At 39.7% G+C, this 72,089-nt stretch overlaps 2 protein-coding genes across 2 annotated transcripts in view; both read right to left on the bottom strand.

The window, feature by feature from the left end:
* The window catches only part of ARL4A (ARF like GTPase 4A), a 1,212-nt gene extending 548 nt beyond the window's left edge, over nt 1-664 (bottom strand). The window contains exons 1-2 of the mRNA XM_084281430.1: nt 545-664; nt 1-443 (exon numbers count right to left, since the gene is read on the bottom strand). The exon at nt 1-443 is cut by the window's left edge and continues 548 nt beyond it. Coding sequence (XP_084137556.1) covers nt 1-377 — 377 coding nt within the window. The 5' untranslated portion in view covers nt 378-443; nt 545-664. The remainder of the gene's footprint in view (nt 444-544) is intronic.
* A 16,135-nt stretch (nt 665-16,799) lies between these two features.
* Nucleotides 16,800-64,699, bottom strand: SCIN (scinderin; the record flags this gene model as incomplete). Its single annotated transcript, XM_084281426.1, has 16 exons — nt 16,800-16,933; nt 17,909-17,969; nt 19,325-19,402; nt 20,927-21,048; nt 21,538-21,715; nt 22,209-22,379; nt 26,402-26,492; nt 26,693-26,814; nt 28,290-28,505; nt 28,707-28,795; nt 30,756-30,888; nt 32,168-32,260; nt 46,599-46,748; nt 57,118-57,279; nt 58,306-58,460; nt 64,501-64,699. The coding sequence occupies 16 exons, from the start codon at nt 64,697-64,699 to the stop codon at nt 16,800-16,802; spliced, it is 2,154 nt and encodes a 717-aa protein (XP_084137552.1).
* Between the last annotated feature and the right edge of the window lie 7,390 nt (nt 64,700-72,089).

The raw sequence follows: 72,089 nt of genomic DNA, 5'->3' as shown, positions 1-72,089 counted from the left end.
CCTTGATTTTCCGATATCCTAGTGATTTTATGAAGTTCCGTTTTGGCCTCCTCCATTCTCTCGACATCGACAGAGTCCACCACAAATACGATGCCATCCGTGCACCTCGTGTACGACTTCCATAGCGGCCTCAGTTTCTCCTGGCCGCCCACATCCCAGAAGTGGAACGTGACCGTCTTCGAGTTGCCCAGCGTCACTTTGATTTTCTCCGTGTTAAATCCCTTGGTGGGCACGGTGTTGACAAACTCATTGAACTGCAGCCGGTAGAGCACCGTGGTCTTTCCAGCGGAGTCCAGCCCCAGGATGACGATGTGGAAGCACTGGAAGGACGGCAGGCTGGACAGCAGCGGCGTCTGGTCCGAGAGTCCATTCCCCATCGCCGGGCCAAGAGATGACAGCAGCCTGCCCACACCAGCGCCGGGGCCCCCAGCTACGCTCCGAGCCTGCGGCGACAAACGCGGCGTTAGCTGGACTCCCGCCCGGCCCTGTAGGGCCCCCCTCAAGTCCCCCAAGCCCTCCAACCCCCGCCGTGCCCCTCGCCTACCGCTCGGCCCCGCCGCCCTCAGCGCGGGGAGGTAAGCACAGCGCCAGCCGCCATGCCACCCACACCGCCCGCTGCCGCCACCGCCTCTGGCGGTCGGGCTGCGCCCAGCCCGCGCCTAGCCCCGCTTGCCCCGCCCCGCGCATCTCATTGGTCCCGCCGCGCAGCGGGGGCGGGGAGGAAGGCGGGCTTCGCCTCTTCGATTGGTCGACAGCTTCTGCCACTCATCGCGGACGCCATTTTGTCCCCTTCAGCCGAAGAGGAAGGGGGATTGCGGCCCCTGAAGCCACGCCCCTACTTGAGCCGCGCGCGCGCTCATTGGGCACGGGGGCTGTCACTCTGGACGGCGCCCTGCCCCTCTAGGCGCGGCTGGGGAGCGGCTCGGCGGCGCCTCACAGCGCGCGGGACGCTCCTCGCACTGCACCGCGGCACTGAAGGGTGGGGCCGCGCTGCGACGCCCTTCCCCGGCCGCCCGTTGCGTTGCCAGCCGCCCCGGGGGGCCCCTCGGTGGGCCCAGCCTTTCCGTCAGCCCCCCCCACCAGCCGCACCCATGGGCGCCCTCCGTCGCCTAGCAACGGGCGGCACGCGCAGCCCCGCCTCTCCCCCCCCCCCCCCCATACCGCGCTGACCACGTTATCCGTGGCGGGCGGGACCACGTGACGTGCCGCCTCGTCCCGCTAAAGCGGGGGCGCCGCCATTTTGGGGTGCCAGGGAGGGTGCGGATGTGCGTACATGGCGCTGGGGTGGGTGATAGGGGAGGTTCCTCACAGCAAAAGGCCGTGTGAAGTAGTTCTGCGTTTCACTATCCAAGCCTAATTGGATAAGCTTTAAAAGCTTTGAAATCTTCTAAAGTCAAGACTAATTACAACCGTCTAATAAGTCATTTTTGCATGGTGCTATTTCAGGGCAGACAGGGTTTCAGACGAGGCCTGGAGCTGTGTTTTGTCTCAGATTTTCTTGCCATCTCTCCATAATTTTAACTTTTCCCCCATCACTGTTCACTTAGTGCTTTTGCCGACATGGTCTTAATGCAGCTGTGGCAATGCAGATGCCTACTTCTTTCTGATGCCTGTGTGGGATTTATACCAGCTCAGCGTAAAATGCCTCTAGCATACAAAAGGATCAGGTGCCTTGACTTCAGAACAGGGCATACTAGTAAAGTGTTTATGTATAATCCTTATTTAGATAAAAATTAAATAAGCCATTCTTTTTGATGAAAACATCTATTTGACTGGTAACTAAAGCTGTTGCACTGCCAAAGGCTACTGTTCCAAGCATTTGTTTTTTCTACTTTGTATCACAATTAGTACAAAGAAGAGGGTCACTAGCCTATCCTCACAGCTATGCCCTTGACCTGCTGGGCTCCAGTAAGAGAAATAGTGATATTTTCTATATTAACATTGCATTTTTTTTTTTTCAAGAGCACTTCTAGATTTCTTCATGTGGCTGCTGGAAAGGGATGACTTTTTAAGAATATTCTGGCAATTACATATTTTATTTTCTACTTGAAAACATTACAGTTTCTATTTTAAGTCACAAATGTGATGTATAAAAAAAAGAAATGTATTAGTGAAAGGGAATTGTATAGCCACAGAAATGCCACTGCGTGCTGTAGGCATACGTGGTTTGATATACATTACAATCCTACTAAAAATAGCAAATTTCTAATTTGCTTACCCTTGAGATAGATGTTCCACTGCTTTTATCTTTGTTAGTTATTTACATCCTGATCTTGCAGATGACTTCTTGGAGGAAGTGGCCTATTTGTATAGGAAAGTGGTTTTACTTATGTGGAAAAACAGGGGTAAGCTACTACCCCAAATGCCAACTAGTACGGCTTCTAACTTGGCAATATTTTACTGTACCTTTCCATAGGATAAAGAGGTGCATAGCATATAAAGCTATAGAAAAGCAACAGTAGAACTGGGCCTTAATTATTTCATGAACGGTGTTCAGTAATTTAAAGTTGGTAGAAACAGATAAAAATACCACGTTAAGGAATATTGCTACAGAAAATAGATTTATTCATAAAACTTGACTGGCTGAAAATAAATGAAATTGACCTTTGTTTCCACCTATAAAATTGTTTTCCTTATTTTAATGGAAAAATAAGCCCACTAGATATTACAGTCTTCCAAGCCACTTTACACATCCTAATAATAACTGTCTATTTTATAATTAATTCCACAAGGAAGATATGGGCCAGCTACTACCTTTATTACAGATATTTGAATTTAAAACATAAAATGCAGAAAGATTGCCTTTATCTATTGCTTTGTTGAAAAAGTCAATACATAATAAGATTTCAGTGCCCTTGAAGGAGGAGTGATAAAGAACTGATGATTTTCTAGAGTATAACATATCTGACATCTTAAAGATGACGTGTTTCTTTGGAAGAGGACTTTTGTGGCATTGGGGAGATAATTATAAATTAAGATTTGAGAGAAATGAACATCTACAGCAAATGAGCATATATATATTCATAAATATATACATGAAAATGATCCACACTGTCTAAAAACAAGGAGAAGTAGGTTGTTCTACTTCTCTTTCCTCTCCCTACATTTAATTTATCTTAGCCACCTGTTGTAACTTGCTGTAAACTGAGTTATGAACTCTCTGGGGCAGGGACTATTCTTCATTGTAAGTCTTCTCAGTGCTTAGCACCTTGATCTTAATTAATGCCTGTAGGCATTCCTGCAAAACAGCTATTAAATAACAATCCAAGTTGATCAGCTCCTCCCATACACTTCATGCTCCTTTAGAAGTCAAACGTGAAGACTGGGCAGGTGTTTCAGGTGCTGGGAAGGGAGTAATGGTATCTAAATTAGTGGGAGGGTAAGAAAGCTGACACATTCAGCTTCTGATAATTGAAGGTAAGGGCGAAGCAAGGCTTTGATTATCCCATAGAAGCTTTGAAAGAAGAAAGTGTATGGCAAGAAGTACACTTACTGCCTTTTCAAGTATGTAGCTAAACGGGGGCCTCTTATTTAGAAGACAGGTGAAAATAATTGTAAAGTCCATGTGGGAGGCAACTGGAGGGAAAAAGGCTCAAACCATGTGAAGCCTGTAAGCAAAATAAGGAGAGGCCTAATTTCTATGTTGGGTTGTTTCACAAACTCATCCTTACTTTTCTGACTTCCTACCTCCAGCTCTGAGTTCTCTCTGGCTAAGCATTCCTTAACTGAGGAAAACACCTACAGCTTCTCTGGAATAACAAGCTCTTATTTGATATCAATTTACCAATGCATATGGCAGTACATTGTTTTCTAGATACATTTCCTATATGTTTTATAAGCTTCATACACATAGTCTGTATATTTCTTTAAATATTTTCTACGAAGAAAAGGTAGCCTGGGACAGGCCTTTGTGTTCAAGAAAAGGTTGCATTATCTGAATAGCATGTAGCTTCTTCATAGTAGTACAATAGGATTTTATTATTATTCCTGTATAGGAATAGGTCCAGGGATAAATTTGGTTCAGGGCAGATTTGGGAGGTCCAGGCCTCTGAAGCTAAATGTGAAATGAGAAATTAATCCCAAAGCAATGCTGGTGAGCTTGAATTTCATTGGCCAGGTAAGCACAGTATTCCTTTTATTTTGGTGAATATCATTATTCTGTAGAGCAGAATGGCATTTATTATCCAGTTCAATTGCTAATCACCTTTTTTTTTAATAATACTTCATGTTATGAATAGCGTGCAAATCAAATGAAAAGTGAAATGTAAGACAAACAACCCAAATCCCATGTACTGAGGATGCAGCCAGAAATACCGACCAGTAAAGGACTGAGGCAAATGCAGATGGAATGAGCAGAAGAAATCTGCCTCGTGGAGCTGAGTTAGTTTTAAAACACAGACGAATGAAGTTGCTAGAATGATGGTATTGCAAGGGCTGTGCTGCTGGCTATCTATAGCTGCCATCTAGTAATGGGATGCCAACACCCCTGTCTGCATGAAAGAGACATGTTAACGGCCTCACAGAGTGAATTCTCACTGCTCCATGTGGAAACCGAGCAGATTTCTCAATGTGTATACAAGAAAATCAATTGCACTTCAGTATAATGACATGACGGGCCTAGGCTAGGGTGCAAAATAATGTTTTACAATTGTAGCTTAGCTGTTTACATTCAAAAATTGAAGCTATTTCTCCTCTATTATATGCTAAATCTAACATTATAACTAAAAACTATTGTTTTGAGGTGACATTGTTTCTGCAAGAAGATAAGTTCCCACCTAAAATACTCCAGCACTTTTATTATTTTGAATTTGAGAATCCTCTTGAAAATCAACAGCAACAATGAAATTGCTGACAAATTGCAAGACGTGAAGTTTTGCTCTTAAAACCATCTCTTAAATTGACATACAAAATGTTTTGAGCAAAGAAGCTTTTTGTCATCTTTCCTTTGTCTGCTGAATGTTTTTATGATAACTCGCGAGCTGCATGAATTATTTTGCTGTGATTATTAAAAAGTAGTTGGTGGTAGAAAATCTAATTTATTTCTTCACAATAAATAACAAAGCTTCAAGCAGCAGGAGATGGGATTGCTGTGTGTTAAAGTTACCACTCTGATTAGACCAGTTAATTAAATCTATTCGCCTTTCATACATACCTTCACATGAAGCCTAACATTTACATTTTACTGCTTTCCTTTTCATAAATAAACATCATGCCATGTAGCTGGCTAAAAAACAAGATGTGCTTGATACTGACAGTTGTACTGAGTTGCATCTTGAATGCTCCTTAGGTGTGTTAGTTGAAAAAGCAGCAGTACTAGTTCATAAATGCCCATAGTCTGCGTGAGCAAGTGTTTTGTCTCACAGTGACTGAGTTATAATCGCCATCTTCCAAATTCTGTAGATTTTATTTACTTCACTGTCTGACAGGATGGCTCTAACAGCAGAGACTCCAGGTCTGTGGAGCACAGAGTAACTCCTGGCCTCTCTCCATGCATACAGCTGCATATTTGTCGTGTGCCTTCCTCCTGAGGTCAGGTGGAACACAGCACAATGGCCATTTCCCCAGCAGCATCTCTGTTTAACAAGTTTGTTTCACAAAACTCTAACATACTTATTTTTCATTTAATGGCAGCACATAATTAGCAGTTAGGCATAGATTCCATGTTTGCACTATGCAAGGATTATAATGACAAAATCCAAACCCAGACATGCAGCTAGTTATGAGGTAATTTAAGCAAGCATTACTGTTGCATTTACCCCTGGTTATCAGTCTCCTTGCCCCTACTTCACAAAGCAGCTGCCTCTAACAAAAAACAACAACAAAAACACCAGCAAAAACATTTATTTAATAAATTAAAAAAACACCTCCTACCTTAACCCTTCAGTACACAAGGTGAGACCATGAGAAATTCAAGACTGTTCTATGTGTGATATTATATACGAGCATTACATCCTTGGCTTGCACATTTATACTAATAGGACACATCCGTGCTTATATTCACCACAGCAACAAGTTTCTTCACTCCACTCCTTCACCCTGAGTTTCTGACACCATTTGTCCCCCTAAAACTACTGATTTGAGTTAAAGAAGCTCTTTTGCTGGCAGCAAGGGGCTACTGAGTGAAAACATTGTCAGTTACAGCACTGGTTCCAAGAGATTTATTTTTCCCTCAATATTTTCCTCCCCATAAAAGCTATGGGCACTTCAGAGCTTTTTTGTATGTGAGAGTGATTCTGTTTTAAATCCTCTCAAGTTGAGATTTTGCTCTAAGCTGCCATCTCCTCACAATGCTTCATTTGAAGAGGGTTGCACAACTTTTAAACATACCAATTTGCTTTAATACAATGGATGCACTTTTGCAGGCAGATTGAAAGTACTACAATTTCAGACAGAAGGGCAGTATCTGCTTTATTTTGTTCCTGTATAGCTAAATTTAATACATGAAGGTATTTCCCCCACTCCAAACTAATACCTGAGATACCTGTAGTAAACCAGATCCTACTGTTAACTTAGTGATGTTACTAGCACTGAGCAGCAATGAAGAGAGCTAAACAGCAAAGTGCAATTAAAGTTTTGCTTTTTCTGAAGAACTCTGAGTATTTAGCACTATATAACATTTATAAGGGTGGTGAGATTTGCCGGAATTATGCAAGATGGGGCAAACAAACACTTTGAACAGCAAAACCACAGGCTTATTTTCCTGTGAATTTAGATCTCAGTTGATTCACTGTAGTGGAGAAAGAGATGGGAGTTATGACCAAGGCTTTTCAAGACTGATGCTGTGAAAGGGTTTTGCTCCTCTGGCTTCACTAGCTTCTTATCCAGTTTGAGCACAGGGCACTTATGGATGCAAACTATGAATTTTTCACAAAGTTTGTAGAAATCTGTCTTTAAGACATCAATGTCTCTGTTAAGACATAGTTTAGCTAGTACTTCTCATAAAGTACGTGGGACTAGACATACAAACACACACATGCTGTATACCGTTACATAAGGCTGTTTCTGTAGGGAATCAAGCCAAAAAGGCACGCAGAGCCTCATGGTTTGGGCAGGTACCACTCAGTGGTAGCTTGTGGCATGAAACAGTAAATTCAGCCAGTTATTCCCCAATAACCCATCCACTTGCAACAGTTTCTTATTTGAAAGATATACTTTGTCTTTCTGGTACTGCCTATGTCCAAAAGGACACACAGAGATGGAAATCCAGTGCACAGGGGCCACTATGAAAACAAGCAAGTTGTTGACCTGCAATAACTGGAAATCAAGCTAAGTGCACATCTTGAAGTGGAAATTCAGTTGCTCATCTCTCCTAAACAGACATAGAAGCAATAGAAAAAAAGACAACATAGAGATTACAGTGTATGGAAATAAAATGTTATGGGAGATACGCCTAAATTCCCAGGAGGGCTTTGAAAAAATTTCTGCTTCAGTGTGTAATGGTGTAGGTAATGTAGTGATAATGTTGCAGCTTCCTAAGCTTGGTGTTCAGAGGCAACAGCTACTATAAATCACAACTGAGACAATGAAATAGAGCAAAAACAATTTGTTTTGTGTTCTCCAACCCCTGCTTTGTGCTTTACCAGTGCTCCTAATGATAGGAGCTTACTAGTGCTCCTAATAACCCCTGGTCATCTAGAGAAAAATATATATGGGGTCAAGCTACTCTGACATTCTGAAAGCATCTTTTTCTTAGACAAGTAAAAAAAAGACCAAGTGGCTCCCTAGGTACAGTGTGTTTGTTGGCTTTAATTTGTTAAAGGAGACAAAAATTTATTGTGAATTTCAAACTGATAACTGTCTATAGTCCTAATTTCTTTAATGACATACATGTATTAATGGATTAAAAGTGTTCCTGAATATAAACAGCACAATAGATGCTTTAACAGATTAATCAACTTGGTGTTTTGTAAACCTCAGATGCCCAATGGACCGTATCAGCTTTCTATGAGCAGCCCGCTAACCTGACCCACCAGAGTGCTTGCTTCATTTCCTGCCACAGGTTTTTCCTGGTCACTTAATTTTGGCGCTATACATGTAGCTGTGAGGCATTCGCACAAAAGCTTTCACTGCATCACCAGGCAGATCTGTGCCTCTCTTAGTTAATGGGTAACACAAGTGAAAACACTTAATCTAGACAAGTGAAATATGTCTGTAAACATACATTTGCACACAGAATGATACGTGGCCTGATTCACCACTTGCAAGGAAGGACAGACTTCTGCCTGGCTTTTCATTTGCAGATTTACTGGGGACGAGGATTTCCAGGAGGTCTGCACCAAGACCTCTTTGTCCTTTTCCTCTTCCAACCCAACAGCTTTAAACAAGGTGCAACACATACAAGCTATGATGCAGTAGCAGCAGTACAAGTTTACAGCTTCTGCAGGTGTATGACAGTTGCATCCATCCTCTGAACAAGTTTGGATTTTAACCAATATATTAAATAGTGTTTTGGATCAGAAAGGTGTTAAAAATCAGCTTTATGAGGGGAAGAGAGAGCGCAAATACTCCCTTTGCTTTGCTAGCCTTAAAGTCACACTTCAGCCTGAAGAATGTGGACTAGAGCTGAGCATTCAAGACTGGGTTTTTCTCAACCCCAAGGAGGTTTTTTTAGGCTGCAGGTGGTAAGAACTGCAAAATTTCAATGCAACAAAAGGAGTCCTTTTCCCAGGATCATTGTCAGTTTCATCAACTGACCGAAACTGCTGTATAAAGGTCTCAGTTTCTGACCTGGAGACACAGTGGCCATCTGATACTGCAGTTTCTTACACTTCAGCTAAAAACATAGATATTCTTCTAAATCACAACACTTAAGAGTTCTCCTGAGAGATCAGAGTTTATTGTGTGCTACAAGTGTTGTGAAAGTAAAACCAGCCCTTAGCCTAGGGTGCTCATAAGCTTCCATTATGCTTAGGTGAAAAAAAGGAAGAAGAAACAAACAAAAGAAGAGAGGAGGATTAAAGGACATGGTTTCAGGGAAGGCAAACATTGCGTGGGTGGGGAGCAGTAATTTCAACTCATTGCTTGTCTGTACTCAAGAATTTTGCAGTCTTATCAGGTCACTATGTCTTTCATTATTTTTTTTAGCAGTAAATCTCAAAATTACTAAATTGAATGCAAGGTTGGGCCTACCATTTGCTGCTAAATTTAAAAGCTAAGTCAGTTGAAAATTGATTTGAAAGCTGAGCATAGGTATGCTGGGCAGAAAGCTTTCATGCTCCAAGGTTTCAATTCTTGGATGAAAACAACAGTAAACTCACTTTGAAGACATTGTAAAAGCTGTCTCTGCAAAATCTTTTTTACTTTCATCTCACAGAGAATACAATTCAAACGAATCACGTTGTGTGTTCCAGTTTCATAGCATTGAAAAAGAGTAGAAGTCTTTCAGAGAATCTGGCACCGTACAGCTTGCCACCATAGTTGTAAACTCTACTTATGTAGAAACCTGCTGAAATATTAATTTTTAAATACATACATTTCTGTACCTTATGTTGACATCACAGCCATTTATCAGCACGTAGGTTTCTGCTGTTCTGGCTCTCACAGCCATGCCACACTACTTAACAGGCTTTAAGCAAAGGAAGGCAGGCAGATACACACCTTCAGGGAGGAACACATTGTTTAGTTGAGATTTTAATTGTCGTGTTAAGTGGAGAGAGCAGATAGAGACAATACTGTAGGAGCCAGTAATTTGGAGTTCTGTAAGGGCAAGATCCCTGGTTGCCCTCTTGGCTTTGGAGGTCTTCCTCTACACCTCTACCAGGGTGGGACACAGAAGATTAGGAAGAGTCCAAGTAGAAGTCTTGGAAGCAGAAGCAGCAGCAGGATGCTATAAGGATGCATAGAAATCTATTTTCAATTTGCTTTTTCCATTTGAGGCCTCTCTACTGTCAGGATATAAAAGGAAAATAAGTAATACCTCTCTGTATAAGGATAAAAAAAAAAAAAAGAAACAAAAAACAAAAAACAGACATATAAGTAGAAAGGAAGAAACAGAATTGAGGGAGTTCTTCATGCTCAGAATTCTTTGGATTTCAGATAAAGAGATATATGATAGATGTATGATGCATAAAGCACATGAATACATACAAGCCCAATCTGAATCTTCAAAGGAAGTATCAGAGAGCTTTAAAGAGGACAAATCCTTGCATCCCTTCCTCCCATTTTAATGGTGGAAGGTCTCTGAAACTGTTGATCTTTCTGCTAAAGCCTATTATTAAGTCTTAGAGATCCTACCTGCCAAGTCTTAATTCAGGGCCCAGCCCTTTTGTTTAGGGATGCTGACACCTGCCCAGTTTTTCATCTCACCACAAATCCACAGAAAGTTTTTTTTTTTTTTTTTTTTTTTTAAATGAGCAATGCTGCACTCCCTCCCAATCATTGATCTCTGGGTCCTTTGCTGAGAGTTGACTGAAGGCCCAGCAGTCTAGCACATAAAGCGTATACATCTCCCTGCACTTTTCAGACCTGTGACAATTCAGAGTGGAGATAAAACAAGAACCATTTGCAGTCACTGTGGACTCCCCAGCTCCAAGCTTTCATTGTTACAGAACCATGAAATCCTCCCTTTTATGTGAAACCAGTAGCAGCAGCAGCCAGCAGAAGTTACAATGGTGGAGATACCCTTAAAATGCAAAACCAAGGTCTCAAATGAACAAGATATTCAGCAGTTATCTTAATCCTTGCGTTTGTAGTTAGCAGACACTTTTTGGTCCTTTCGGTTCATACACTTTGCAGTAGACAGGATCCCTCAACACTCTGAAGTCATGTCACCAGATTCTGGTTTCCCAGTGTAATTCAGTAGTAAAACAAGAAAGACCAAGTAAATTATCAATAACTACAGTTTTTTTAGTAGCCCAGAAAATGCCACTTGTCAGAAACCAAATGATCTGCACTCCAGACAGACCTTTGGGCTTTACCAACAACAGCAGAAAAATTGACCTACCAAAAGCAAATGTTTTCACTACCCATGTCAGAGTAAAGAGGAGCCTAAACATTTTGCTCTTTGTTTGTAAACACAGCTGAGTCTTGTCTTCTGCTCACACTTACCTTTCCCAGAGCAGCGGCTCCCAATCTGGAGAGGGATTCGTATGGACTTTATACAGGTGTGCCTACAGTCATCACTTAAAGACTGCTCTAACAAAGCAACCCTAAGCTATGCTGCTAAGGTTTTATGTTTTTGCTTGTATTGGTTTAGATCATAAAGTCTTTACGTCTCAGTTGAGCTAGCTCCAGCCCTTTCTCTGCTGCCCTAGCATTAGCATTGGTGCACTGGTATTTCAGCAGTGTAGAGAAGTCTCCAGGGGCCAGCATCCTACTTGCCTTGTCATCTATTCTTGCTCTGAGCAAGCCTGTGCTGCTTGGCACTAATAACCCTGGCAGCTGTCTAGATTATGATCAGTACACACAGGATGACAGCGCTGAGAACCGACTCCACCAGGTCAAGCATCGTACAAACACATGGTAAAAGTACAGCTTAAATAAACAGCAAAAGGATGGAAGAAATCCTCATTTAATAGGTGGAGAATTGAAGCATAGAAATGGAGTAATTTACTCCAGGTTACACAAGGAACGCACGTTATCAGAATCCTTGTCTGCTGTTTTAAATGTGGGACAATTTTTGGTCACTTTTCTTCACACAGTCTTAGAAAAGGTCACCTGGAGCTTTGGGTACATTAAAAGCTCATGAGTATGCTTTCTAAGGTCGACAATTGATTAAAAAAATATTAAGAGTGTTGGTTGCACACTTTTTGGCTATTGCTAAGATCTCTCTCTCCCCAGATGGCAGGAGAGTAGCACACAGCTGGGCAGCACTTCGAGAAAGGTTTTCATGGCTTGGGTAGTTAGGTAATGGATGCTGGAGTGCATCTGCAAATGTTCAAATGCGGCAGAGTTTGGCATCATAAGGCCAGTTATCTACTCAGGATTGGGACCATTCAGTAGGGAAATGGGATTGTTAGAGTATGCCTCTTATCTGTCATTCTTGCTGATAAGGCACTCACCGCCACTCCTTTCTCTTCTCCCTGCCACAGTGACTAACTTGTTGCTGAAGTCCAAATGGAGAGCAGCTAGCTGGTGATAGCAAGGGCAGCAATCTTTGGCACCAACAAAGACAACCACAGCCCTGTTCAGCTGGTGAAATGGAAATCAGCTGCCCAGCCTGGCCTGTTACAGGAAATCTGCAATATTTCTGAACCACATCTGTGAAAACCTAAGCCCAGAGCAGAATATGCCTTAAGTTCCTCCTAGCAATGATCTGTTTTAATCAGGATTGTTGCTGTAGTTGCTTTTACTGTAGGAAGGACATCAGACAGACAAAGCACAGTCAGATGTCAGGTAAATGATGCTAAAAATCACCTAATTGCATCCAACCTCGATGGCGATACTTTCAATTCCTGTGAAATCTATTAAAAGGCAGTGGAGGGAGCTGTGTTCATCTATAACTGGTCAAGAGATGTTAGCATAGTCAAAGCATTGCTGATGTTAAAGCAAATGTGCCTATCTCAGGGCGTTGCTGTAGGGTACTGTTCGCATTGTCCCAGCCTTGCTACTTCCTCGTACATTCCCGGAGAAATGTCACACACCTTCACTGGCCCTGCCTGCTCCCACCCAGGTCATTTTTTGAAGCATCCACTTGTTTACTGAGCACAGGACCTGTAGTCATACCAGCAATAAAGATTAATGTATTCACCTGATCCTTTTGTTTTGTTTTCAGGCAGGCCCACGTGTCACGGCTGACTGACTAAATACGGTGCTGGAAGAAGCAAAATTGTACTCTCAGTACTTTTACAGCTCTGTCTGTGGAGAGAGCACGTGCAGGGTGCAAGTGGGGATGAGGTTAGGAAGAAGCTTGGTGTGGGCTGTTTCTTGTAACTGCTGCTCTGGAAGGAAGGAGATTTACTTATTTACTTATTTGGCTTGATGTCACCAAGAGGAGGGCCTGAGCAGTCATCTGCTACCTTTGTGGCATGGTGTGCTTCCTGATTCCCCTTGGCCAGCCTTACCTCCTCTTACACCATGGAAGCTTTAACTGCTGTGAGCACAGTTTATTGATCTTCAGCAGAAGTTATTGTGTCAATAGGCAGAGCAGGTCAAAGTAAGTTCAGGCCAGTCTAGAGAGGATGTAATGAGACATGAAGGACGTGTAGTAAATTAAAGAGCTGACTGTGCTCCAATGAAATCAGAGGTTCCTTTGATTTTAGCAGCAAAAGTTCTAGCCATAAGAAGGAAAAAGTGTTATTTCTTTGTCTAAAGACAAAATTACTGTCTTTAAAAAAGAAAAAGCTAGTATTTGTAAAGCCAGCATGTTAAACTATAATCTACCTTTGGTTTTATGAAATAATAATAATTTCTTTGTTTCATATACTTACACATGGCTCAATTAAGCCATAAAGTCCTGACTACAGTGGTGTGCTTAGGAAGCAGTTTCATTCTAAAGTAAAGTTTGCTTTATTTTATTTTTATTTTGTTTGTTTGTTTTGTTTTGATTTCAAGCTTTCCTCTACAGAAGTGACTCTCAAGAACAACTTCAGTCCATGGACCATAGCAGGCTTGATGTTTTTTTTTAGCCTGTTTAGAACCTGCAAACATGAAGACTACAAGAAGATCACAGAGTAAGGGGTTTGTAACAAGAACTGTCCCTGTGTCTGAGAGCACCTCCTGCTGTGAGCAACATATTTGCTATATGATTCCTTAGTTCTTCTCTGAGGGACAATACCACAATCGTGGGATTGGTGTCTACCATTGTTATAATTTTCTTGTTTCAGGTGAGGCCCATGTGAGTCTGAACTGGCAAGAGATCAAACTATAATACTAGCTGTGGCTAAATTCAATTGAACGATCACTTACAGCAGATCTGTTGCTATAGAGTACTGTGGGTCAAAATGAGTATTTAGAGCAGTGATTCCAAAAGCTGGCTCCTCTCTGGTGTACAATCTGTAGTTATATTCTAAGACTACGCTATTGTATGTAGATTTCTAATACTGCATATAATAATATAGTGTCCTATTTACTCTGAGGATTCGTAACATTATCTTTCTGCTGTTATGAAACTGTATTAAACATAAAAATGATGGTGTATTTTTGACCAATAGAACGTACTTCGGTAGCCTAATGAAACTGCTAACTCAGTATCTAATTTTGCTATTACAAGTAGACTGAAAACGCTATTGCTGTTTGATAATAATGCAAGATACAGCTTATTCTTGAATTAACTTTACTGCATACACCTGCACATTTTTTCTATTCTGAAAATAAGACCAATAAATTTGACATGTATTCATAAAGTTATGTGCATAAATATTTTCTTGAAAACAATTTAATCTTGAATATTTCCAAGCAGTCACAGCGTGGTCTTCTTCCGAGACAGAGAGAAGGAAAGAAAGAAATCGTTGTCTCTACTGCACATGTGTATATATATGAAAAAATAAACATTCTCACTAGGAAGTAAACCTAAGAACAATGTTGTTAGCAGCTCTTGTGCTTAAAGCACAATCACAAACTTTGTTCAGTTATGAGCTCTCAATGAGCTCTCTCTTTTCAACATCAGCAATCAGTGTGCCAGGACAATGTATTGTAGACTAAAATGCCCAGGCCAAGAGACCACAAAAGCTTCTCTGTCTTGTCTAAGGGAACTGAAAACAGGCTTTCACAGGGCTGCAGGATGTGCTGACAGCCTGCGTAGGGTTCAGAACTCTCACTGTTCTGGGAAATGTTGATATACAACCAGTGTAAATCTTGTCTAATCCTTGGTTAAGGAGGTACTATAACTGTTATTTTTCAGAAATAATCATATGCATGTGTCAAAGACAACCATGAGATAATCACAGACTGCTTGGTGGCTGTATGAAGTGTATGAGCTGAGTAGCTGAATACATCTTTGTGCTCCTTCCAGCAAAAGGTTGACATCTCTTCTTCTATTCCCATAAATAAAAAGCAAGACCTATGCTTTAAAAACAAGCTTAGAACCATTTCCTATTATTGATTAAAATATCATTCCTGTAGTGGATCATTTCTGCAAGCAGGAAATTGTAAAGCCAAAAAGAATTTAATAACAGCAGTGGTAGCTTTCCTTCAGGATGAAATAATAGGCTAATAAGTACCCAGTTCTTTCATTTTCATATGGCTTTGTAACTTTAGAATTGGTGTGAAGAGTTAACTCTCCATTGGGTAAAATGGCTTCAAAGTAAAAACCAAACACACACACAATTTATCATTGCATTGTCCATCTAAAGAGGAAGGTATCTACTGCTTTTTTTTTTGTTGTTTGTTTTTAAGAAGGTTTTCTAGACATCAGTGGACCCACTAAGCAACAACATGCCAGGGGTAAGAAAATCAGCTCTGTATATACAATACTGTTTTGTAATTTTATTTTGAATGAAATGACATTCAGATACAGTCTAGTTATTTAAGGAGAAATTTAAACAAATGTTTAAAGCTCACAGAATTAATCAATTAGCTTCTCCATTCTTTTGTCACTGACATGAGCTCAGACTAAATTCACTCTTTTGCATAACTCAGATTCAAAATCACAATCATAGTAAAAAATACAAAAATGACTAAAATTTCATTTTCCAAACTAACTTATGAGAACAGTAAAGGAGTTGAAAAGCGTTCATTAAAAAGCCACGCTGACATGACTTACAGCTGTACAAATTGTTTAAAACAAGCATTATAGGATAAGTGCTCAAAGCAGTGCTAAAATTTGTAGCAGAATTTTTCCCAATGCTTTTAAGGAGACTTTTCTGGATAACCTACAAATAATAATAATAATAATAATGATACACTTTGAAAATGTACTCTTAAATTCACCAGAATAAAAACAAAAAATTGAAATAACTGAGAGAAAAGGATAAGGCCTTATTATGTGGTGCTTACTAGTACTCCAAATTTCCAGGATGTGGAATGTTACTGAAACAAGGTGTTTCTTTGCTGATGTTTGACTGAGATCTGTAGAAAATGAGTTAAAAACACATCTTGCACCTGACAATGTCAGCATTCTCCATGCCAGAAAAAAAACAGAGTACTGCTGAGTAAGGCAACCAGGACAAAGTATGGCTTAAGTGCAGTCTGGTTAAGGCAGAGTGAGTATTTTTAAAGCTGTTACTGCTGCTTCCACTTAAAAACAGTAGTGCCCTAGAATGTGTTTAAAAGCTTCAGTTAAAAAGATCTGGAGCTAGAGGCTGGTTCACATAGAGAAATCTTAAGAAAGCTATTAATAGCTTTGTTGATTTTGTATTCTTACAAACATACTGTTCAAAGCTCAAACTTTACTAACTAGACCAAGAAGAGCAAACAAACATGTTAAGAACAGCTTTGTTGAAATACTCATCTCTTATCTGCCCCCTGCAAGACAAAGCTCCCACTCTGGGTGCATCTGAAATTTTACATGAGATGTAGAATTAGTTCTTCATCAGGCCAAATTCTGCACAAAATTATGCTGACCTTAATGTAAAGAATTTCTTTGGCATTAGTTTCCATTTTTAAGTGAAGGCAGAATACTATGTGCCCATTTTAGCACAGTGACTGATCCACAGCTTCTGTGTGAAGAACTCATTGATTAAACAAAGTATGGTAGCACTTCCCATATTTTCCACATGTAGCCCCACCTACCTCATTTGACAAGTTCATAATTATCATTTAGCCTTTCCGGTGCTGAGATTTTCTAAGTTATTCATAGAAAAGCTTGGGCAAGGGTAACAACAGCTGCATCATATCGTTGCATAAGCTTATGCTTAAAAATACTAGAAAATAGATGTGCTCTCATCACTCTTTGGCTTGAAACTGAAGCTTTCTCGGGTACATCAGTTTTTCCATTTGTTGGAGTCCCAAGCCAGGAACCAGCCAGTGAATGTTGGGGGCTCATACCCCTGCTTCACAATAATGATGGGGGTCCCCTTATCTCTGCCAGAAGGATCTGTTTCAATATAGTGTTTGGCTAAAAAACAGAGAGGAAATAAAACATGTAAAATATTAGTTCATTCCTCTGGCATAAAAAATACATTAAAAGCCCCAGTGAAAGAACCCAGGGCTATAATAATAAAGTATTCAATTAAATTATTTCAAAGGCACTGAAATGATCGAGTAATTGCTGATTCAGCTGCCAGTGAAATAATTTTCCACCAGATTAAAACAATGATTGTTACTCTGGTCAGACTATTGCCATACAGCCATGTTTTGGCTTTTGACCAGGAGAAAGCATTTGCTGGTGCAGTGCAAATGCAAAGGCTCCAGTCCCATTTTTTTCCCACGTAAAAGCCTCATAGCTGCATTCCGTATAGTTTCCCTCAGCGTCTCAATGTGACATCAGTGACTGTCAGAAATTCAGCTAGGTAACCTTAGCTGCTCTGGGGAAATGCCTGCAAGCATTTTTAGCAGGAACTTCATCAAGAAGGCTCAGCTATATGAAATGGCGCTAAAGATGACCCAGGATTTTTCAAGGGGGAGACTTCCAAGTAAACTGTCTTGATTTGTTCTGCAATTGGAATTTCCTCCTCCAAGTTTAACTCAGTGAAATGTGGCAATACAAGGACTTGGGGTTTTGTTGGCATTCCTTGGACTACATATATTAGTGTAGGGTGCAAGTCAGCAGTTATCTCACCTTTAAAATTCCTATTCCTAGTGCAATTTCTTTTCATAGAGATCTTTTATATACTCCTTAAAAAGTTCTGCAGTCTTTTAATGCTCTGTTGATTAATTCTTTTCATAAACTTACAGATAATAAAGATACAATGAATTTTAAGTCACATTTCAAAGAAAAATAATCTTATCCAGGATTAAATCCTAACAAGCCCTATAAGCCTTTTAAACAACACTGTAAAAATAACTAAATTTCTTCTACAACATCTTTTCATTTATTTAAATACTGTTGATGTTTCTTCACTTGGAATTCCATCAAATTGATTTGATTTACCAGATTTCACGGATTCCTGTCGTTCAGTTTCATTAGCATCTTTTCCAATCCAGACAAAAACCTGCAAATAGAGGAGAGAACAATTTAGCTCCCACTTTGTTATAAGGGTGTTTTGTGCAGCAGGCAACAAACTACAAAATAGTTGATTCCACTAGGAGAAAGAATTTATGTTATGAAAGTACTGCAGAGATGCACAGCTTTCATAAGCCACAGTTAGTGGTGTGGTTTTTCGTTTGTTTGTTTGTTTTTCCTCCTTTGCTAGAGACTAGTTCTATACAAAAAATTTCACCACTCTATTGACACTGGATGGCTGGACTTCATGGACTTGGATGAAAAAGACTCTACCTTTTCCACGGTTATATTTTACATGGTTGCAAGAAAATTGCTCTTTAGGTGTAGATAAAAACACTGAACTGAGCTGTCTCTGGATCGAGCTCTGAGTATGCACCAACACTTGTGCCTTGTGGCCCATGCTACACAGGGTAACTGAATACTCCACTGAATAATCCAACAGCCAGAGCCTCAACCTGCATTCCCCGCTTTCTTTTTTTTTTTTTTTTTTTCCTGTCAAGAATTCTTTTGGAAACTAGCTCCATTTTCCAGATTTCTTTCATTCATATCTGAGTCAGTATGTCCAAACACCTTCTTCACCCATCTCTTAATACTGCCTTCCCCCCCTGCTCCTTCTTGAATGGGTCTTGGACATTCCTTCTCATTTCCTAAAATCTCAGCCTTCTTTTGCTGGGAGTTAGGCTGAAGACAGACAAAACATGGGATCTGTGGTCTTCTCCCCCTTTCCAGTGGCAAAGAGTAGAGAGAATATACTGTGAGAAATATTGTGAGTGCTGAAAGCACACCTAAATTTGCTTGTCATCTGAAAAGTTCTCAACATTTTCAGTTTTCTGTGAACCTGGCAAAATGATGGATGGAAATAATCTAGAAATAGATTATTTCTAATACCCTCTAGCCAGTTCTTCTGAAGAAATTTGTGTAAAGGTCTAGTGTCTGTCCCCTTCTCTAATAAGATTTTTATAGGTGCTACTACTACTCTGATTTTGTGGTTTCTGCATATGTTTTTTGCAATAACATTCTGTCTTAAAATTAATAAATATTAGAGATAAAGTCAAGAACATTGTCAGGAACATTTCAGAACAAAGCTGGGGCTTCTACTCTTGCAGTCTCCATTGGTTTTAATGGAAAATATCTGCCATGGTGTCACATTACACTTGGAAATTCAATCATTCATGTTCACACTTGAACATCGTATAGCTCAGAAAATATAGCTCCTGATGGTATAATTTAAGGAAAACAAAACCTCTTTCATTTTCACAAAGGTGATTTTTCCTCCCATCTTACATTCTAATTTGTTAAGAATAAATTCTTTTTATCACAAAAAAAAAAAAAGGTGAAGTTTACCTGTTCCCAAGTATCCAGCAACATGACATCATCTTCAGCCAAGTCATCCTGAGTGAATTCGCCTGGGACCTCCTCAATCTAAAAAGGATACTATGGTGAGTATTTTTTGCCTTTGCTGTAATAATTTCTCAAGATATTCTGATTTTAGACAAACCAAAGATTTTGTTAAAAGGATAACTGAAATTGTGACTATTGTAAATTGGGACTGAGGTCTGCTAGAAGAAAGGGACAGGGAAATTGCCATAGTGCAACTTGTACCAAACTAACTAAATCAATCTTATAGCTGATATATTCATGCAGCTTGCATTCATTAATAAGGAAAAGAAACAACATCAATTTGGAAGTGGTGAGCTCAGTGATGAGATACACATCTAAGTAAGCTTTCCAGTCACTTGAAAATTGGACATTATAGCTGACTAAGCCATTGAGGATTAGTCCTAAAGGAAGCACGGAGTGCTTGCTTCTTCCACGGATTTACAGGTACAAAGGAAAGCAGTTTAATTTTCATCTGTACAAGCAGCAGATGTAATAATGTAGCTAGCTAATGGTTAGTTTGCTACTTGTGAAGGGCTTTCAAGGGTTTGACTATGCATAGGAGCGCTAGAGATATTGGGATCATACGGTGCAGAAGTAATTCCTTTTTTCACTCCACAACATTATGGTGTCCAGAATTTCAGAGTGATCTGACCTACCTGTTCTGGTGAACTCTAACAATGGTGATTCAGTTACTACAGAAATGCTACAGGAGATAGGGAATTTCCACACAAGTGCATAGCTCCCAGAAAGCTATTATAGTGAGATTTGTTACTATTATTGTATTTCACAGGAGTGTTTTAGAAGCTTGCTAGAAGAATGCACGTGCTAGAAGATTGCTAGAAGTATATGCCTTACTACATTTATAAGATTTTGAAGCCCTTATTAAAGGATCCTATTTGTTTTATCCCTCTCCAAATGAATTGACTGAAAGACAGCAGAGAAGGTAGCCAAGTATGTCTCCTACCTAAAAATTAGTGCATCCTTGTCAAACAGTGACACAGTGTTACTCTTCCAGAATACAGTAAGCAATTAAGCCTGAACTGACTTAATACCCAGCATACAGCTCCAGGTATTTCTGCTAAGGAAGTAAGTCTTCCTACCTAGAGGAATTAATTGCATGTCCTAAATCTCTATGGAAAATTTCAGGCTGCTAAGGATTTTTGGCAAGGGCTCAGGACATTTATTTTCATCACCACCACTATCAAGCATGTAAGGGCCAAGGCACTGACCTGCACTTTCTCAAAGAAATGACAGTGGTCTGGCAATGCTCTGCAAAAACACAATTGCTTTTGACTGAGCAAATGCTCTGGCTTCTTGCATCTGCAAGCCTCTAGTCCCAGGCTAGAGAAGGCTATGCAGACATCTCTGCTATTTATTCTTCTGTGTGTTCTCTGCACTTGGATTGATTCAACGCACCAAACCTCAACTCTCTAGCTCTTGCCAAGCACTACTACCTACACAAAGAAAAGACAGATCCCCAAATTCATCTTTAATGCCTGATGATTCCCAAGCTAAAATATACCAGAAATTATATAATTAAAGAGAAGGGAAAGTATCCACACTTACAATAAATCTGCCAGTCTTGTTAGAACAACCATACAGGCGAGGGGGATGATCTTCACCCTTTGTCAAAAGCTGTGATGAAGTCTGATATTGTTTTTTACCTCCAAGTACTTTCCAGAATTCCTCTGAAATACATAATATATAATTTATTCAGCAGTGGATTTGATATTTTATGGTTTATCTTGTTAGATACTATTTCAAGAATCCCTGCCCAGTATCTTCTTTGCTGTCTCAAAGATGAGACAGCAGTTCTTCCAGTTATTTTCTTTCAGTTCTTCCTCCAGTTTGTCAAAATAATATAAAGGTTGTCACCTGCAGCAGTCCCAGACAGAACAATCTCTTCCTCCCCTCATAGTCACCCAGAGTAAAGAAAGGACCACACTCCTCTGCAGCTCCTGCTGCTGCCCTAGAGACATCCAGGGCATTGCACTACTTGTGCCTCAGTCAATTCTGAATAGATGTCCATGGTAAAATGTTTTGTTAGATTTTCGAAGATAGTGAGCATATGGTTCTGCCTACAACTTATATAATTGTAAAAAACGTTTAGGCTATATTTCCATGCAGTGCTGTGTATTCTCAGCTGCCCATTCAGAACCGCGTGTTTTCATACCAACCTGGTTCCTGGCCTTCATTAATCTTAGTAGTCTGGCACTTAAGAACACTGGCAATGTATTGAGCTCCTTGTTCTTCTTCTTTGTTTGCTCCTTTTCCCATCCAGGTGTAGCCAGAATTGTTTGGCAGTTTCAGAACAAAAACATCATTGGAGTTTAGTGACACTGCATCAACGTCAACCTAGATCAAGAAAAAAAATGTTTTATTCTTCTGTCTTTCAAATAATGTGATCTATGTTTTGCATGCTTATATAAAATGTATAGATAGATGTTTATCAGCTATGCTTTTTGAATTTGATTTTTCCCTAGATTTATACTGACATAAATTAGAGAAGTACTTCGCTTGATATAGGGAACTGACTTGAAGGACAGATCTTGAAATGATTTGGCAGTTGGAAAGACTGTCTCATAAGGGCTGCCGATTTCTTGTCTGTTCTTTGCCAGCTGACTGTTCACTGCGCATTTTCCTACATTTTCCTCTGAAACACATAGATTGATCATAGCCAGTTAAACTGTATTCTCTTTGATCTCTGAGATAGGTTGGTCACACAGAGCAGTGGATTTAGATTCTGCATTCCTACCAGATGTGACTACCCAACAGAAATAGAGGGGATCATGGCAGCTACACCATTTCCCACTGGGAATATTTGTTTTTACTTAGCAGGTGACCTTACCTCTGCAATCCTGGTGATGGATATCAGGTTCCTGCGGATTTGGAAGAGCCGCGTGGGTGGAGCAGGTTTCTGACCTTCCTTCTTGGATGTCCCATTCTTGTAGACAATAAGTGGCTTATTTTTGAACAAGCTCAGTAAATGGGCAGGCTCTTTGCCTTGGCCGACTCTAATCTGTATGTAGATAAAAAAAGGCAATAAAAGAAACATAAGGACACAGGTAATTATTTTTAGGCTTTGTTGAATTGCATAGGGGAAGTTAGCCAATAAAGCTAGGAATGTTAGCGAGAATGAGAAGTGGCAAACTAAGAAGGTCTAAAAATATAGTTCCAGACGCAGTAAAGTTATAGTATTTGTGAGATTTTTTGTCAATCATGCTAACACACAGACAGAATTCAAACTTCTAACATGTCTAGCTGATTAAAATGGCTGCTACCTACTGCAATAAGAAAATTACACTTTTTCAAAAGAACTGTCATTTCATAGAGTTTCATAGTGCCACTTAATTCCCCTTAAAATAGCTTGGAAGTTTAGGGGCTTTGTATTTAAGCAGAAGAGGTTGGTTATTCATCCTTTTTACTATTTCTATGTGTATTTATCTGTAATAGAATGGAAAAGATGAACACAAATCTATCTTGCAGAGGATAATATAGATGGCAAAAAGGAGCTTCTATTACAGATACAAAAGACATTACTGCAAACTCAAAGAACATTGAGCTATGAAGAACTGCTATTTTTAGGTTAAACGTGCTATAAAAGTTATTTGTATACAACTGTTTATTCTTTCTTTATGACAGTATCCTTTATTTTTCCCACTGAAGCAAACAAAAAAGTGACTGCTAAAAGCTACACCATATATAGATTTCCTATCCAAGTTCCCCTAGCTTCATACAGGAAATAAGTGACTTGCATCTTTCATGAGATGATGACAAAAGGGAGGACGACAGAAGAGAAAGGTTGGGGAGAAAGAGAATAGGAAATAAATGGAAACTGCCTTCCAGGAAAGCAGAGGAAGGCACTAGTGCAGGGTGGAGCTGTTCTAGCTCTGCTTTCTGAGCAAAATACCCAGATGTGGCAATGCTAGCCCACTGAAGATGCTGCTGTATTCAGCTGCAGATAGCAGAGCTCAGGGTGTGGGCAGCTGAGTCACTGAGCCCTCGCTCCCCACCCAGTGCCTGCACAACGGGGTCTCTGTGGCCCCTTCCACCAAGAGGGCTGCAGGTCCCCACCTTTCTGTAGCCACTCCTGGGGATCACTCCCGGGAAGGAAAGAAAGGAGAAAGGCATACTGTGTAGCCAGCAGAAAAGTGGAGAGCACCAGTGCCAGCCCTTGGGCACTGCCTGGTGAGGCTGGAGGCAGTGGGAAGCAAAGGAGCTGAAGAAGGAAGGGCTGCTCCAGTCTAGCAGGTGGTCGTGGGCAGTAAAAGCAGTGCTTCTAGCTAGCACACAGCTGGTCAGACTAGTAACATTGCCTGATAAGGATGCCCCAGAACATGTATACTTGTGGGTTCCAAGCTGCGAAATTGTAGCAGGATTTCTACAAATGAAGGGGGAAGAAAAAAAAAAAAATGCTGAGGGAAACATACATGTACATGTTCCTGCAAAACAAATGCTGTCACAGCTTTTTAATAGTAATTTGTACTGTAGTGCCACCTAGTGAGCAAAAATAGAATAGTTTAAACCTTTCAAATAATGCTTATACAGATATTAAGTATAGGTTCTAGGTAGGCATGCATATGCATACAAATCTAAAGACATGTAAGTAATCCACACACATACATTATTAAATTCACTTCAGGCTAAAACAAAATTTTAAGTATCATGTCCACTGCAGTGCGATGGATGTCCTTCAGCTTTCATAATACAGCTTATTATTAGTGCAGCTGTTGGTAGTAATGTTATTTTTGCTGTAGTAATTCTGTAGTATTAGTATTGGTCATGGGTATGGGGAACGACCATATTGTGCTGAACTCTGTCCAAAGATAGAACATATGTTAAGAATATTTCAAAGAATAATTAACTGGGAATATTTTAATCCTTCCTTAATGTGATTTCAATCATAAATCATAACTAATTAATAGCTAAAGGTATCATCTGCCATCTAAATTAACTGTACCTTGGTGGGTGGGGGAAGCCCTTACTTTGGTAATTAAGGAATGGGAAGTACAGAATTACCTTCTAGTACCTAGAAAATCCCTGCTTGCCCTTAGTCATCTTCCTGCTTGAGCCTTTGTGTGAAAACAGGAGGCCTCCCACCTCTTCCCCTACACATGCCTCCTCACTAGGGAGGAAAGGAGAGCAGTCATGCTAGGACTAGCTTATCTCACATCTTTTACCTGCCAATGTCATAGAACCATAGAAGAGACCTCAAAACGACCACCTAGACCCACTGCCATGAGTAGGGACACCTCCCACCAGACCAGGTTGCCCAAAGTCCCATCCAACTTGGCCTTGAACACCTCCAGGGATGGAGTATCCACAGCTTCTCTGGGCAGCCTGTTCCACTGACTCAGCACCCTCATAGTAAATAATTTCTTCATAATATATAATCTAAATCTTCCCCTCTTTTAGTTTAAAACCATTACCCCTTGTCCTATCACTACACTCCCTGACAAAGAGTCTCTTTCCTGCCTTGTTGTAGATTCCTACAGGTACTGGAAGTCTGCTGTAAGGTCTCCTCAGAGCCAGTGCACAGACCCTTTCTGCAAGTGAAAATACGTATCCTGCTTTGTGGAGCTTAAGGCACTATGGGATGGGAAAATCCAAGTTATGTTCCTCACAACAGTTGGGTCAAGCCAGACCCTGTGACACAGTTCTGTCTGGTTCCCCTGCTCTGGCTTTTCACGTGGCTTTCATTTCTCCCAGTTTTTGTCCTCTGTAAGTCAGGTGTCTTGCCTAGGCTAAACATTGCAGCTTCCTGTATAATCAAAAGGAGACAGAAAGGCAGGCACACATGGCTATTCCTCTGTCAAACACCTGCTTCAAAGTGGGTTGCCCTAGGAGGATCTTATCCTTCAGTCTCCACAGGCCATGTACACAGTCTGTAAAGCTAGGCAGGACTAAAACCTAATTTTCAGTCAGTGAAAGTTGAAGGAAAGAAAAGGTAGTTTTAGGCTGTATTATATCTCTGTTCTCTACATTCAAAAGGAATAATTAAAATGGGGAATCTCCACTTTAAAAGGAACACACTGTGCTTTAGCTTGATACAGACCTCTGTAGACACTGACGTTTGGTCAGTTATCAAAATAGTCTGTATGCATACAACTCTGTTTCAGTGAAAAGGAGAAAGGGAAAGTTCTTTGACTTTCTAAGTGTTATTTTTTTTTTTTTTGTCCTTTCTGACATAAAACAATCTCCACAGCAAGTGGGTGAACTACGAGGTATAAAAAAAACATTCATGATGGGTTACGAAGAACTCATTATTAATTTGAGAAAAGCTTGGACAAATCTTCCAAAGAGAAAAGGCTAGCAAGTTAGGTGAATCCTAAAATGTACCTGGAAGTTACTCTGCCTTAATATGTGAAGAAAATAATGGTGAAGATTGTTAATAATCATAGCTAATGAAATATAGAAAGGCCTAGTTTAAGGCTCTTTAGTGCTCTGCAAAGTAACTCTATAATTTCCAAAGGTTAACGCCAACAAGAAAGAAAGATATTTTAAGATAAATATGAGGAGAAAACAGTGTTATTAGTTGTGTGAAGAAAAGGCAGAACTTTGAAAAACTAGATTATTTTGAAATGAACTCAAGTAACTGGCAGTTTGGTTTTATCTGTAGAAAGGAATAGATGACAAGAAGACTGAACACAAACTTGTTTGCTTTTTAATTAAGCAGATACATCCATCTTCTGCAACTTAAGTACTTAGAAGTGGTTAAAGATTAGATACCATTTTCTAAGAAAATCTGATGGTATGGCCACATGCATGATTTTCTGCAGGGTGAGCAGGGAGATAAGTTTACAGGGCTTCATGGTTAAACCTTCATAACATTAAGGTATTGTAAACATATGTAATTTCAGGTAGTTTACTCACTGATGAAAGAAAGTTAAATATCTTACTACACAGAAAATACATGCACAGAAGCAGTCACCACGAGCAGTTGATAATCCCAGTCTTCAAACACTCTCTCTTCCTTTAATTTCTCATTGTTTCTGCATCTATTTTGCACGCTGTATTGAATTTCATCTGAAAGACACTAACCTGCACAGCCTGACCATTCAATAAGCGATCAAGCTGAACCGTCAGAAATGCAGATGCTGTCAGTTCATCTTTTGTAGCATTGGCTCCTTGCCTGAGGAAGGTATGGTAAAAAACAAACAATACAACAGTAGTTAAGTCCAGTTTCAAAATGATCCAGAGTTTATACTGCATGACAAATACATAGTAAATAATCTTGTATTTACATGTGGTTCTACTCTTATGAGCAGGACAAAAAGATAGCATAAAATAATATCCACATGCTGGTGGTCTGTGCAAGCTGACCAAACATACCATGTGTAGATGATCTGCCCTTTAGGGTAAGTGTAGAGGATAATGTAGCAGTCACCACCATAGAATTGTCCATATGTCTGGGGTTCCACAGGAACTCTGCCACTGCTTTCCACACGCCAGATCTGGGAAACACAGAAATCATTGGGAAACGCTGAACTTCATTCTGGGACACTTTAAGGAGCATTTTACTGTATCATCCCTTAAGCAGCCTTTCCTTATGTAGCCAAGTGTTATGTTATAAAGCCAGGAAAGATTCTTCCTTGAAGTGGATCTTTTTACCCTACATGCACTGAATGAATAGCGATCACCAACAAGCCACTGCAGTATACTTTTCTTCGTCCTGATGCTTTAATGTCACTCAGTCAACATAATGCTATGTTGAACATACTTTCTTAATGTCTTAAGATGATAATGTGACATGAATAGCACAATATTTTGGTTTACAATAGAACTATCATACCATTTGTGAGAGGAACACTGTAGTTAAATAACATACAGTTTTGCAGATTTCTTCCTACTTGATTCACTACAGCTCAATTCAGTTAATGACTGACCTCCAAAATCATACTTCTAAAACTATATGACAAAAAATGCTTCAGACCTCAATACTGTGTCTCAAGCCTATGGACCATCCCAAGGATGAGGTCTGAAAGCCAGAAAATATACCAGTGAGACTGTAGGTATTTATCCCTCCTCTTACTTCCAGAATCCCAACATAGGCTATGTTGGTGCAATCACAGACTCATTTAGGTTGGAAAAGACCTCTAAGACCATCAAGTCCAACTGTTAACCCAGCACTTCCAAGTCTACCACCAAACCATATCACTAAGCACCACATCTACGCATTTTTCTGTATACCTCCAAGGATGATGACTTAGTTACTTCCCTGAGCAGACTCAGGACCCTTTCAGTGATTAAATTTTTCCTGATATCCAACCTAAACCTCCCCTGGCACACCTTGAGGCCAGTGCCTCTTGTCCTAGTGCTCGTAAATGACAAACAAAGTCTGTGTAGTCCAAAGATATTAACTTCAATACTGTGAAAGACTAATCTAAAGAGATTCAGATGGGATATGGATATATTTAGAAGGACTCTAAAGCCATCACATTCTCTTCAAATCCAGGCTACCTGGGAGACCCACTAAGGACAAGAAGCAGATAGGATAGATACACGAAGATATATGTAATAAAATGGATTGAATTTCTGACTCCAAAGGGAAATTTTCCCCTTCCAGATTTCAAGCTGATGTAGGCTAAAAGTATTCCTTTAGGATAAGGATCATATTTAAAGTATTTCTTTAAAAGGTATTCTGCGAAAGGGAAGACATTTCTGCTCTTTGATTTCTGCTGATGACTGCTACAATATCTTTCATGAGTATCAAAATAACGTGACATATCAGCATACAGCTGACATAGAGATTCACTTCCCACTTCAAAGTACCTTTTCTGGTGGTAAGAATAACATTATGATTAATGTAGTTTCACTCTATGCCACAGTTTAAATGGCAAAACAGAGTAGCAGTTTAGCCTGTTACAAGAAACCAAAGAAACCGTGTTGGTGCAAATTGCATATTTGTTAATTACAACACAAAAATTACCTCTACTTTTCCTGAACCATCATCTACCATGTTATGTTGGGCAGCCATTTGTGGAGACTCATGTAACTTGGTAGCATCGAATTCAATCTGCTCAATTTTAGCCACTCTCTCTGTGACATACACTTTGCCAAAGCCATCACTTTCATCCTTATCCTTCCAGTCTTTGAAAAATTGTTTGAAAATTGGTGTTTCACCTCCTTCTGGAAGCACTTGAATCTGCAATGAAATAAGAAGCATGGGATGCAAGGAAAACAAAACTGACATGGTTACTCGAACAAAAACTTTTTTGAATTATTTGTCAGTGAAACACTGTCCTTATGGTCTTACATGCCCTTTTTTATTTTTTTTTTTGATTTAAAAACAAAGTCTTTAACAGAGTTCATTCTCTGTTGGTGTCATCTCATAAATAGATCGCACCTGTGTGTTGGCAGGATAATTCATTTGCTGTATGAATGCTTCAGCATTCTTCATGGCAGCCTTTCTCTCTTGTGGGTTAGCATCTTTGCCTGGTTAAAACAGAAGGATAACAATACATGAGAAAGGGCAATGAGCTCACAGATCCTGCAAAAACAAGATGTCCTTGAGACAGGTTCTCTCTTCAGCATTGCCAATGCTTCAGTCTTGAACAAACACAAATGCTGGATATTGTATGAATTTTATTTCTCATGCTAAGTTGAATGGTCAAAATAGTACCTTGGTGGTTTTGAAAACAGTTAAAGTAACCGAAAAAAATATTTTGTTTTTCTTTGTAAGTTTCTGTTTAAAAAATGCTGTTCATAACATCTGCTCTGTTTAAGGTATGCATCCAACAATAATAACCTGTTTCCTTTCTTTGAATTGTCCCTTTCTGGGCTGCAACGTGTTAAATGAAGGTGCTGTCCAGAACTGCCTTCCCTTCATCAGGTACCACCACTGTTCTACAGACTGAGTAGATGCAACTCCCTTTATATCTCGCTATGCTGTGCAATTTACCACCACCCTTTCCTACCCATTGCTCCTTGCTCAGCCTTGTTCAGTATTAGACATCTCTGAAAGTGTCTGTGGGATGGCTTTTTTTTTGTATGTGTTCTATGACCCAGCTGGCTATCAATGACTATACTTGAAAGAACTCTTAGACTAAGAGGTACATCTTTGCAGACTACAAAGATGCTCTGATAATCTGTATGTTGTATGAAATTCTGAATGAAACTATTAGCAAAGTGTTTTGCAGTCCTCAGCTTGGTGGTTTGAATATTTGAGCAACCTGTGGCTTTGAGTAACCTGGTCTAAAGGAAAGTGTTCCTGTCCACAGCAGGGAGGTTGGAACTAGATGATCGTTAAAGTCCATTCCAACCCAAACCATTCTATGATTCTGTGAAGATTTCCAGTAGAGATGATAACTACAGCCTCCCAGTGCAAGGGTGAGACTCACAGATTAATGTAGAGGGTTTTTTTTGTTTTTTGTTTGTTTTACATATTATCATTACCAACAGTAGCAAAGTGAGGATGCACAAAGGAGCATGTAGGGCTGCATTCATAAGATGTACATTGTATATAAGATGCCCAGTTCTATTGGGTTGGTTATTCTAGGAGTTGTCAGGTGAATAGGGAAAACCAGGAATTAGGGGCTCATGTAGAACTTAGGTTATACGAGCACAATGCACGCAAAATGCTTTGCTTTAAAGGACACATTCCTATCTGCAAATGAAATATTAAAGCAAAATGTTTACAATGCTTCCTGGATTCAGAAGCTTGACAACCACATTGATTAATTATTTGCTATTGCGTGTGGTAAAAAGAAAATCAAATGCCACACATTTAAAGCAAATGCCAATAACTAATACACTACCTCAGACAAAAAAGGAGAGATACTCAATGCTGGATGCAATGGCAGCACCAGGTAAAAGGTGTCCAGACCTAATTCCTCAGTTCCCTCCTGGGAAAATGATCAGTCAGAAAAATTGCAGACAGTCCTACAAGCATTGTGATACCACAGAGAACCAGTCACAAGGAAGAAAGAAGCATCAAAGTATTTGTAAGCTTATGCTTTTAGTTGATCTCTGGGACATGAAGACTGTACTTTTTACTCATCTTTCGATTTCACACCTCCAGGAAACAATGTATGGAAATACCTGTTATCAAACTTTCAATGCACATATTTTTCTCATGGATGATAGAGATTTGATAGTAATATGCAAAAAATTGCAGGATTATCATAAAATCAAAGATTATTTATGTTTGGTTTGTAATTGCCACTTAGGTAAGCATTTAAGCACCCAGGCTTTCAGATGCCTTAAAATTGTCCTTAGACAGGATTCAGCCTCAAAGCCCTTACTCACATCCTTGTCCATTGACCACGCCAAGGAAGAACTGTGTGCAGGGTACTGTGTCCAGCCAGTATTTTTTGCTACTGTTCAGTGGGTGTTGTGTGTATTCCTTAGAACTGTCTGTGTTCCTTTTGCATTTGTGACAGAAGTGATCTCTTACCTTTCCACACAAAGATCTTCCTTGCAGCACCATTGTCCAAAATGAAGCACTCCTGAGACAAAAGCATAGCCATAGAGAAAGGGTTTTCCTCTGCTACCACCGACACCTTCATGGATCCACTTGCATCTGACACCTAACAAAGTAAAAATTACAAACTTAGATCAACTCTGGTTTTGATCATCAAACTAATTTCCACTCCCCAAATTACTATAAAATTCAGTTACCCTTCCTATGTATGACGTTGGTATCCTGCTGGAAGGTAAGCAGTTAATGAGTTTTAGTTTCATTTCATATTACATCCAGTAGAGGGAGATGTAGTGTTAATTTTAGTGATGCTTGTCTCACAGCTTTTCAAAATAAATCAAGTTTTGTTTCCACTCTCAATTCGACCGCTTATTCAATGAACAGCTCACAGTTAAAAATGCATACCTTCATCAGTCCAATCTTTATGCTCTGCTGAACCGGCAGAGGCCCTAGATGTCATCCTCTGCTACCAAGCACCCCTCACTGAAGCCAAAGGTACACATACATACTGAACAAGAGCATTTGAAACTATGATAAAATAGTCCTACACCACTATTGACAAATTACGTATCTACATTTATACCATACAGTTCTTTAATATAAAGCTGTCATACGACCTGTTGCAAAATCTGCTTTGTAACCTCTGTAAATTGATACAGACCTTTATAACCTTCTAGAATTCACTCCTACAAGGCTAAAAAGATAATACTTAGAGAGAAATAAGTAGTTGTATAGACTTGCATGTGAATAAAATACTGTACTGTTAGGTTGAAGGATAAGTTCCATGCCTCTTCTAGGCAAGAACAGTATGCCTACTTAAATACAAGGAAAAAACTTAACTTTGCTAAGTGTAATCATAAAATTCCTACTGATAAAATGGAGTAAAAAAATCCATTCATGGTTAATTTTCTGATATTGGCACTGTCCCAGTCAGTGTTAAGCCATTGAAAGTGAGGAAGAAGAAAACGGGCATCACAAAAGAAAGGCCTTTTGTGTTTAAATTCTTCTGGATTTTACTTAGAAAAATATAACATAACTGTACATCTCTCAAACTCTGCTAAGAATAAGTAAATCATATATGTCTACTACAACTATCTCTTTTAAAATCAAAAAGACTGGAAATGTAGATTGATTAAAACCAACTAACTCTTCTTTGGCCTTCACTGAATGGTTATGCTTAATTTGTTTCCTGAGTAAACGGGACTGTAATCAATATTTTTTCCTTGGTTCTTCTGGGCTGTCTTGGCATCCGTTGAGAACCTTGTCCATTGGTTGTAAATCAGCCAACACAATTGCAGTTCTGTAACTGAAGCCAGAACTCCATAAATGAAGGTATTACATGCATGATTACCATTGAGTGCACCTAACACAAAAATAAAGTTACTTACCATATATAGTTTAGCACTTCTCCTATTTGTAATATCAGCCACCTCATCATCATCATCACCACATTCAGGAAGCTGTGGCTTCGCCCCTAAAACCTATACAAGAAGAAAATAATAAAATCAATGTAGAGAGATTGTAGTTTCTGCAGTATAAATACCCCAAAATTGTAATGTGTTATCCCAGTAATCAGTTAGTCAGGATTATCTTTATACTTAATTCCAATCTAAATCCAAACTCATGGATGACTTCTTTGCAAATAACTGTGTCAGATCTTTAGATCTACATGTTGCCTTTCCTGCAAGCCAACTTGCTGGTCTTGTATAGGCTAGGATAGGAAATGGTATATTACTTAAAGCTTCAAAGGATGGAAAGACACATATGCACGAGAGATTTATCTGCTACTACTACCCTATGTGTTTGTTTATATGTCTGTCTTCCCTTTTTCCTCCCACTGACTTCTATAGCATTGGTAAGCAGGCGTTAAAATTTTTGGAATGACATTGCTCATCAAATGTTTGAGAATAAAATTAAATCAAAGTGAAATACATGAGTTGAAGTTATTATCTTGCTTACAAAATATCAGATTATGAGTTCAAAAATCTTTACGTTTACAGATTCTTAATCTCATTTTCAGGGGGAAAAAATAGCTAAATTCTTAGAAAAAAAACTCATAGAGTGTAAAAACAATTTTTGCTCCATGACCAGATTATCAATTTAAGCAGTGTGGTAGTTTTTACATCATAGTACTGTTACACCATGGATAACCTTATAATAACTATTACTAGAAGAAATTTACAGAGGTTCATCAAGAATATGTAATGGTCAGGTAGTTATTATTAAATCCTAGTAACTCATTATTTAGGGCAAGACCTCTCCATACTGACTGATATATGACCAGATCCAATTCTGTTGCACACAGAATTTTATGGATTTCTATAGAGTTATGTCCTAAAATGAAGATAGTAGTAGTTAAGACGTCTGAGTAACAATATATTTGCATGAAGTACAAGCGGCAGAACAGCCTGTCTATGGATTTGCATATAACATGAAGTCTTGTGCAAAAACATTGTAAATATTTGATAACAGGAAAGGCTGACAAAGCATACAGCTGCAAGAAATTTGAAAGAAAACTGTAGCATAAATGTTGAATATTAATCTGTCGTTTGTGGAATTTTCTGACCTGGAAAAGTAAAATACATGGCCTTAGCAAGTGTGGTTGTTCCAGTTTAATCTGAAATATTTTACTTGTGACTCACTGAAGACAAAAGGTAATGCCCTGAAAGTTTAAGAAAGGCATTACCATTAGGTCTTCAGTACCTATCAGTCAGCATTTCCTGAATTGACACTACATGGCTGTGGGAGTATTACCATATAGGCCAAGCAGGGCTATACTTCCATAGCAGAGTACCACAAGACTGGTGAATGACTGATTAAAAGAGAATGTGCATATGTGGCACATTGTCACAAGTTTTCTGAAAATGTTTCCCTTCCTAGGTTTGCAGAATGAACAGAGGCCTATACACTAGCTGCAGAGCACCAAGAATAACGCTGTCTTTGTAACACAAGGGTCAGAAAATTACCAAGAAACAGACACTCTTCTTTACCTGAACGCATACTGAACAGGTTTGAGGTTTTCATAACATTTGACTTTCAGCGACTATTAAAAGGGTAAAAGACTCCTATTAATAAAACCTCCAAAAGTCCATATTCACTATTTTTTCTGCTTAATTAGGTATTTCCAGAAAATGCCAAAATTTCACACACAAGTTGTGATTCCTGACACAGGTAAAGTCAGCATTTTCTCTTGCCATGCATACAGAATACCTGTGGTACCGCAATCACTTTACTTCACTGTAAGTTGCTTAAAGTGATATAAAATAAATTGCTGTTAAAATTTCTGTGTGCACAGGAATCTTTGAGAGCTATGCAAGTGCCACACAGTATTTTTAAAGGAGGCTACGAAGTGCTTCATTGTGCTTATGAAAGCAACTTGACAGAAGCAGCCTCTCTGCTGACAGCACCATCGAAGCACTCTGCTCTGGTGGCGATTAAACCAAGCAGGTTCTATAATTTAAAAATTCAGTTTTAAAATGTGCTCCAGCACAGTTTAGATTCTGGCCAAATAACAGAAGCAAAAAACTGTGTCTAAACAGAAAGCAATTAATGCTGAAAAATTCTTAAGTTCTGTCCCAAAGAAATTCCTCCTCAGAGATATCATCTTCCCTCCTTCTAAGGGAAACTCCCATGGAACGGCGGAGTCCACGCACAGCCACACGTACGCCTGGTTGTTAAGACAACAGATACATTTAATCAATAAGATATGAAGTGTGTATGGTGTTGTTAACTGCTAAACTGGAGCTGTGTTGTATAATTACAAAAGCATATGGCTGACTGAGGTGTGGCACTCCAGGCTGCCTCACCTTTATATAGCTGATGAGGCATCATAACGCTGATGAGACATCGTAAAATGAGGCTCATGACAGCTGAAGCTGTAGTCAAAGGCTCCTGAAGCACGGATAACCAGTGAAATTACTTAAATCAACAGACAGTGTAAAGGACTTTGAATCTTATGGTCCTTACACCTTAGTTTCATACATTCAGTGTTAGCAACAAGAACAGAACCTTGATCTTACATAATTCTCATACAATTAAGTATAATTAGGGCCCTGCAAACATATCCATGCCACAACTGCCTCACTCTCTGGGCTTGGCATCTTTCTTTGTAGCTGCTTGCTTGATTTCCAAATCAGAGTCTCTTCCTATCACTTTACCTTATCTGCGTTTGACATATTAACATGTCAGATCCCTCCTTGCTCTTCATTGCTCTATCCTGGAGTGAGCTTTATTCTCTCCCCACCATTGCTTTCTGCAAGTTTCTGAGTCCTGGAGAAAAGCACAAGCAATTCTGTGCTCTGCTAGGGTGCACACAGGTGTATTGCAGGTATTCTCCCAGTGTGCACACGCTAACCTCACACTATATGCCAGGTTATTCAACCCTTCCAGGCTTAACCTACTTCACAGTTATTTCAGAATAAGGCATGCTCACAGCTGGTTATGTCAGACCTTACCATGCTGTACAGGGCTGTATACTCACACCAGCTTACTTCTCAATGAGAGCATCTGACTGCAGAGTTAACATGTTTTATGGAAAGCGTTCACAAACTCCACACCTTTACATCTTCTCTGGGGGCTGGGAGAGGAATACAACAGAAAGTCAATCTGCATTAATTTTATTTTTATTTTTTAATTTTTTTTAAACCTTAGTGTTGACACACTTAGGTTACTGCAGGAGTGTCTCAGTGGACACCAACAGAACATAAATTCCTCTACAACATGTGCCCAAGCGTGCTCTTACCTTGTGGTAAATACAGCACTGTTTATCCTGCCCTACATAATAATACTCCCCTACATCTTATTGTGTGTATATCTTTTCTGCATATAATTGCACCCTCTCACAGAACTTCAAAATACAGAACCAAAGTTGCTTCTGATAAGTGAAATGCCACTTCCTTGCCCTCAAAAATAACAGAAGGAATCGCAGACAAAAGGTTTCTAATCTGTAGGAATGCAAAAAGGTAAGCAATTTTAAGTAAACACATCAAAAGAAGGAGTTTAGCAAACACTGTCTTTATAACTGGAGAAGCAGGCTCTGCCTCATAAAATAGTTGATATTGATTTAATGGGAGCAAGAAGTTTAAGAAGCTCAGTGAGGCTGAAAATCCAACTAGGAAAACAATGCTTGAAGAACACATCAGGTGAAAGTTAATTAAGAGGGAAAACCAGTTTCGTACAGTTTAACTTGGGTACACTAGTGCTGTGTTTGTGTTTCTTCTCACTATACACAATTCAGGTTAGGTTTCTGGGTCTGAAACCGAGCTATTTGTTGTGGCTACGATCCCAAATGTTAGATCTCAAAAAAAATTCAAATCCCCCTCTTTATGTACTAAGAGCAATAGAAAGAATAGAGAGACATTTACAGAGCTTAAAACTGTCTTGTGGGCCTGACATTTTTACTCAATAATTTCAGAAAACAATCAGGATCAGCAGCTCATCATTGAGCTCATCATTGACTTTTTTACAATCTCTGACATAAGTAAGTATATCCTGCTACTGCTAACTCAGTGTATACATGTATGCTGTGACAAAGAATAAATCTTTTTATTTTTTGCATGATGATTGGTCTGAACTATAGCCACAGCATGAACTCATTAGCAGATAAGGACTTAGATTTTTATATGCACCTTCAAAGCAAAGAAGAATATTACAAGGAATGCCTCTCTGAAATAATTATCATCTCAAATATCTACCCCAGTAGCCAATAAGAAGAAAAAATCCAGCTGAGAAAAGAAAGGATAAACAGGCCAGTAACCACTGTGCCAGCAAATAACATACACTTCAGAACATACACATACAACATACACATACAACAAATAACATATACTTCAGAACATACACTGTTCCAGACAAACGCTACTTTTGGCATTAGCCAGATTATGAATAAGCTTTTTTACTCATTATTGTAACCTGGAGCTGTTTCCATCAATCTGAGCAATCATTAGCAATCTTATAAAAAATTACACATCAACCAAGGGAGAAAACAAAACAAAACTACACCTTTCACTAAACTACTCCTAGGAAGCTAGTAGGATTTCTGCCTGGAATTGCCTCTCACCATCAATCGAAGCAACAACAGATGTCATTACACACTCACCATGAGGAGAAGACCTCCCACCAGCCTGAACAGTGATTGAGAATAAGATGGAAACACCATAACGTACTGACAACCACACAAAAGGATGTTTTATGTTAACAAATGGTTCTGGCATTTTGAGAATTTGTTTGGCTTCACCATGTAATTTGTCAAAAGCATTTTCTGGTATCAAGGTTTAAACCTGATCTGTAATGCATTCAGGATGCTGCAAAATAGCAAAATCCATCAGTTGCTCATGGCACTTTTGATGCATAAATTGTGGCCTACATTTTCATCCAGTTTCTGTTGTCTCGGGAACTTCAAATGCAAATCATAATTTTATTCATAGCCCTACGCTTAGCTTCCTAAAAGCAGGGCATTAGGCTTTGGCAGCTTATCATACAGTATTTGCAGCTTTGCATATCTGCCTGTAATAATTTGAATATAAAGCCTCGACTACTAACGATAACAACATTCTAACATCAATTTTCTGCTCTGTGAAACAGGCCACGGATAACAAGCTCACAAAAAAAAAAAATAAAATAAAATAAAAAAATAAAAAAATCTAGATCAGTCTGGAGAGTCTGCCTTCTGTCTTGCTGGGCCTGTGAGATCGGCTGTGAATGAAATGAGGAAAGCCCCAGCCCATGTCAGCCTATGTCTTCAAAGTTTTAGGACACCTCAAAGAACAGTGATGTCACACTAGAGAAACTGGGAAGGTGAATTACAGTAATTATTTGAACGTTGCTAGCTCTTTGTTGCCATTACTGCTGCTGAACATTGAAAATTAAGCTGTTCAGCAACCCGCCTGCCTACAGCATAATTAAAAATAGAGTAAGTAGTTACCCTTGCATCTGTTTTTCCATTTATACCAATTCTTTGTACCTCTTTTTTTAAATCTTACTTCTTTGTTACATCTTCTTCAAACATCAGTTAGTATCAGAACTGACATCCACATCCTGCAGAGACTTGCACACATCCTTGAGTTTACAGATGCAAGGTTTTCCTTCATTTTTGGAACATAAAACTAGGCAGACACTGAAGTCATTGTAGCAGATTCCAGTTTGCAAGCTTTGTGAATTAAAGCTGCATGTGCATGCATGTACTGCGTGCTTCTATGTTGGAGAATTATGAATGGAAATAAATCAGTAACTAATGCTAACAGAAACCTCAGGCACAAAAAATATTTATCTGCTAAAATTCACAAAACCCCCAGCTTTTTGTTCTGTAAGTACTCACTTCAGCAGCCATGCTTTTGCAGTGCCACCATGCAGCTTGGTCCCCAGGCCATGACAGACCAGGCTACAAGCAGCAGCAGGGTAAAAGGGGAGTATGGCAACTATCCTGCAGAGCTTCAGCCAACTTAATCAAGCTTGTAGGCAGCAGCAGGCAACTGGCAGCCAGCAACCCTGCTGGAAAACCAGTGCTCCCTGGAGAAGCAGAGCAGCTGGAGGAAGCAGCAGCAATACCCTGCTCGGCAGAGTGAGCAATGGAAGCCATAGCAAGGTGTTTCATCCCTCAGCCCATGAGATAAAAAGTAGAAAAAGCTACTCAGGATACTGAACTGCTGTCCTAGTGCCGAATTCACTGGCTGAATTCACAATCTCAGCATTTCCAGTCCCATACAGCTCAGTAGATGAGGTATGCCAGGGGAACACCTCTGGTATGACACCTAGACTCCTGCATAAGTTCCTGTATCTCCTCAAATTTTGTGTGAGGGAGACAAAGTGTTCAACAAAGGGGCTGTGATTTTCTGCTCATAAAAATCAGATAGTCCATAACTGAGTACTGCAGAATTTAAATCCCTCTTGTGATTTTACCAATCCCTTAATTTTTTATTTTTTTTTTTACAGTTAAAGTCATGTAGTATCAAAGCCATAGGCATTTATGTAAGCAAAATGTAAGCCTGTCCCTAACAAGCTGCCTTGCAGTAAATATAATAATTATATTTACATATTTCTTCAACGCTACACACTTGGTGGTGGTGGAAATACTAAACTGATCCTGAAACACATGCAGCAGCTTCTCTTGTACTGCTCTTCTTCCCCCTTGCCCAGATTTGATGCTATATAGCCTGAATAGATGTGCAGCAATCTGTACATGCAGATTCTGTGAAAAAAAAATACTAGTTTTCCTTAAACAAAGTTTACTTCCTTCCTGCACTACAGAACTTTAATTCAAGAAAATTCAAAGGCAACATTGAGCATAGATCCCTTGAGAGCTACTCCACACAGGAGTTGAGATGACACAGACCTGGAGACCAAAGCCAGTGCAAAATAAATAAATAAATACAAAATAATAAATAAGATAAAATAGCTCTTTGAAAAGTGCATTTTTCTTGGGTAGATGTTGGATTCCACAAACACACATCTCTGATCTTTTTGTTTAGCAAAGAAAATCTTCTCCATGAAAACCCCTTTGCTAGCAAGTTCATGGAAATAACTGCTAGCAACTTCACATAGAAATAACTGCTAACAACTCTTTCCTTTGGCCTTTTCTTAATTATATTCATTTAACAACTGAAAATTATAGCATTTCTTCCTCAATGGATTTCTTGATATTCTAGCACACAAAAGAAAAAAGCCATTACAAAATCCATTAGTATTCTAACATGTAATTATACGATTATAATTGACTAACGTGGTAATCCTGCAAGTGCTATAGCTGATGAAGAAAAAAGCATAACAAATGTGGTTTGCTCACCTACAAGAATGCAAATAAAACAAATTATAATTAAATTTCAAGTGCTTCCAGCAATTACTAATGATTTTAGAAATTCACTAAAGTACCTTGTATAGAGTATGTTCTAGCATAAGAAATTATTTTTTCAACCTTCTATTATTAGAACTGTTCATAAAGGATTTAGTTCATGCCATGCAGTACAATACACCTGAGCATTTTTTAAAGTAAATTCCTAACGTGGGCACTGAAATTTGCATTCAGAGACCTGATTAAAAGCCTGACTTTCAGGTATACTTGCCACCTGCAGCTGCTATTCAGTTCCCTGTCATTTAAGTACCTGGCTTCAGACAGCCAAGAGTGAAAACTGCAGCTTGAAGAACATTACTGGTAACTCTAAACACTGCTGAAGAGACTCCTCCTTGCCAGATCCTGACATTCTCAGGCAAACCCCCAGCTGATTTTCCATTTAGGCCTGAGGAAAACATTGGGCCAAGTGCTCAGCTGGTGCAGATCAGCTAAACTGTACTGAAGTCAATTTAGATGAGGATTCAACCCATGCGCTGTTTGTCTGAGTGGAGGTTGCATAACCAAGTGCTTACAATACAAATTTTCATCAAAAAGCAGGCCTGCCCTTAACGAAGGAGAAATACTCAATAATTTAAATGAAAATATCATGTCTGGATGGCAGGCATTTTGGCAGCTGCAGGGCAAGGGGTTTGTACTTTGTACCCATATTCATAACCCTCATAAATTTAACAGTGTAATGATTAAACTTTCATTCCTTGAATGGTAGGAGCTGCTGTGAAAGGTGAATGAGCATGTACATCTTTTTTTGGACTATTTTCATATCCTACAAACTCTGAGGAACTGTTTAAAATGAAGACCCAACTTCTGTCCTTGCAAGCATGTGCATGTACCCAAACCATTCATGTATTCATCTTTCTGAGGTGTAAATTTGACCCATAGTTTCAAATCAAGCTTAGAAAGTTGTCTCTGGGTCTGAATAGCATTACTGTTGCTATTGTCTGTCCACCAGCTTTCTTAAATCTTTATATTGTCATTACAATTTAGTTAACTTCTCTGTGTGCATCTGACTGCTTAACTGAGGGAGAAGTACATGTCCCACTGTCATCCCCCTTCTATAAAAGCATTCACTTTCCTTTGTTTATCTGATCGTTCAATATTGCCTCTGCCCTGTTACTGAAATTCATTTCCAGTATTTATTGCACAAAATTCCCTGGAGTCTTGCCCCTTTTTTTTTTTTTTTTTTTTTTTTTTTTTACAACTTCCTCAATTTAGATAGTAGAAGATATTACTTTGGCTTACATATTCCCAGAGACATCCATAACTTGGCCTAAGAGAACCTCATTAAGATATTTTTATATTTGATATTTTCTTGCTAGCAAACAGGTCAGGCTGTACCACAGTTACGTGCAATTTGTGGTATATGGACTTTGAGTAAAACCAAGTACAAGCTAAGTGATTAAATAACTGTTTGATGCCTTGCACATGCCCAGGGGTTGTATTCCACAGTTCCCCCTCCTCCTCCTCTTGTGCCACTCATCCACCCTCCCACTGTTCCTCCACACCTCTGTATACAAAACAAATAAGCTTCACCCTATAATACAACCAAAAGCAAGGGAACAAGAAGAAATGCAAACGTTCAGAGATTTGTTACAGCAATTTTTGCTTGTAGAGATGTGATGGCAGAGCCTATTCTTGCTGGCTCTTGGGAGAGGTGCAGATACCCTACTAGCAGAGCACACGCTACTGTTGTGCCTTGTGCAATGATCCATGTGACTGCAGGTACCTGCCGAGCTTGTTCAGAGAAGCATGCCCTTGCACTGTCCAACCCATTTATAGTAGTCACAAGTCACAGCAAGCCTCAGTTTTACCAGCTACCTCACTGTGCTTCTGTGCTTCCATTGGGAAATATCTTTGTTTTGTAGCAAATAAACATTAAGGACTTGAGTTTAACAAGAAAGGAGTGATCCTGCTCTTATGCCACTGTCCACCTTACCTAGAGACATTTAAGGCTAATTTAAGGCTTAGTGGAGCTTGTCATTATGCAGATTTTCGCATAAGTTGGGTCTCTAGAGGAGTAGCCTCTGAAACTTGCATTTGTTGTAAGCTCTTGAGCCTTGATGCACATGACAGAGTTAGCACGGTGTAGTGCTGCTGGTCTCTTTCCAGTCACTGGGGTGGAAAGGTGTAACTGGTTGTAATATGATTAAACCATTCCCATACCCTCCAGGTGTAGTATTTATTCACACCAGAGCCAAAAACAATCATCTCTAAATACAATGGCATTCACAGTTTCTCAGAATTAGGCAGTTCATCAGAGCTTTAAAAAAAATTAAAAAAAAAAAAAAAAAAGGATGGAGGAGAATGGCTGCATTATCAGAAAGGACAGAGAGGTTCCCTCTGTTGCTCAGTATTTAAACTAGCTAAATGTTTACATAGGTATTGTATGAAAAGTGAGACTACACTCATTTGTTGGAAGGCCACTAGAACTCTAACAAAGCAGGCACAGGACAACTGCAAATGATAAGAAAACAAAAGTCATGGCCTTTTTTTGTTGTTGTTTAAAGGCAGAAGAGTGGTTTCAAAGTTGTCTACTAAAATGATCCTTCAGCTTCTTGTGATTTGAGACCTCAGCAGTCAAGTTTCTCAAGTTTCACTGTTTCAGCCATACCAAAGACATTTACAAAAGTCAAATAAAAGACAAAAGTCTCAGCAGTAAAAACTGCAACAATTGCATGTGCTGCAGTTTTAAGGGAATCCTTTGTAAGGAAAAACAAAACAGTACAAAGGATCAGACTGTTTGGACTGCATAGGAAACAAGAATCATCCTGAAAATTAGATGAACACTTCATGATTAAATGGAAGGGGCAGATACAGGCTCAATACATAGTTTAGTTAAAACTCAGCTTTCATCAGCTCTTACACCCTGTAGGCAGCCCTACTCAGCCACATCCAGGGTGTCACAGGTGTCTGAGATACTTAACATCTATCAGGGGAGATTGGTCTATGTAGCTAGAACAGTGCTGCCAATCTAAAAGTCTTTTAGGGTGTGTAATATTTCAAATTACACTAATACATTAAGACTTTCTCTTCCTCTCTGACTTCATCTTAGCATACTAGATTGAACTATTGATGTGCGATGCATGGAGGACTGGGTGCTTTGTATCTTTCTTTTGGGTAACTCAGAACTCAGTTCTGTTTTGTGCATTATTGCAAGCAGCTTCAACTTGCTGGCTAAAAAACTTCCTCAGTTTTGTCCTCTCTTCAGAATTAGGAGATTCTAACCACAATTATAAAATTGTCTGTCCCAAGCATGGCTACCTGTTATTGTGGCTGGGCTCAGTTATCTCAGTGATGTGTTGGATACGCAAACACAATGTCATGAAATCCCTGCTTAGCGGGGAAGGCAGGCAGAAGGCCAAGTGTTGTTAGCATCAAACCCCACCCTGAGGAGGTTTCTGACAGAGCTAGAAACTGACCCTAAAAGATTTGGTTCTAGATTAGATTTGAAAATGTATATTTAGTTTTCCTTTTGGTTTAAAGAAAAAAAAAGCTGAGTCAGCAATAACTCTAATGTGACCATTTTATAGGAAAAAAAATTCTAACTCATGATTGCCAAGACCTATTTTTGGACTGGTCCCACAAAGGTGAAGAAATTTCTGTAGCACAGTTTGAACATTCAGGCCTAAGATTCAGCAGAATGGGCAACTATTCAGCTGTTTACATGTTAAAATCGGAGCAGCATTGGCATCTGATGAACTTTACTATGGGCAGCTGCAAGTGTGGAGAGCAGTCACAGTTACTGAGCAGGAGCACCAGCAATTTGTCCAGGGTGGTCACTATTTTTTAAATATTCAAGACAGCCATCTTATATAGCAATTCTGATTTAAACCTGCCAGTCAGTACCTCATCTAAAATGCAAACACAGAGGGGAAACCAGGTGGATTAAGTATCTTTGTGCTTGTGAAGAAAGTTTCTGCCTTGTCAGTGGAAGAATTTTAGTTATACTTGCAGCACCTTACGAGGCCTTCTGTACACCCACAGGAGGTCTAAGGTTTCCAGACACATTGGATCTTCTGAGAGACAGCAGAGGATGGTCACAGCATGTTCCCAAACGGCCCGTGGTCACAACAGCAGATGAAAAAAGGGGTTGCCACTGTCAAAACTATTTATGTACCCAGCTTTCAGCCACTCTCCTTTCCTAGAGTGAGCAAGCTGTATTGTGCTGACCTGCCACAACAGTTCATCCTGCAGCATGCTCCAGACAACTTTCCCACCGGCAAATTGTAGAAACAGGGCAGCCTGATCCCAGGTCCTTGCTAAAAGAGGCTAGTTGGGAGCAGGCAACTGCCCTTGTCAGAACAGTTCACTTCACCCACTTTCCCCATTGGGAAAATGAGCTGTCCAGGAACCATGAGCCCACCACTGCCTCTGTTAATCCCATGGCAGGAGAGTTATCTGGCACGGTTTATTGAAACGTCCTGACTCAGTACTGGGATAAAACACAGTAGTCTTGCTTTACTGGTTGAGAATTGCTTCCCTGCACTTGTGGAGTAGGGATTAAAAAAATAAAATCAGTCAGCTCTTTACATTGATACTTGTGGTGGGTATGTTAGCCCCTGACTGGTGAACACTTGGCTAGCAGAGCTGCACAAGCATGCCAAGCCACCATGTTTGAAGGCAATGGGCTTCAAACTTCACAGGAGGGGAAAATCATTCCTGACATTTATCAGAGGAGGTAACATCAGGAAATCTCATTCTGATGTCAGCTATCCACTAGATGAAAAATGAATAAAGTATACAGTACTCTCTCCTAGAAAAGAAGAAATCACACTTTTTTTTCCGGGAAAAAAGGAATGGAAAAAATCAATCAGGGACAGGAATAGCAGCTTCCCTTCACTTGTCCATAACTGCATGATATTGAGGGAAGAAGCAAGCATTATGCTAATTTCAGAGCAGTCAGCCCAGGCAAACACTACAGTAAGTTAGAGACAATTGTGTGAGAACAACAACAAATCAAAGTGAAGAATGCCATGAACTAGATAGACTGTGAGCAAAAATAAGGCATAATAGATTTTATGTATTTGTTAGGCTAACTACCATCCTGTCTCATTAACAGCACACTTCAGAGCTTGCAGTGACTGGGACAGCCACAGGAAAGCTGAAGATGCTGTTCTGTGGGTAGCACTAGGCAGTAACCCTGCCCTGGCTGCTGACTTGCTCGCTTGAACCTATTGCCATGCAACTACCCACTCTTCCCTCTATATTCACAACCCCAAAGGAAAAGGTGAAGTACATCCATCCTTCATACCCTGCTGGCCACATGTGAAAAGATTTATTTCCTGACAAATAAAGTAACAATGTAACAAGTAACAATGAGGTACAGGATCAACATGCAGCCTTGGCATTTTTCGTGTTCTTACTCACGTGTCAAGGCTGCTACAAAACAAGTTACACACAGCTGGCAAGCAGACCCTGGCTGCTCATATCCTTGAAGGAGTGGAGGCAGCCAGCCTCCTGACAGCCAGCCCTTCAACAGCCCTTGCTTGTTGAATGCCGTGAACTAGATAGATTGTCTTTGCTGTAGCTGCACATAAGTCTGACTTTGCATCTGCAGCTGCATGTTAGTCAGATAAGAGGTGCGAAGTGCAGCTGTTCTCATCAGTGCTCCCAACTCAGCATCAGCTTATCAGAAGTTCAGTGTAGAGCCTTGTGCAGTAACCCCAAGGAGGTGTGGCTGCAGGAGGATGCTGCCAGGGGACTGAACCAGCATGTTTCTGTAGTACCACCCAGTACCTGCCACTCAGTTGTGGTAGGCTGCAACTTGCTCATGCATTTCAGATAAGGAGCAGGAGTTAGGCATTGTCAACTTGTGTTCTTTTCCTTAATGGTACCAATATAAAATATATGACACCGAGTCTATGAGAAAAGCCTGTAAAAGGAAGTAAAGAGCCAGATAGAGGATTGGGCTGTTTTTTTTTTTTTTTTTCCCTTAAAAAAAAACAACAACAACAAAAAAAAAGGTGCACGGTGTACCATCTCCCCTACTTCCAAGCACAGTCACATCTGCACTCAAATCTACAGGCAAAAAGCCTTTGCAAGCTAATGGATAGATCATCCAAAGGCATCACAGCTAGCATGGCCAAGGGTTGAAGCCTCAGCACCTGCCATGCTTTGCTGCATAGACAATTACTCCATGAGACAAAACTGAATATAAGCACCATCAAAAACAATGGCATATCTGCATGCACGTTAACTTCCTGAAGTTAATCTGAAGCACAAAATAATATTCCAATTGCACATTTTTCATTTTATGGAAGGACTGCTTTATGTCTCTATTGCCGCCTTCTTTCTTTTTAGAGAAAGAGTGGAAAAATCTTAATTTAGCACACAAATGCCTTATTTATTAGGAGACTTATTTATTTGTATACTGCAAGAACTTGCCAGCACCTGTTTTTTGTTTTTCCAAGACCTGAAAATTCCATAGATTGCTTTTTCGTTTTGTTTCACCCACTCTACTTTCATCATATATTTAAAAAACAGAATTCAGATTTCATGACCGAGTTGATCAAACTTTTTAAAAATGAGTAGGCTCACTATGCTTACTAGAGACTAGGTACATTAGAGCTTATAATTGAAGTGGTGATGCAAAGTATCTTCCTACACTTTTTTGACATTCAGGACATCTGTTTAGTAATATGCAACCATGATGCTGCTCATTTTTCATGAGCAGACAGTGTGGTTCTGGTATGAGCTCTGCTCTTAATTCAGTCACCCTGTGCCTAATTCAAAAAAGAAAATATTTAGTTCTCAAATGAGTATTTTAAGATAATTATCTCAGACTCTACTGCCCAATATCTTAATACTGCTTAGATAAGGATAGAAAAGAAGCATAAACCAGCCTACCATAAGTTAATTCTATGATCCTGAACTACTTGAAGCACCTAAGTTTTGAGCCCAATCCTGTTTAACTCCTGAAGTGTAACATTTTTTTTACTCACAGCTTTATCAACAACGGCATACTCCTGTTACAATACCTGTATGAGCTCATTTGGTTCACTTCCTTCTTCCACTGTAATTAATGTAGATCTTCCACTTCGTTCATTGTCCCGAATGCCAATGGCAACCTGAGCAGCCTTCAGACGCTCATATTTATTGCATGATGAGCCAAACCATTGATAGATTTCCTAAAATAATTGAAAACATACACATTAACAATAAGAGTCAACACTGAACAACATTATAAAATCAATATTTTATTAATAGTTATTCGACTGAAGATAAACCTCCAGAACATCAGTGAAGCTACATTTTTCGGCAGATTCAACAATAAGGAAGGTGACAATGAGACGTAGAGAATTAACTAGAGAGGTCAGGCAGATATTGCCTTATCTTACTATGTATGCTGCAATTCATGGAGATTACTCATTCAGAAAGGTTAAAAGTTCAATTTCAGTTGTATACATTAACCTTCTGTAGGTTTTTTGGTAACTGGCCATGCAATCTCAAACAAGTATTCTCATCTACAAAATGAATATTTACTGAACACAGAGGATATTATGAGACTTAAATTGTCACTGCAAATTACAAAGACCTTTAGTTCTCAGACAATAAATTCAAATTTTCCTTTCTTAGCATCTCTTAAAGGTCCCACTGCTCAGCAAGTCCTGGCTACCCCCTATTCCATGTGCTCTCCAAGTTTGCCTTCAGTAAGCAAGTGACTAAACTGAGCTGTCAAAAACGACCAGCTTTATGCATCAAATCAGTCAGAGTAAGGAGAAAGGCCTTAAAAAATATACAGCAGTAGATTTCAGATTTTTTGATTTGCAGACATTATTTTGAAAATTTTTTTCTTTTTGGATTCCACACCACTACAAGAAAAAATACAATAAATTTAACTCTATTGACAGTTCAGTTATCTTAGTTTATTTCAGACCCCATAATAACTTGCTTGTTGACTACAGATTCAAAGCTACTGCAAAAGAAATATTCCTCAAACTTTTCTCAGAATTCCCTTTGCATAAGATTTTACTAAGTCTTCCATGTTAGACAATAAAATATATGCAATTTCATTTTCAGCATATGGTTGTTTCAGTTTCCATGATTGGGCTGTGTATAACTCCTAAACTAAGAAATATTCTCACAAAATAGCATGGCCTAAGTGTTTCTGTCCCTAAGCCAAAATAAATATGAAATTTTGTTAGGTTTTTATTTAGATTTCTGTATCAAGAAACCTTGTATGGTAAATGAGACTTAGGTTTTCTCCTGCAGCATAAAAAAATTGTCATCAACAAGCAGTGTCTGAAAACATCTTTGATCAGGAGTTCACATACCATTAAAGCTCCATCTTTCTTGGTTATTTAAAAAATGATTAAAAGAAGCTAGAGAAACAAGAAAGTATTTTCAGCATTTGAGGATAACGACAATGTTCTTTAGTAACAAGCTAAAAAGCTGAACTTCAGGTACTGAGCATGAAATTTAATAGAAGGAAGTGAGCAGCTTGAAGTCATAAAAGCATACCAGAGTGCATAATATTTTAGTATATTTACCAGGAGTACTAAATAAATATATAAAGTACCCAGTGCTACAAGCCTTCAGGAGCTTAGATTTAGTTATCCTTCAATTCTAAACTAAAATAATTTTCTCAATTATTTTTAAGTATCTTATTTTGAAGCCTCATGATAGAGGTTCAGGTGGGTATTTACAAGATTGTCTTCCTGACAGTTTACTCACTTCATTCTCTAAGCAAAATGGATTTTAACATTTAATCTCAGGAAAAAAAAAAGTTTAAGAGCTAGAGTCACTTCTTGGTAAGGCCAATATTTAGATTTACCTAAATATATATCCAGAGTCAGCTAGATATTTAACCATATCCAACATGCTACTGAGGCTGTGGTTTATATTTTATTATTCATGTATTTATTTAGACCTATGTATACACAAGAACTAAATAATATAGTATTACAACTATATATAGTTGTAATATATAAATATACTATAAATAATATAGTATTACAACTGTATATACAACTATAATGTAGTATTTACCTTTAGCTTCACTGGTTTCACAATGTCTTAGCTGTACTATAAATTCACTATTTTTAGCTTTGTTTTGCAAGCCTTATTTGGAATTGGCAGGCTGACAAAAATTGTTTCCAATAAAACGAAAAGAGACTTCAAGTGTTAACTCGTCTCAAAAGAAAAAAAAAAAAAAAAAAGAACTTCATTCATCAGTAATTCCTGTGCCAAGCCTGGTTTATTTGCAGAAGGTTGCACCAACAGTATTTTTTTTTAAATCCATTTAACAGAGTTTAAGAGAGATGCTGTGGAAGAGAGCTATTCTGCTACCCAGTATTGACAGCAGTTGATATCAATATTCTGCTGGATCACAGCTGGCCAGTCAGCAGCTCAGAGTGAGAAAGTGTTACCACGGCTAATCACAGTAACCGCCCCAGAGCTGCTGAGAGAGATCAGGAATGCAAGATGAGTCTGTCTCACACAGCAGCCATAGCGAGGTCTTCTGGTCTGTGCATTTTGGTGACACATGGTTGGGTTTTCTCATACTACACAGTAGCACTGTGGAGTCAAGAGCTTTTATACCTGATAGCTGCTGGGCTGCAGAGAGACCTTGAGAAAATAACATGAAATTTACACAGCATATTAAATGACCCAACACTTAGTTGCTATACAGAAACATGCTGCAGGATAAGTATGGCCCATAGTACTTTGGCAGTGTTACCTGTATGGAGCATTATTGTGAAAGTGTATGTCCTGCCTTCCTGCTCCAGCTCCAAATGGCACATAGAGCAAGAGGAGGAAAAACAATTTTTTTATATCACTTTTGAAATAAACAATTTTCCCTTCTAACACAGACACCTCTGTATTCAACTGGCAGCCTGCTAAGTTTGGAGGCAAGTGAAAACACTGTGTCCCTGTGTCTTTTCTGTGAATCTTAGCAAGGATGAAGAAAGCAAAAGCCAGGAAGATTACATCCATGAAAAGTTTTCATTCTGGCTACAAACACGACCTGAACATACATGTTTTAATCCTATATCTTTGTTCAAATTCCTATGTCCACACTGTATTGCTGATTTGCATTCTCCTATGGGAAGATACATTACAAAGCTAAGTAAATTAAATAGGTTTCAAAACTAATTTCAAGGAAATTTGTTGTGAAACTTCGATTTTGGTAGAAAAAAGTTTAAAATGAGATGTCTAAAATAGTTCCACAAATTCTAAAGTGTTAAAATAAGAAAATTAAGCTTTAAGGAAAGATTAAGTCAAGTATCACGTCAGTGTGTCTCCATTCTTTGTTGGCAAGCCCTGATGTGTCCTAAAGTCATCCATTTTTGCCCACATCTACACTAGAACATGCCTCTAGCATGTAATTGCACATCAGTTAAAATAAATAAAAATACCACTCTTAGGAGTCAGCTAGATCTATACTACAGATACTTGTTGGCATCCACAGTATAAATCTATCTTGTTGTATATATCCACTTGTTGGGGTATTTAATGTCAGGATGATGTTTGTTTTTTTGAACTACATTAAGGTATACAGACACAGATACAAAGAAGGGATTAGTGCAAATAAACGAGCACACTCAGCTGAAGTTTTGCTGTGTTTTTTGGTTGGTTGGTTGTTTTTTTATTGTTGCTTTTTTGATGTGGAACACTAGGTCACATTATCTTTACACCCACAACTCGTAAAAAAAGGCTAAAAACAAGAAAAGTTTCGTGAAGTTTTGCCTTAATTCCTCTCTTCTCTTAGGTTTAGCTGCTTATATTTGTAGATAGAATCAGATCAAAGCCTGGGCAATTAACCACATCAAAGCTACTGAAGTGGTTTCAGTGTGTTGGAAGAAAGTCTGGCAAAGTTTGTGAAGAACAGTAGGTCAGGAGGAGAGGAGCAGTGGTGCAGGAGTGCCCAAATGAGGTGGCGCTCTATTGAAAGTGGGTGAAAATATTGCTACATTGAGTGAGCCTAAGATACCACTTCTAGAGAGGCAGAAGACAAAAAAAAAAAAAAAAAAACAAAAAAAAACAAACAAACAAACAAAAAAGCTTGAGCACACATGAATATTGGCAAAGCTTTTCTGTGTATCTTATCATGCTCCTATGTTTATATCAGCTTAATTGGCTAGCACTCATTTGAGACTCCATTCATTCTTTTTGTCATTAATAAACAGCTGTTTTGATAACAAAAGAGTTCATTAAAGTTGAAACAATTCTTTCTATTGACACCTTTCCTTTTAATCCATTAAGTAACTAGACTAACAAAATGAGAACATGTAAATAGACTTGTAAAGCCAAATTTTTAAATGAATAGCACAGAACAGAAATGCTTCTAATTCCTTCAGTTCTCCTTAAAAGTAAAACATATGCACATTACCCCAGAGTCTGTTCAAACAATTTGAACAATTTTTTGGAAACTTTAAATGGAGAGCCCTGAAACAGGAGTGTGAAACTTTTTTTTAGCCAAAAACATGTGCTAGACTAAGCAAACAAAGTTCAAGTGGTGGGAAAAATAACTGAGCGGTTAAATTTAGAAGCGACTACAACACAGCACCTTTTTCACTGACTTTTTCAGGAATGGACGTATATGAAAAAGTGTTTGGATTGAACCAGTTTAATGTAGGCTTCTGTGACAGTTTTCTCAATTTCTAAATATTGAAATTTATTTTTTTCATTTTTTTTCCTGTCTTGGCTTTTGAATTTGAGATACAAGCAGGGAAAAAAATAACCATTTCAAGTCTACATCAAATCTGCCTTTCATTTGTTGAAGCTGCAATATAGTGAACCACTGAAAGTTATGGAGTTCTGATAATCCAAAACAAATTCTGAATTCTTTCAGTCAAAATGCTGCTGAAGCCACCATGAGCCCAGCCCTAGTATAATTACAATAGCGTCTTTGTAATCAGTCTAGAGTCTCTCACTTGATTCAGCTGGAACAAATCGTCGGGATAAAAATAAGCCAGATGTACCACAGGCATACACCTACTACATTCATTTTTTCCTCTCACACTTGTTTTACTAGCTTGTTTCAGAAATATTTGTTGCCAGACCATAGTGCGTTAAAGGGTACATAACAGGAGTATATTCATTCTGAGTACCAGCAGCTCAAGCAGCAGGGGATCTGGATTTTCTGCATCATCTGGAAGTAAACTAACCTAATTGAATCCTTGATATTAGAAGTTGTCTGAGCCTTAATGATGGTCTCTGTTTGAGCCACTTTTCTGCATACAAGTGGGTGTGGAAAGGGAAGAAAGGTTTCCAGTCCCTAGAAAGGAAAGGAAACTACAAACTCTGAACACTAACTGAAGAAATAAAAAGGCTTAGTATTCCTATTTCTCCATCTGATGACTTTGGGACTATAACTTAACTTCCAGAATGCTGGAGGTTAAAATTACTGTAACTAAAAATAATTGCTTCACAGATTTATAGAAAAACATGGCATGCCTGCTTACTAAGCTACACTGTGTGTAGTTACAACCATATTTTTAACATTTAAATAAGCCTGTTTAATTTAGTTCTTCTAGCTCTGCTACTTGTTTAGCAATTCCCTGCCCCCCTGAGCAAAATTCTAACTCTCAGCTTGGTGAAACTGAGAAAGAAGTTAGTTGTAGGAGAAACAGAACACAAAAAGGACATGACTAGTTGGACATGACAGTGCCAAGGAAAGCAACTAAGAAGAGAAACTTACAGTGATGAATTCCCACATGCAAGAGTCTGCTCTTTCAGTCATTTATTCCCAAACAGTGACTGTTATAAAGCAATAAGTATGCTGACTAAACTGCTTTCTTTAAAGGAAAAACCACCTAGAAGAGATAGTGCAGGCAAGAGGAGATTACAGAAGAAAACTAGAACAGTTCATAAATTTGCAATGTGATACTGAATCATGCCCCATTGTCATAACCCTCAAACAAGTACATCCTCTTGATTTTTACATTTAGAAAGAAGTTAATTTTCTTCTTGTAAATGTTTTAATCTATAGCAAGTTAATAGTTTTTATGAAAAGCAATTGCTGTACAAAAGAGGTCTGTACATTATTATTAATGTTTCTTCAAGTGTCTCTATGGAAGATGAGATGGCTCTTACACTTGGTTTACCTATGATGTCAGGAGGTCAAGTAGAAGCATACTAGAACATAACAAAGTAGAACATAACAAATTTATTCATTCTCATGCTTTTGTTTTTGACATCATAGTTCTCATTTTTAATTCACAGAGCCCTTGAGAGGTCACACACACTGTTGTACCCTACAGCAATCAAAGTACTTTAAGCACCCTTCAAGCTCTTGAATTTCAAAACAGCAATCTCCTGGCTGTTATGAATCGATTTATAAGCACCGCCATACTAATGGGAAGGATGGACTGAATGCAGTTTACACTTAACATTAGGTATAGTTATTGCCTAGCCTTCTGCATTCTTCCTTTGGGAAAGAAATTAGATCAGGCCCAATCTCAGAACTGCTTGGTACTTTTTACCTGACCAGCACCCTTATTTTAAGAGTGCTCTTTTTTTTTTTCTCCCCAAGAAGCTAAGAGGCATGCAGCCCTCTTCCTGCTCTCTGTAGTCACTTGGCCTGTAGTAAGCCTTCTCAGCAATTGCCCTGTAATTGTCTTGCCTGTCCTAAAGGCACAGGAGCCGAACCTTCCCAGGTTCATAGCCACAGTACACGAAGCCATTACCTTCCTTCCTGTCAAAGACAGCATTTTCTCTGCCATCTGAAGCCGTTTTCTGCTTCAGCCTCAGAAGTTCAAAGTAGGCAAGATAAGACCACGGCAGGATAATTTTAAGTGTTAGAAGTGGGGTTTTGTAAGCAACATATCTAGGCATGAGGTAACCAGCAGAAACTGAACTGTGAGCATGTGAAACCATCTAGAAATGCACAGATGCTTTCAACTTAAGGAATTATCACCAGGAGGGAAGACTTAGCAGCCAATAATAGCCAAATTTGTGATTATTACCTTTCTTAATATTCCATTACCTGTTCAAACACAAGGTCTAACATATTCCAGTAATTGAGCTCAATGGGAAAAGAAATGACTTTTTATTATATAAGTGGCTTGATGAAATGCAACAGGAAATGGACTGCATGAGTAGTTTTGCAGTGCCACGGAGACCATCTTTCTTGTTGGCTAAGAGATTAAGAGAAGTACATCTTGCAAGTTCATCTTATTTGACACGCTACAGTACTTTGATGGTAAGAGCACTGACAATAAGCTCATTACTTTAAGCAATTACTGTCCATTATTCTCACAGTGATTCAGCAGTGCCCTGAGAAATCCCAAGACTCAAGAGCAACCATATTAAAGATTCATTTTATTTCCATTAAGTAATCTACTTGTTCCATTTTTTTTTTTTTTTAAAGGACCCCTATGTTTGATTAAGAGCTCCTTTAAAGACTCTTCCACTTACAATGGACCTCTAGTCATGGAAAATTTCAATCTGAAATACAGTTATGTCAGCTTGAAATATAATTCTGAGAAAAATACACTGTCATGGTGGAAATCTGGAGCAAGTTTCATACCACACCTATTTCTTTACATGCCCTTCAGCTCTACTTTCACACCTTCATCTTAAAGTATCAGACATTGCCATTTCCTCTCAAGAAAGTTCTGCTTTACAAATAACCTATAATGAAATTACTGCAAATGGGTGCCAAAACATCTTTTTCTTAACTTGTTTATACATCCAAGAAAGCCTATCACCCTTACACCACCGGCATTACAAGACCAAGAACTGTTATCAATCACATGCTTTAACGGACTCCCCATAATCTGGTGAAGATCTATATGTTGTTCACATCTAATCTTGATTCCTACAAAGGGGCTGCACTGCAGCTTAACCTCTGTCTCATCAGTCAGGAAATCCGAAACCAGCGGTGTTACACCAAAAAAGGAAAAAGGCTCACAATGTACATTCAGCATTAAAAACCCAGAATCTACAGCCTTATTACACTTCTATTGATAGTGACAGTGCTCTCCTCTCAGCAGGTCTCATCAAGCTATACATCTAACACCTCTACATACCCATAGAATTTCACAGAATTTCACAGAATTTCTAGGTTGGAAGAGACCTCAAGGTCATCGAGTCCAACCTCCAACCTAACGCTAACAGCCCTCCACTAAACCATATCCCTAAGCTCTACATCTAAACGTCTTTTGAAGACTTCCAGGGATGGTGACTCCACCACTTCCCTGGGCAGCCTGTTCCAGTGCCTCACAACCCTTTCAGTGAAGAAGTTCTTCCTAACATCTAACCTAAAACTCCCCTGGCTCAACTTAAGCCCATTCCCCCTCATCCTGTCACCAGGCACGTGGGAGAACAGGCCAACCCCCACCTCGCTACAGCCTCCCTTGAGGTACCTAAAAAGAGCGATAAGGTCACCCCTGAGCCTCCTCTTCTCCAGGCTGAACAAGCCCAGCTCCCTCAGCCACTCCTCGTAGGACTTGTTCTCCAGGCCCCTCACCAGCTTCGTCGCCCTTCTCTGCACCCGCTCAAGCACCTCGATGTCCTTCTTGTAGCGAGGGGCCCAAAACTGAACACAGTACTCGAGGTGCGGCCTCACCAGAGCTGAGTACAGGGGGACGATCACCTCCCTAGCCCTGCTGGTCACGCTGTTCCTGATACAAGCCAGGATGCCATTGGCCTTCTTGGCTACCTGAGCACACTGCTGGCTCATATTCAGCCGACTATCCACCATCACTCCCAGGTCCTTCTCTGCCTGGCAGCTCTCCAACCATTCCTCTCCCAGCCTGTAGCTCTGCTTGGGGTTATTGCGCCCCAGGTGCAGGACCCGGCACTTGGCCTTGTTGAACTTCATGCAGTTGACCTCAGCCCATCGGTGCAGCCTATTCAGATCCTCCTGCAGAGCTTTCCTACCCTCAAGCAGATCGACACACGCACCTAACTTGGTGTCATCTGCGAACTTACTGAGGGTGCACTCGATGCCCTCGTCCAGATTATCGATGAAGATATTAAAGAGGACCGGCCCCAGCACCGAGCCCTGGGGGACGCCACTAGTGACTGGCCTCCAACTGGACTTGGCTCCATTCACCACGACTCTTTGGGCCCATGGTGCACTTCAGTGTCATCACCATGTCTGCAGTGGGACTTCAGTAATTACTTCAGGTGAACTGGGTTAACTCCAGCACAGTGAGGGCCTGGAGAAGTCAAACTGGAGCATACCTACTTCCACATGATGTCTGTAGGAGGGTAACTCCAAACCAGAAAACTCAAGCCCTGTGATAGCCTAACTGCAAAAGCAGCATTTTCTGTTGACAGCTAACTCCAACCTTCCCATCTCCCACAGATTAATTCTGAAACATAGTAGATAATCTGTGTCTGTCTCTTCTTCACATCCTTACTACAGTGAAACATTTAGAGGTTACTGATCACTTGGCTCTATCAGGTGCTCAAACCACACCATCATAGGAGAGACGGAATGGTGTTAGGAAAATACTGGTTGCTGTGCTATCTGAAGGCTAAGCATGATGAATCAATATGGCCACCTGATACCAACATCTTCAGTTGTCACATCAGGGGATGCTTTGCAGAAAAAGCAGAAATTACAACATGAATTTAGAAGAGCTCTCTTTTCAGTAAGCTTAGGAACTCTTATCAAACCTTGCTGAAGTAGCTGACCACTTCCTTGTGAAGCAATAAAACCAAGATCAACTGCAGTTGCTACCCTGCAGATAAACTCTCTCATAGAATCATTAACGTTAGAAATGAAAGATGTTCTTGGAGGTATTTTCCTATATTTTATACACGTCAGTATATCAGGCATGAGAATAATTTCAATTCGATAACTGGTGTCTAAAGAGTGTGGACTACATACCAGACTCTACTTTTAGTATCAAAAAGCTAGCATGAATTTGAAGGTGACAGTATTATACTCTCAGTCATCTGAAGCAAATAGTTATGTTCTCTTACCTGTCCATACTCTCCTGCACTGAGCCTAATTGCTTTCAGCAAAAAGCCTCACAGTATGGGGCTACCTATCAATACTGTCTTGCTTCTTAAAATCATTACTCCAGGTAGAAGTGATATCTTGAAATACTAAAGTAGTTTTACAACACATTTTATGACAAGTTACTATGATAACATATCTTGCAGCTGTTTCTTTAAGATGAATTAAAAATAAACATTTCATCATGTTTTAATTTAAGGGAAAAGTCCAAGCTGCATTCTGTTCTGAACCCTAGCACTGATCCCGTTGGTAGATAGCGCCAAAGTCAGAAAGGACTTACTGTGAACAGCTTAAGGTTAAAAAAATAAAAATAAATAAATAATGAAAAACCATCTCAGTGCCTTGAGTGGGAAACAACTGTTTCTTGAATGATAGTCTGTGCTTGCTTCAGAAATCATTTAGGGAAGTTTTGAACTTTGAAAGTGTTGTAACAGTAAAACTGATTTCCTAAAGCAGAGTTTTTTTGGTCAGTTTAGGTGAATGACAAATCAGTTGTGCATTTCAGGGTATTATTCAGACTTTTGAAAGGATGCTGCATCTCCTACTTTCCAGTATGCATTGCTTTAGGAATGACTTACAGTTCCAAGGTCGATAATGAAACAATCTCCTTTGTTGAAGCTGGTCCAAGCCAGGGGGACTTCTGTGGCTCTTACAACTCTCCGGCCCTTGACATGCAGAAGCCTCCGGGCACTCAGATCATTAGTAACAACATGATTAAATCCAGAAGCGACGCCACCTGCCTAAACAGAAAACAAAGCAGCAAGCTTTACTTCAGCTTGATTTCTGGAAACTTACCATTTTGCTGAGAAGCTAGAAAGGAAGAAGTTTATGCAGTGAGAGGGAAGCCAGAATTATATACTGTATTAATAGTGCTGACCACAGACCAGACAGACATGGGGAACACCTCTGCAGCTGAACTCTCAGGTCTGTGCCCTTAGCTGCAGGAAGGGCTATCACCCTTCTTCAAAGGTGTTTCATATGAATGGGGAAAGGGAAAGCACCTCCTCCTACATCATTCAGAAGATGTGGTAATCCTAAGCCACCTTTTTAGGACAAAAGTCAGTACATTATCAAATAATGACTGAGCGAGAGCAGAGGAATATGCAGTCCTGTATAGATTTTCCCAGCTTAAATCTCAGCGGTCTGTGACAGTGACAAAAACTGTCACTAAATTATTTTAAAATATAATATTTTCATGAAAAGCATGAGATTTTGCCAGCTACCTTAAAGGAAAAATAAAACAAAACATTTAGTAGGACTAGAAAAGCTTTCTGTGCAACATAATCATCATTTTTAGGCAAAAATGAGGTTTTGGTGTTTCCCACTGTTTGTGTTTTTAAGCACTTAAGGACACTGGGTTCTGCATTTGAACTAAGTGCAAATGACTTACTAAGTGCAAATGAACTAACTGCAGTATGGAAATTGCTTCTGCAAGATAGACCATCTGCTAAACAGAGTCCCTGCGGTGAGCTCCCTTAGTCACAAGAATATGAAACTTCATGATAGTTTGACTAGTGGAGCATGGATAGCATGTCTGAGAAAGGTTTGCAGTATCAGAAGGGGCACTGAAACAAACCGGTGCTCTCTGTTAAATACTGTGACTCCTACAGCTTTGGATAGGCAGTTCACATGTAAAACCACTAAGCATTAATAATTTTTACACTTTCAGTAACAAATACAAAGCAGAAGATTTGATTTTACTGGGGGTGCGGGGTGGATGATGTTACATATATTTTTAGAATACATTTTGACAGGTGGCTCTTTACCTTGTATTTAATTCCTCCTTTGAAATAGCTCACAAACTCAGTAGACTCATATCCTTGAATTTCTCTGCACTGCACAGGCTTTCCTCCTAAATAATCATCCAGTTGAACAGTGAAGATAGCTGCAGCTGTGCTTTCATCTTGGGTACATTCTTTCCCTGAAATGAAATATGATAAAGATGAAATATGTCCAAAAAAATCTATATAACTTTGACTTCTGTGACAATCAAGCACTGCCTTCAGCAAGTACATCAAGGCACTACATCATAACCTTGCTCATCAAACATGACCACCCATACCATTTCTTAAAAACTTCAACCGTCTTTATAAGAAAAGAAGGTGAAAAATAGCCAAGGCCAATATAATAAAAGAAGGTGAAAAATAGCCAAGTTACTCTCCATCTCTGAATAATAGCATATTTTAATTAAATGAATTTAGCATAACAAGTATCTGTGGTAAATTTTGGACTTTTGCACTTTGGAAGTGCAAAGACCAAGCAAGGTCACATCAAAGAATTGATTAGATAGAAAATGATGAAGTTCATACTAGAAACAACTTGCCAAACCATAAAGTAACTCCTGAGAGCAGTCCAATTAATATAAAATGCAAGCAAAGGCATTTTGCTTAGATATCTTCTGTAAGATCACCTGGTACAGCTAGGAGAGAGAAAAACAGCTTTGGGTTACAGATACTCACTTCATCAGGTCACAGTTTTTAATTACTAGCCTCTTCCCAGAGCTGTGGCAAAACAGCTGCTTTACCTACTGTGATGGTGACCTAATTACACTACAAAGCACTGTGTGTATTAGAATGAAACTTCCAGCATGGGCCAATACATTTTGATGAACATTTTCTGCAGTTTTGATCATTTCAAGAAGATGGCTGGTAGGATCTAGTCTCAAGAAATGGGCTTTTCTTGAGAACTTTTGAAGAGTAGGATTTTTTATGGAGTTTTTATTTTTCTTTTGAGTATGGCAATGAAGAACCTGCTATATGAGCATCAGTTCTCAGTACTAGGAAAGGATAAAACATGGGGAGGGGACAGGGCTAACCAAGGGGAATCACTGACATAGCTAGCCCACCTTTGCAAGTGCCACAAGACAACTCCTCTTCACCCAACACCTCTGTTTCTCCCAGGAAGAGTGTGGCCACCTCCAGTACGGCTTTCATAGTGACACAAATGCAATGGAAGTCTCAGTATGAAAGCAGTAAGGATGAAGTATGGAAAGGATGCCAAAGAATAAGAGACATAGGGAAGAGAAGAGCATGAAGCCAACCCAAAAGAAGGTCAAAAAATTTCTGAAAGCAGGATATAATACGAGAACTAAAAAAAATCTCCATCACTTGGCAATAGCATGTTGCTACATAACAAGTTCTGTCAGACCAGGGTGCCTCAAGGTTGGTGGTAAAGTGTTTTTTTTTGTTTGGTTGGTTTTTAATATATTTATTCATGTCCATTAGGACTAGATCCCTATATCCTTCAGATTTATTGCTTGCAATTACACAACAGAGTTCAGGGTTCGAGAAAAACGGTTTGGGAACAATGTTAGAGATAAGAATCATTACCAGGCTCAATCTCAGTTGCTGTGCAATAAAACAGTCAATGAAAACCTGTTTTAAAAAAAAAAATATCTACTGAGCATCAATCCACATGTGTGTTTTTCTAGCTGCATGGAAAACAGATTTATCTTACAGTTTACGGCACAAACAGCTATATAAAATCCATGGTGTACAGGAAAAGATACCAGAATAGTTTCTAGTTCAATAGATCTTACCACTTCATCTCTGGGAACAAGCATTAAAAATAGCAGAGAAATACCATGTGTGATTTCAAGTGGGCTACATCCCGTCTTACTTGCACAGGTAGCCTCATGGCAGGGCAGCCTCATGCTTTTTCCACTTGGGACGGCTTCAAGTCTAGACAGCTCTCTTCAGGTAGGAATTGTATGTGTTCATCACATATTCTCAGTCAAGCTCACTTCAGGAAGAGTCATAGCAGCATGCTAGTAATAGCCCTAGTCAAAGAAGTTTTTAGAAACAAACCTGAAAGATTCAAACTGTCAAACCCCTAAAATCCTGTATCTGGCAGAGCTGATGTGCAGAAGTGGTTGTCACAAAGCGTGGACAGTCTGCTTGCAGAGTTAGCACAGGCTTTGCATTGAGCAGAAGTAGATCAGTAGTTAGCTACTGACACATCCCTCAAGTGTCAGCACAGAAATCCAAGCCAGGATTCTCAGCAAAGTTCAGAATGGATACAGCTGCCACAGACGCAGATCCACACTGACTGCTTGGCCATGCTATCATCACTGCAGCACCTGCTACCAGAAAAGCACTGCTGCCCGTAGGTGTAGTTTTAGGGCACACAGGCACAAGTTTTGCCAAGCCAAAAGCTGTAAAGGGAAGTTAAGTAAAATTACATCATATTTGAAGTTTCCTCTCCTAAAAGAAACCCTTTTATGGACACAAGTGACCAACTGTACATCCTTTTATATAAACAGATAGTGCACTTGAATGTTTTGAGCAAAAAGTAATATCTGAATAAATATTAGATGACAAAAACAGATTGAACAAGGATTTGTGACTCCTTAGGACTCTGGTTGCAGGTAGTTGGTGAATGCATTTGGTAACTTTTGTTTTCTTTGTAAGTTTCTTTTCCAATTGATTACTATTGGTTAATTCCAGATTCTAAGCTTTATTACATTTCTCTAGGAGTAAATGATCAGGCACCTCTCTGCGGTCCTAAAAAAAAAAAAAAAAAAAAAAAAAAAAAAATCTGGAACTACACATATTCAAGAGAAAGTATTTTCCCCTGTTTAGCCAGAGGAAGCAAGACACATGAAAGGCCAGGAACATTTTTCAGTTCCCAGTCTGAGTGCATATTACAGCTGCAGCATTCAGATTTACTTTTTAAAGCAAAGAATAAAATTGGGCCCAATGAATTTTACCAAAAAGCTGAGTAACCACAATTCTACCAGTTTGCTTTATTTTTTCTGCTATTATTTCCAGGGAAAATACTATTTTTCTCCGGAAAAAAATATGGGAGTGTCTCACCCCCATACTCATGACAGTACAATTTAAACCAACAGATCTCCATGGGCTGACAAGTTCATTTTTTTATATTCACATCTCTCTTACTTTTGTACATCATTTGTAAATACATAAAGAAAGCTATACATTAAGTTCTTTAACAACGACTTTTGTTTTTATGAGTTACCAAATGGAGATGAAATAACTTCAGCTAGAGTGTATCTATCAGCATTTTTTCATACGGACTATTTCAAGAGAGAATACATTTACGACAAACCCTTGATTGCACTGAATTTGAAAAAAAAAAAAAAAAAAAAAAAAAAAAAAAAACACTAATCCTAGGTTACAATGCTAGTAAAGACCCTTACTCACAAAAAAAAAAGTGAAAGGGCAAAGATTCAGCATCTAAACTGCAACAAGCTGTAACCAATGAAGAGTGCATATTAGTGTCATCTGTTGAGATTTTATTTCTCCAAAGAAACACATCCAGTCTTATTTAAATAGAATTAAAATGGGAAGAAGGAGAAAGTTCAACATGCAACTACATTGTGCCACTCTGTTGGCACGAGAGCAGACCTCAGGGTATTAAAATATACACAGAGATTAAAGCTGGAGAGAAATGAAGGAGAACTACTCTGCAAGTGTGGGATGCATCTTGGAAGAAGTAAGTCCTCACTTCCTGGCTGTTTACACCCTGTCCAGGTGTGAGAGTTTGCAGTTTGGTCGTTTTAGCCTACAGGTGCCAGCCAGAACATGACTGCTTCAAGTTCACAGGCCATTTACCTGTGGTTTGGACCTCCTTATAGTTCTCTGGGTGTGCCCAAGAAAGGTATTAGGAGGAATTTTGCCACTGTCAAATATAGAAATTCAGTGCTCTGCTTTCACTCCAAGTTTGGGGTCTTTTATAGTGAAGTCAGAATCTGTTCAAAGCCACCATATGAGACCCACCAAGTAACAGGTACCACAGATCTCAGGCAAGAGTCACAATGGTGACACCAAATGGCAAAGCCCTTGCAAGTATCTAAGCACAAAACCTGCAGAGTTTCCATCAACCTAAATTTAGAGGAATTCTTTCCATCCCGCAGTCTGACTCTTAATGACTGCTGCTACTTTTTATAGATGGCTTATGGGAAGTCTACAGAAAGGCCTTACCAACATCCTCCTTGCCCAAAGGTTAGGAAATGTTTTCTTTGAGAAAGAGAAGTTCAGTGTATGCAACAGTGGTGACAATCATCCAGCAACAACACCAAATTAATTCAGACTCCTGCCCCAGATGTGACTGCCCTCTCCTGTGCATGTTCTGGACTCCTGCTGCCTTTAGGCTTGCAGCAGCATTTGTTCCTCTCCGCCTCACTGCTGGGGCATCCTGCAAGCAGGAAGAGATTTCCCAGCAGTTTATCACACTGCTGCCAACCTGCCAGGTGTGTACGAATGTGTGCCCAGATTACCCAAAGCTATTTACAATATCTGGATATCACCACATCAGCAAAATGCGTGCAGCAATGCGTACAACCAAAGGTCTTTAGCCAACAAGAGAGAAGTGTTAATTACTGTCAGTCACTGCTCTGACTTTACATCCAGTTGCAGAGCCCTTGCATCTTGCTCTGGGATGTGTCTGCCACACTAACTCCTGCATAAGTGGTTCTAACTTCATTAGCAAAGGCGTAAGTAGCCGAACCCAGCTCCTAAATAGTAGTGCTGTTGATAGAGGACTATCTGCCAGAAATTCATTTATGCTGCCATCTATGATTATACTCTTGTCAGTCAGACACTGCCCAGCATGCCAGCTAATAACAAATGCAAAACTAAACAAGCTTCAAACATTTATGTAGAAAATCCCAGCTTTCTCTGCTATTCTTCAATGCATCCAAAAGCACAATGAGATTGACAGCAGCTCAAACCCATTAACACTAACATACACTGACCTATCTGTACATGCTCCCTACAAACACAAACCTCAGGAGAGTGAAAAAAAAAAAAGGAAATAGACAGCCACACAACCACCACTGTGGTCAGATGACCTGGTGAATAGACAAGGAAATCTCATAAGCCTCCAGCAGATGAGGAAGTCACATAAAATACAAACTATTTGGTACATCCATGCAACAGACTTCTATTTTGCTCTTAATGCTGTGCTCTTGGTTGATTTGGGAGGAGCTCTATTAGGCTATCAGCTGATATCAAAGAGAACCGGTTTTACAGAAAACCTGCTGACTTCACCTCCAATCTCTGTCATCAGAAAGCAAAAGCAGTCAAGCTGAGAATGCAGCTTCTGTGCCCCAAGCACAAGAAGGGCACAGAAGTATTAGAACAAGTCCAGAGGGCAGCCACAAAGATGATCAGAGGGCTGGAGCACCTCTCCTACAAAGACAGGCTGAGAGAGCTGGGGATGTTCAGCCTGGAGAAGAGAAGGCTCCGGGGAGACCTTATAGTGAATTTCCAGCATCTAAAAGTGGCCTACGGGAAAGCTGGGGACGGACTCATTGTCAGGGAATATAGGGATAGGACAAAGGGTTATGGCTTTAAACTAAAAGAGGTGAGATTTAGATTAGATAAAAGGAAGAAGTTCTGCACTCAGAAGTTGACCAACACCACAGATTGCCCAGAGAAGCTGTGAATGCCCCATCCCTGGGGGTGTTCAAGGCCAGGTTGGATGAGGCTGCAAAGCCTGGTCTGGAGTCAGTTGTCCCTGCCCATGGCAGGAGCTGGAATTAGATGGTCTCTAAGGTCCCTTCCAACCCAAACCCCTCTGTGATTCTATGAGAAAGGCAGCATCTGGACACAAAGCAGTACTACAACATCAGAGGCTGAGCTGAAATTTTGGTCATAATAGAAAGAAAGGCAAAAAAACTTCACCTGGATAGAGGCAGGATTTCACTCTTGGTTAGATGCAGCCAAGACCAGAATTTAACCCTTCAGCACCTTTCCAAACTAGTACCACAAAACAAGCAAACACCCTTTCCCCCCAGAGCCCCTCAGCACCAGCACAGCTCAGCACCCCATCGCCTGCCCTAAGCGCCCCCGCAGAAGGAAGGTGAAATCACCCCGAGGTACCCAAGCGAAGCAGCGACTCCCACACTTCTCCCGCAGCCGGGCAGCAGGGGAAGCAGCCTTGCCTCCTGCCCCTCTCCCCCATCCCATATCCCACATCCCGGACACCCAGCTGCCCACCGAGCCAGTAGTGCAGGCGGTAGGCGACGGCGGTGGCGGTGCGCCGAGTGCTCAGCACCACGTACGCGTCCCCCACGAAGAAGTCTCCGTGGTGGCTGGGGGGCACCGGCACCAGCTCCAGGCTCTCCACCCGCCACACCTCCAGCCCGCTACGCTGCCCGGCGCCCGAGAAGGCCGCCGGGGACCGACCCGCTGCCATGGCACGGCTAGGACACGGGGGTGTCCCCCACAGCCGCCTTTATAGGGCCCGGCAAAGGCGGCCCGGCACGGCGCGGCATGGCACGGCCCCCGGGCGGAGCAGGGCGGAGAGGGGCGGTCCCGGTCCCCGAGAGACTGGGCTGCCCCGGCTTTCGGTCCCTGGCTTTGAAAACGCCTCAGGGACTGCCCCCCGTACTCTCCCCCCAGAAAACAAACAAACAAACAAACAACAACAACAACAAAAAACGCCGTGCCCCGCTTCTGCTGCTGCAAGGGGGTGATTTTTCTCCGCTCAGAAGTTGGAGGAGGAAAAAGGTAAAAAGAAGCAGGGGAGAGCAGCGCAGCAGGGGCAGCCCAGTGCCGTGGAGTTCCCGTGCTGTGCCACTTATCTGCTTTGGCATCCCGTCTGCTAAGCTGCTCTGAATGCAGAGGTTTTACAGCTTGTGTTCGCTGCTGGGCAATTTTGTTCCTCCGGATTAGAAAGATGGAGCACAGTTCTCCTCCAGTAATTTTATTTTGCTTGCCCAGTGTTGCCAGGAATCTTGCTGCAGGGGAAAAAAAGCTTGTATCTTTCTGAAGTTTCCAGTTGAAGCCAAGAATGTGTGTGTATGGTTCCCTTTCTCAGTGGACAGAGAGCATCACAGTGGCGTTTCTCCACACAATGCAACAACAGTCCAGAAGGGTTAAACCCGTTTCTCACCTGTCTATTTCCTTTATAAGTGGTCAGTATGTCATCCTGGCAGGCCATTACAGCATGAAAATTGTATATAGCAACTCACTGCTTTCATCTGATATTGACAGGAGGCAGATGAATCTGGATAGGCTTCAGATAGATAAAGTTCACGCTGTCAGTGTATCAAAAGATGTATTTCATAGAGGGCTCTGTTTAGGTCCATCATCCTATCCTCCTGGGTGAGTTTTCAGGCTCAGGATTTCCCCACTGTGTTGTTTTGGCAGCTGGATACAAGAGTGCAAGTATCAACCTGAGGGCGAATTGGTGCTGCTGCAGTAGGGAAGGACAGGCACTGCTAAATGCAACAAAGCAGCTGGAGAGCATCTTTTCTGACAACAGGTTAAAAGGATCACCACATCTTAGAAATCCTTTTGAACCATCTTCCCTGCCTTGTTATAGACTGGTGTACCGTTTAGCTGGTGAGGGAAGGGACGCCGTTGCATGCTGTACCTGCTCCCATCTCCCATTTGGGTGGGCACCCTTCCATCAGATGCAGGCACAGAGGAAGCCTGTGCTCTGTCCCCTGTTACAAAAGGGAACCTGCAGGTGCTCTGCTTTGTCCAAGGCCCAGCTGAGCATGGGAGCATGGTGTGGCTCACCTTCACCCACTCACAGCCAACTGTTTCAACCCCCATTCTGCCAGGGCCTGGTGAGGCTGAACCTGCTAGATAAAACCCCAATGTGTCCCAAATGAAATACTTTTCTCCAGACTATTCACCTTGTGGAGAAGAAAAACTACATTAGGAAGAGCAGCCAAAAAAAGTCAGCGGTTCTAGTTTCAATATGTTATCAGATCTTTCAAAACATTTGAAACAATTTCTTTACTCTCCCATTTATGTCAGTTCTTCTTTTCACTTTTACTCATGTACACTGTGCATTAGTTAGCTGTAGCCAGTCCAGGCAGAATTTATCACAAACTCTATAATTGTACACATTTAATATTCCTCCTGAAGCTGCCAACTTGCACTTGCTTTGGAAGTGTTGCTGAGTTTTGCCCAAATGTGAGCTCAGTCAGACCAGGCTAGCATTATGCAGCTTCACGTCTCCAACTTGTCCTGCCTGTTCTGCCAAGGTAAGATTGTTTGCACACAGATTGGACAGGCCATTGGCTCTAATTTACATCCCCTTATTCTAGATGTAAGTGCTAAATAGACAGACCAAATACTACTCTCAGCTGTAACCCTGTTGCTGCCATGAAATGCACATTAGTGCTATTTGTCCAGTGTTGGCCATGCCCAGTACCCCACACCAAAGGACAAAGGTTAAAGACAAGAACATTTTAATTACTGTGTCTTGGAGTGAACTCTGCAGCACTGCTCACACACAAGGGATGTCAGCACTGACAGCAGAGTTTTCTCACGCCCAAGTTTGCTTTGCTAGTATGATGTGGTATGTAATGACTCACTGGCTGCTAGCAAAGAAAATCTTGTGTTGTTTGTATCATTAAGTGCCAAGATATTTGTTTGTACAGTTCACAATTACTTTTTGCAATCTCACTTTTGCCATCTCACTCCTGTTATGTAAGCCTGCAATTTTATGAAAATTGTACTGCCTTTTGTCTCAAACCATTGCTGTCTAGTTTTTGGAGCAAAAATAAGCACTGACTGTTAACGTTACACGGATTCTCATAACATTTGAAATATTCAAAAGCTTTCTAACATGCAGTTATTCAAAAGTTAAATTTTGGCGGGAAAAAAAAAAAAAAAGAAAAAAAAGAAAAAAAAAAGAGATTTTTAAAAGGATTCATAAATCCAGTAAGAACTTTTAAAAATTACTTCTAATTTACTTTTGCCTGTTGTTTCATGTAGTAATTGAGGTGAAGAGGGCTACAAAACAGCATTGTTTTTTCTGACTCAGAAGTGACAGGTCAAACTGTGTTACACTCAGTTACACTCAGTAGAAACTGCCCTATAAAGGAATTTCAGGCTACTTTAGACATTTCGAAGATTTCCATTCTAGTTTCCTAAAGATTTTATTTTGTTGATAAACTATCAGAATGATGTCAAAGGCATGGTGCTGTTTTAGCACTGGAGTAACGCAGGGAAATATTTTGCCTCACACCCTTTCCTCAGGGGGTGGATAGAGCAGTTGAGTGCTGATTGACCAGGAGCACTGTCATGGAGAAAGTAGCACACATTGCTACCTGCTTGACTGCACTGCTTGAGGTACAACCATCTTTAAACATCTGCTTTTTTTTTTTTTCCTCTCTTTTTTTTTTTTTTTTCATGTCCTGGGTGCGATGCCCTAAGTCACACAGGAATATCAGAAGGTGCTCCTGCCCCTTCTCTAGTAATTAAAACTGCAGAGATTCAAATTTGCATTGAGCTTACAGCATTGGTATGGCTCCAGAGAGTTTGAGAAACTATGAAAAAGTTTGCCATTTAATTTTTCTAATTTACTTCCTAAGTATTTTCTTATATTTATTACGGTATCTTTTTTTTCCTTAAAACATTGTTGTCATGTACTGCATATATGCAGGGTGTGGGCATGAGAGTTTATAGATGTGAAAAAACACAACACTACAGACTGAGTTCTGATTTTTATGGCTATCAGGATTGCAGCAAAACCAGATGTTGTTTCCAGGTGATGCACACCAGGACCCTAAATGAGCTCCCAGAAGTTGGGCTCAAGCATCTTTCCCTGTAGGATTACCTTTCAGTATAGTTTGCCTAAGTCTACAACCTTCTACAGGTCTAATGTCCTGCACTGAATTACAGCTACAGGAAGAAACAATGGAAGGAACAAAAGGAAAACGTGAGCAGAGAATACTTTCAAATTTTCAGTCTTTCCTTCTACAAAGCTGATTTCTTCTTCACCACTTATGCCAAATACTCTCCTGAACTCTATGACCCTCCTGAACAATAGGATTATATGAGTTTGTTTTATCATTTAGTTTCATATTACAAAGTTTGGTGTACACAGAGTATGTGTGTCAAAAGCGCATTCCTATCCAAACTGTCACAGGGGTCAGACCCTGTTCTCATCTGCTCTATTGCTGAGTCACAGCTCAAACAAGTCATTTCAGATTCAACCCAAATACAATAAGCCAGTTCACAGATATGATATAATTTTTTATTTCCAATACACTTCTTAAAAAAAAAAAAAAAAAGAAAAATCACTGAAATTGTGTAACTGGAAGGAGAATTAAGCCACACAGCTTTAAAAGCCAAGTTATCAAAACCAGATGGTAAAGTTGTGTTCCCTCTTGCTAACTCTCTCCATTCACTCATCAGTCCCTCAAATCATCCTGCTCAGTAGCCCAGCTTCAACAGGAGAGGCTTTAACAAGGTTACGATGTTCTGAAGAAAGACTGAAAGCTGGCTTTCCTCCTAAATGGCAATGCTTGAGTCAGGAGGCTACCAGAGTACAGGAATGCAGAGTCCCAGCCAGTCCCCTCACGTAAAAATAACAGTTCCTCCTGTACCTTCAAGAGAGGGGTCTGGTTTCAATGCTCCAAGTCCAGAGCAAATAAAGGGCCTTAGTGTGTAGTTTTAAGCATCACTATAGTGGTATGGTTGCTTTTTAAACACAGAGTAACTCCTCATTAACAGATATCTGCAAGTATTGGGCTTAGTACTTAAAATTACATTTTTCATCACATTTCAAATATGAATGCACTTTGGATTTGGAACCTGTATATTGAAACTAATTTTTAAAATACATTCATTGACCTCAGAAAATTTGAAGTACCTGCTTACAGATGGATTAGTTTTTAATTAACTGATCCTGAGCTCTTACTTGAATCACACAAATATTTGAAACAGAAAAGAAGGCAAGGGAAATATGGGAAGGAGAGAGAAAACTTTCAGTTTTCTGACTTTCTGAAAAAAGTCTTTCTGAAGGTTTCTTGAATTTGGTACTCCTACCTGGGAAAATAAACATTTTCCAAAGGAGAATATTTTCTGGATCCCATGTGTTTTCTTAAAGCTCAAGTGCACTGTTATACTTCAACTAATGAAAGACTAAAGTGGCTTCATACTACACAAGAATAACATGCCTTAGAATTAAGAATTTTGTTGCTGTGTCAGCTATTATAAATTAGCCAACTTTAATTATACCAGCACTAAACATTAGCACTAATCACTAATAAGAGTCCCGTCACAATATCTTTCAAAGAATACTCTCAGCATTTCTTCATTTTGAAGAGGCAGAAAATAAACCTTCATCACACTTCTTAAAAAGATCTTAATGTTTTTAAGATCACTGACATTAATTGGGGATCTGCACATTGAGTTTAGTAGTTGCAAAAGCAAAGCAGTCTGAAGGAGACCAAAAGCATCCATAAATTTCAGTTTCTACATCACAGTCACCTGATTTATAAAACTCACTTCTTCCTTTCCTCTGAAATACTGAAAGTATGACAATTCTCTAAAAAGCTGCTGAGATCAGCAAATGTGCTCAGGACAGTTTCTAAAATAGTCACCTTTTGGAAGCAGACATTGAAGATGAAATCTTGATGTTGCTCAAGAAGACTGCAGTAAGGATCTATTTTAAATCAAAATTTGCTGCCGATTCCTGTTTCAAAAATCTGAGACATACTTACTGGAAAAGGACTCTATTTCTCTGTTTTTGTTTTTTTTTTTTTTTTGTTTTGTTTTTTTTTTTTTTTTTTGGTTTTTTTTTTTTGTTTGTTTGTTTTTGTTTGTTTGTTTGTTTGTTTGTTTGTTTTTTAATCACCATGCATAGAAAGCTTGGAGGTGCCTCAACATTAAGAGCTGTACTGTTAACATAACATTTATTTCAAAGTTGATTTCTTAAATCTAGGTGACAAGGAAGGCTGTGGAGCACTGGTTTGTTAGTTTTACCACTCATCAGGAACAAGTGTTTTCTTGTATTTTCTTGTGTTTTCTTGTACAAGTGTTACGTATGCAGAACACATTTCATACCAACCCAAGTCCGAACAGCAAATCAGGCTACTTCCTCAGCCCTAGACTCCAATGTAAAAATCAGTCCAGTGGGAACCAGTAGATTTTCTTAACATCTTGTTTTAAGGAGACTTTTTCTAGAGAAAACATGCCTTTGGGGACCCAAATGTGTTATCTTGGCAGGCCTTGTTCCCCTGATTCCTTTTCCATTTTGATTGTTCATTAGCAATCAGCAGATACCAGATAAAATAAAGTATGAAGTAAAATGCATAAATGATGTGAGACAGTGAAGCACACAGATTATTTACACATTCTCAATCCTTGCTACCATTAGGCATAGTTCTTAGAATAAATGAATGCTATGACTGTAAAAAACAAATGAACAAACAAACAAACATAAAAACCATGATGAATCCAAGATTTATCATCCCCATAATTTCTTCTTGTTGATAATACTGTATATACTTCATCCTCCAGAATTAAATAGAATTTTAACAGCTGTAAAACACTCTTTAGTTTCTCCCTTAAATCAGTATTTTACATACCTGTTTTCCCTGGATATCCAGTTTATCTTGCTAGCAAAAATTCCATCCCACCATCCTGGTGCAATGCTCTGAAGTCTCTGGCACTCTCCTGTTCTGCATTTCCAAACTCTGTTCCTGAGCTTTCTTGACTAGATCTGCCTAGAAATAAAATATAAATGTTATCTCTAACCCAACCATTCTGCTTTCCTTGCTTTATATATATGACTTGTGGGAGTACACACATCAAATTTCTGGTTTCAAAAGTAAAATCCTGAATGCTACCACAATAGACTGGAGGATGCCCATCTTAGGGGACCTACCTTGTTCTGAAACTGATAATCAGAGACATGTCAGGAAAACAAACAAACAAAAAAGCCAGATCAATACAGTTAATAAATACATTCGATAAATTCTGGCCCTTTTTCTTTAATGACACAGCAACTCAGCATTATGTGCATGGACCATGTGCTCAGAAATTCCAGATCTTCAAGTCACTTAAGGCTTTTTCCAAATCTTGCTGTGTCCAAGAGAAGTTTTCTTGCTCGCTCAGTGCAAGATAGCCAACATCTTGACTATCTGTGTGGCTACACAGCTGTTGTTTGCATGGCCTGATGTTTCTCGTAGGCCATACCTGCCAGCTTTTAGATACATGATCAGAGAGTAGTGCAGGTATTGATACGTTGTTTTAAAACATGCCAGGACTTTGTGTTCCTTTTCCTTTCATGCCTTTTCTACAAGGCCAGAACATTTCCTCTGTTGGTAAAACAACAATCCCTTTGGTATTCTGTGGCTTTCTCTGTCCCTAGTTATTTTCACCAGTAACACTGTTCCTCACTTTCAAAGGTACATGACTATCAACAAGAATAATTATCTTCACAGGAAAACATGTACAGGAAAGCATCTGGCTCTGTGCTTTGACTTCACACTGGCTGCCATGTGATTTCTATTCTCCCATCCACCTCTTGATACGAACATTCAAGGAATACCACCATTACTTACTTATCTTCCTCAACTCTATGGGACGTAATTGAAAATAAACTGTAACTGTTTCTCTTTACAAAGTAAAAGATAGGTAAAAAGAGTCAGCTAAAGAGCACGCTACCAATAAGTTTAATTTTAGGACAACCTACATGACAGACATTTCCTGCCTTTATTTGTCCAACCAAGAAAAGGCCTCTATGGAGGAAAAGTAGCACTTCAATGTTTATAAATGTTTGAGTTATAAACAGCTAAAGAACAGACCTTGTGAATTTCACACACTGCCTGTTG

This window comes from Netta rufina (assembly GCF_964035555.1).
Source record: "Netta rufina genome assembly, chromosome: 2".
Classification (NCBI taxonomy): Eukaryota; Metazoa; Chordata; class Aves; order Anseriformes; family Anatidae; genus Netta; species Netta rufina.
Note: the sequence above shows the minus strand (reverse complement) of the source record. Positions and strands in the feature narration are given on the sequence as shown.